We start from the raw sequence: 72,089 nt of genomic DNA on the forward strand, positions 1-72,089 counted from the left end.
TTTCTGCTTTTTTTTGTTTAGCCAGTTTCTTTCTCCTGTCTGCGGAGTTTATCAATTTCATTTTTGAAATTGATAAACTTTGATATTTGATATTTCTTCTTGTCTTCTTCTGAGGTGTCTGTTTATTTTCGTTTTTTTAAATAATAAAGTTACACCTAAAAACCAGTAAAAGTAAAAGGACAGATATTTCGTACTAAAATTAATAGTACATCTTCAGTGTCTGTAACAGTAATAGGAATGGAATACAAGCCAAACGTTCGGTGGATCGGATCACATATTAAAATACAATTGTTACCGCGTGCTAGGAAATAATAGAAATAACAAATTTAATCTATTACGATAAATGGTTTTTTACATAAGATTAAAATCTCCCAGATCTTTGAGAGAGACATACAGTCATTTCTATTTAAATGCTGTTCTCCTCCATAGATGCAGATTCAAATATGAACGCTTATTCAAAGAAAGTTGTGAAACTATCTTGCACCGACTGAATTTAAATACAAATGACTGTATGTCTCTCTCAAAGATCTGGGAGATTTTAATCTTATGTAAAAAACCATTTATCTTAATAGATTAAATTTGTTATTTCTATTATTTCCTAGCACGCGGTAACAATTGTATTTTAATAGGTGATCCGATCCACCGAACATTTTGCTTGTATTCTATTCCTATTACTGTTACAGACACTGAAGATATACTATTAATTTTAGTACGAAATATCTGTCCTTTTAACTAATTAAAGACATCAGACATCACTGTGGTTTTTAGGTGTTACTTTATTATTTAATTACTATGCCATAGGTTCCACTAAAAATCAGAATCATCATCCTTCACGGGGAAGAGTTTACTATACTAACAGGAAAAGTAGGAAAGTTATCGGTTCTACAAGGTAAGCTTCACGCACGGATTGCCTTCCTCAAAAAGTGCCGTGATACTAAAGTTATTCCCACTTTCGCTAGATTTAAAGAAACAATTCGGTCTCCTGGAGCCCACTCTATTTATATACGTGCAAGTTTTTCCTTAATTCGTAATCAACTTCTTACTGCCAAAAAAGAAGTAGCTTTTAACATCAATTCTATATCAGTTCTCGAAGAAGACATTTCAGCTGTTCTTAATGAAGAATTAATGGATATTTCTTCGCTTATCATAACAATCCTTATCCCGGTCTTATGAGAGAAATTTTCAAAATCTTATGCAAAAATAAAACTCTTTATATAACAAGCAAAAGAAAAACTTTACCTCTGACAGTACGTCTACAAATAAATGGATTGTAAACATTTCAGATCGCCCGCTGAAATTTCAGATCCACCGCTGAAACCAGTGCTTTAACAAAGGGCCTTGATTTTGCTGTTATTCCTTCACGCATTCCTTATCTTGATTTCTTGCGTAATATAGAACGCAATCTATCAGGACTTCTTAGCAAAGATGCCAACAAACTATGTTTTGAAGTTGCGACTTCGTTATTCAAAAGCAAATTACCTCCATGCAGTTTATCAAATACTGAAATTAAAGGTCTAACTTATTTAAGAAAAGATAATACAATATCCATTTATAAGGCCGATAAAGGAAAAGCTATTGTAATTATGAATAAGACTGACTATGAGACAAAAGTATCAAGCCTATTAGAAAACACCACGACCTACCAAGAGATCACACGTAATCCTACTAATTCACAAATTAAACAACTAAATAAATTACTTGATGAGGTTATAACTTGGGATCCTAACTACGTGGATAAAATACGCACCTACTTTGGAAGAACTCCTCGTCTTTATGGACTCCCAAAAATCCATAAAGAAGGCTGTCCTGTACGAATTGCATTGATTCTCCAACTTATCGTAAATTGCATTGATTCTCCAACTTATCGTAAATTGCATTGATTCTCCAACTTATCCTATTGCAAAAGTATTATCACGTTCCTTAATTGCTCTCACTGGTTATTCCAGATCCTATATAAAAAACTCAACAGATTTTCTTGAAAAAATCAAGGATATAAAAATTACAGATTCTGAAATATTACTCAGTTTTGACATCATTTCTCTGTTCACCAATATCCCATTAACCGACACAGTCAATTCTTTATATGAAGATTACCCTCCAGATATCGCAAGGATATTCGAATATATCATCCAATCAGGTTATTGCAGTTGGAAAAACAAACTCTACAAGCAAATTGAAGGTACTGCCATGGGTAGCCCTCTGTCTCCACCTTTGGCAAACTACTATTTGAAACTATTGGAAGATACTATGTTCTCATCCATTCATCCTCAACCATCTCTTTGGTACCATTACGTCGATGATGGTTTTGCTGTTTGGCCACACACTGAAGATGAACTTTCCACTTTTCTACAAAGGATAAATAATCTTCACCCACGCATTCCAATTCACTATGGAAAACGAAAACTCTGGTACTTTATCATTTTTGGACATCCTCCTTACTAAAACGTCTTCTGGTACCTTATCTACAAGCGTCTTTCGAAAACCCACATTTACTGGCAGATACATTCACAAAACGTTTGCGCACCACATGTCTCAAAAATTTGGCATTCTTAAATCTCTAATTCATAGAGCACATGAAGTTTGTTCTTCCCCAATAATCTTACAACAAGGACTTTCCATCATTAAAACATTAATGGAATCAAATGATTACAACTCTAATCAAATCCAACAGATACGTGACTCTTATGTTCCAACACCTACAGTTTCTTCAACAGTCCGCAGAGTTCCTATTCCGTACATTCCAGGAATCAATCTCAGAACCTATAGGTAGAATTCTGAATAAGTATCAATTGATTCCAACATATATTCCTATCAACAAAATTTCTTCTTTATTACCTTCTACAAAGGATAAACTGTCTTCTCTATCTTTGGCTGGCGTTTACCTTTAGTAGAAATTCACTATGGAAATACCTTGCAAATGCGAAGTCTCTTATTTTGGACAAACTGGACGTTCATTGGAAAAAAGAATAAAAGAACATCGAAACTGAAACATTTTTTGAAATGTCTTATTCGTGGACTTATGAAAGTGCGTTATAATACATTTCTCCTAACCAGGTATTCAGAAATAATTTATTTAAATTATTACGTTAATCAATGCTTAATTTCACAAATGTTCACAAATATTTCCTCTGTGACGTGAGGAACCTTTATCTGGTCTCTTTCAACTAAAGGTAAGTTAGTCGGTCTCATACGGAGGTAGGGGGTGTTTTCACCCGGAAACTCTGTTTTTTCTTCCCCCAGTACAGCAAACCGGCCCCTTGGACACATATGGATTACAGTCATGAATACGTCTCAGCCAGTCCCGAGCTCGGATAAAAATTGGGGGATTGAGGAAAGCAATGGTGAACTACCTTGTAAAAATCTCACCAGGAATACTTTATGGGCAATGCCTACAAAGCCACTTACAGTCGGAAACGACTGAAAGGGAAAGTGAGATCAGATCAGTGCAGTATAAATGTGAAATTCAGTTGTGAAAATAAAAAGAGTATCTGATGTATAGCCGACAGGGAACACGCTTCAAAGTTAGTTTGTTGTCAAATCGTTAAAAGTATCAAATTGTAACATCATTTCAAAAATATTTTTGGGATTACAAAAAAGATATTCAAGTATGCTTCGAGAACACATTCATGATTGCAATGCAGACTATTTTATAGAAAATGGAATAATTCATGTTTTTCTAAATCTTGAAGTTGATTATTCAGCACAGGTTGATAATTCAGTTCGAATGGTTCATCTTTAGCTGATACTTCAAATTCATCATCCAAGCTGCATGAATTGGGAGAGGAAACACAAACAAACTTAACCATTATTTCCAACAGTACTCATGTGCTGTAGAAGTATAACTTTCCATGGATGAGACTGTCATTCCTTTAATATGAATCCAGAGAGGAGATAAACTTTTTTACTTAGCGGATGGCTTTTTTTTCGTGCTATTAGTAAAATTTCGTCAATAAAACAAATTGTTGTTCACACAGTTTCTCTTATACAAACAACACATTTCAAATGATCTTATAAAACTGTGAATAAATGCACGACTTAAATACGCATTTTCTACTAAAACTGCCCTGAGAGAGAGAGAGAGAGAGAGAGAGAGAGAGAGAGAGAGAGAGAGAGAGAGAGAGAGAGAGAGAGAGAGAGAGAGAGAGAGAGAATACTTCGTCGAAGCCTAAAGTAAGGGTTATTAATAAAGGTTCAGTAACATATACCACTAGTCATGTCTTGAGTAGATATTATGCCATCTTAGATCACGTTGAATGCAGTGCACTGCATTCATAATTAGACTGCAAACACTGAAAATGCTTGTCATTATACTAAAAGAAATGTTCGGTAACTGTATTATACATGATGGCATTTCTTCTGATGTAACGTTATAGACATGTAGCTTGGTGACACTTTCAGAGAAATGCGTTAGTAGTAGTCTCAGAATGATAAAAGTTCTTTAGGCGAGAAAGCTTTAAGACCGGAAGCGAAATATATTCAATCAACCCAGGTCAAAATAGCGCGATTCTGTAGCAACATAAAACAATACATCATCAATGTCCAAGGCCTCGATATTTCAAAGTTTTTTTATTATTTTAAATCATTCATCGCGTAAAATTCATGATATCGTTGTTGCCATCACAACTGTGCCTCAAGGATGAAATTAATGTATCATTAATATTTTTTCTTTTGTCCTAATTGCAAATTAATAATACTTCAGAAGTTTCCTGCAAGACTTCCTTATTTTCTTCTACAAATGCATTCCGAAACAGACCACCTTTTATTATATACAATCTGTAGTTGATTTGAGATTGAAAGGTTTTAAATATTTGATTTCTTAAATGAAAAGGTACCTGCAACATTGTATGTTGTGAAAATGTTATTTTTATGTCCAATTTAAAGAATACAAAAAAAAATGTTAAAAATGTTACTATCAATATCCGTTGATTGAGTCATTAAAGGCTAACAAATTCATAATTGGGCAGTCGGATAACAAAGCGGATAAAGTCTGTCGGCAAGTTAATATTTATTTTTTACTGAAGCTTCTGCTAGATTCAGTTATATTATAATTTTCTGAAAAATACACGCATTAATTTATAGTAAGCTGCCGTAGTACTAAATACTTAACATAATGGTAAGGAGCAGTCTTGCTTAGCAGAAACGATAGCAACGAAAGATGCTTCTTAAAGGAAAGGATTTGCTTTCGAATTTAGTCCGAATGCGAGCAAACATTTGTAACTTTTTTGTTGTTGTCCTGTCAAGATCAGTAAGCCTGTCTCCTACTCATGTGGTTAGCTGTTTTTCTCCTTCCACAATGCAGGCAAGAGAGAATACGTATTAACTGTAGAGACAGTAATTACTCTATCATTGTTTCTAAGAAAGCAACTTTCTTATCCTTTAAACTCCACCGGGTATTATTTTCTTTGGTGACATATTTTCTACTATTTCATGTTACGCGAAAATCACTTAAGGGAGCTAACTATATCGCTACGAATTATTTTTAGTGATACTCTTTATTTCTACTTGATTTAATGGCATTTTTCTTGTGTGTCTGTATATTTCTGTTTACACTCAAGAAAAGCAATGGGTCACTGTGAAGTTTCAGTGTTGCCACTCTCCGGCAAACCGATTGACTTGTTTGCATTTATTGTTTGTTTTCGTTGTCTACACAAAAACAAAACTAAAGCACTCAATGGATGATAAGAATATTGTTTCTATTTCTTGTATGATTATTATAGAATCATGACAAACTTCTTCGCATTAAATTTGCGAATTTGATGACGCAAATTTCGTTGTTAGTATATTCTCAAAGATCATATTTGGGAATTCAAAACTTTTCATTTCACATCTTATATTCCATCGTGCATCGTGCATATGTATCTGTATAAAATTTTCTGTTACTTTTTTTACGATCTTGTACGCTTCTTAAAGAAACAGACCAATAAAAATGATTTCAGAAGGTAGGAACCTGTTACATTCGTATGAGACCAGCAAAAGTCACTGTTGAGTCGAAACTTTTAGTCTTACGCCGAAATTTCAACATACAGGGTGTCCCAAAATTCACGCAAGATTTAAATTTAGCGCTATTTGTGTGGTAAAGTGTTGCCAACGAGAAAAAAAAAGACAGCGTGACAGCTGACAGTTCAGGGTTATTAAAAATGGAACGCTACACGAAAGAACAACTCATTTTCATGGATTATGGAACAACAACAACAAGTGGATGCTTATTTATCGAACAAAATCATCTTCAGCGATGAGGCTCATTTTCATCTCGATGGCTTCGTTAATCGACAAAATTGTCGCATTTGGGGTTCAGAAAATCCACCAGTGATTGTTGAGAAACAAATGCATCCACAACGTGTCACTGTTTGGTGCGGATTTTGGGCTGGAGGCATCATCGATCCATTCTTCTTCGAAAATGCGGCTGGTAAGGCAATAACAGTTAATGGTGCTCGCTATCGCGTCTCGATAATCCAGTTTTTTGTGCCTAAATTGCGAGATATGGATGTGGACGACATGTGGTTTCAACAAGACAGTGCCACATGCCATACAGCCCGAGAAACAATTCAATTACTGCATGAGTCATTTACTGGTCGTGTAATTTCCCGTTTTGGTGATCAGAATTGGCCGCCCAGATCATGTGACTTAACGCCGTTGGACTTTTTCCTTTGGGGTTTTTTGAAGTCTAAGGTTTATGCCAACAAGCCCACGACCACCCACGACCACCCACGCCTTGACGGAGGAAATTGAGCGCTGTATCAACGAAATTCAGCCACATTTATGCAAAACTGTCATGGAAAATTTCGACAAAAGAGAGCGTACGTGCCAGCAAAGCCGTGGAGGCCATTTACCCGATATGTTATTCCATGCATAACCCTATACTGTATACTTTATGAATCAATAAGAAATTACAATTTTTAATTAAAAACCTGTGTTTTCTATCAAAATTACTTCTTGCGTGAATTTTGGGACACCCTGTAGATCTTTATTATACTACTTTTCTTTACTTCAACTACGCATTGGAGGCACTCGCCTACTAACATTAGATACAATAATATACCTGAAAGCTAAGTGTATGTAAATAGTATCTGATGGATCTTTGTCGCATACGTTTCATTATAGGTGCATGTGTAGCCTTGTGGAAACGGTTATAGGATCCATAGAGTTAGTCAGCGTGAGGAAATACCATTTATTAGTTAGATTATAGTTACCGACTAGAGGACTATTTTATAAACTTTTCTTCGGTAGGTTCTTGAGTTAGTCGATCTATTGCACGCGAAGGTAGGGTTCCACACAGAAACCTTTTTTTAACTCTGAATCTCATAAACTGATGGTGCATTTCATCATTACAGATAACAGTACACGTTTTAAGGTTTGAGGTCACGAAATAGCATCAGTTGTTTTCTACTCTCCCTTTTCTGAAAAAAAAACCATGATTCATTGGTATCTTGGGGTTACTGTGCATGAGGCTTGAAAGATGGCGACCGTCTGCCCACAGTGCATTTTTATTGTAACTATTACTATTGTTATATGATCAATTAATTTTTTTCTAGGAACACGTGATATAGTAAATGTACACAGATATAACATATCAGTGTCGATTTCGTTTTATTAGAGTGATATATTTGGATATGTAATTCCATTAGTTTGTTTAGTAACACAAAGAAGGATGACTAATGAACTGATATTACTCGAATTGATCCCTGAAACTTACAGGCTTAGAATGCTAATTATAAACTGAAATATACTTTAGTTTGAACAGGAATTAAGCGTAGACCCAGATGAATGCAGCATGATAATCTCTCATACGAAGTAATCCCTGACAGTACACTAATTGCTTATTGCTTGGATTTTTTAGGGTAAAATACAAATAGATTTTTTTAAATTGCAGTTATTCAAATAAAGAATGTTATCCTTACCAACATCATGCACTTCGAAATCACTATGTCATTATCATTTTTTCATTATCATCAATTATTTCATTATTATCATGTCATTATCATCGATAGTCATTAGCAATTCCTGTCTTGAAGGCGGAATACATACTAGTGATCATAAGTCTGTATTTTCGTCTTCCTTTCCCTTAGACACCAAATTATCGCTTGGTTGTCTAAACTACTGCAGATGGATGGTTACAAGGAAATAATAAAAGCGATAATTTGGTGTTTGGAAGTCATATGAAGGAGTCCTATTAGTTATATTTAGAAATTACAGGTTAACTCACTATGACGTAGAATGCAGAAGGTCAAATAATGCCATGTGACTCGTGATGAAAAAAAAAAAAATCTCTGCCATGCATTCTTAAGAAATGAAAAAAAAAGTTGCACATGTATGCCAATAGAGGTCGTGTTATCTACTTCTATATAAGTTCTTTCAAGGTTTGTTGAGTGAGGATAATTAACTGTGTTTGTTTGTGGAAGAGAATGATGGCATTTCAGTACTTAAGTATTCTCGGATCGTATATAGTAGCACCCAGTTTATTGGTGATTGTCGTCGTTGTTGTTGTCTTCGTTTCCTATTTGTGTTCTCCTAAGCGAAATCTTCCTCCTGGTCCAGTTGGAATACCTATTTTGGGATACTGGCCATTTCTTAAAAAGAATAATCATTTTCAGCTTATCGATATTGCTAAGAAATATGGCAATGTGTTTAGGTAAGTTGTTCGACAGTGACGTACATTCAGTCATTCTTTTACAACACGATTGGCCCTGATTTTTATTCCCAACGATTCTAAACTCTTTCATTTTAATTCATTTAATTGTTCAGTGCAGGAGTCGTCGCCAAACTTCTTTGACCGTCGACCCCTTCAAGAGTTTCTTGATTCTTTATCGACCCCCCGTCTCTATTTTACTATTACGTAAATATAATAGGATACAAGCAAAAAAGACGCTTATGTGAGTTTTTAGATTGTTTATTTTATAGTTACAGTGTTTATTGTATGTATAATACAGTACATATTATTATATTAGCTTAACATCAAAGGGATACGTTTTTGTTTTTGACGTCCTTCTTAACATTACATATTTGATAGGAGGGATAAATAATATATAAAATGTAAAATATAATTTAGATAACAAAATGATAATAATACACTCTTCCTTATATATATGAAAATAAGACTTTTGTTAACTTAGTATACAATTTACTAACGTTGTCAATGTGAAGGGTGTGCTTCGTTGCCGGACGGGAACCACCGACATCCATTTATTGATAAATACGTCATTTTGGCCTAGTTGATTGGCCTCCGTAACTATTTTCATGCTCTTAGTCCATCTTACAGGTCCTATTCATGTCACTGATACCACGATTCACTCTTAATTGCGTTGTCATTCAGGATGCAGGTAATCCAAGTTAACCGAATTAAATATTACCCGTACAATGATGTTTTATATTTTTCTATCGCCCACTGAGCCCGAATCGCCCCTAACAATGTTATATTGACCCCTGGGGGGGGTCGAATCGACCACTTTGGCGACCACTGGTTTAGTGTATCGTTTCCTCCAACACAGTGAGTCTATTCTATTTTCCTTACAAGCCAGCGTAAAATTCTGACTGTAATGGCTGTTTGACTGTTTCTATCTTCCTATTTTGTATGTAACAATAAATAATTTTCTAAGTTCACGCGTTCTTTTTCTTAATTAATTCATTGTTTAATTTCTTTATGTTTTAGCGTCTGAGCACATAGCTAAGAGCAATAACAAAAAGACATAGTACCAAAGAGTCTCACTGAAGAACACCAGTGGAAATAAGAAAGTTCTGTCATCTGTCCAATAACTCTTGCACGATAGTTCTGTTAGGATTCTACTATTTCTTTGATTAATTTCAAGGATATGTAATAATTAGTGAACATTTTGAACATTCTGTCTGTCGATTGAATCGATAGCCTTTGAGAAATCTATGAAAGTTAAAATTGAAGGAAATTTTATCTCTCCCCTTTTAACAACTTTCTAAGACAGTGGGTCTTCAATAGTGTTTCTATTTTTCAACAAACATGTTTGACTTATCAGCAGAAAATGTGTTACATATGGTTTTATTCGATTTAGAAGCATCCTCATAGATTTTCAGTGAGGTAAGAAGTAATGTGATTTCTTCTACATCTATCCGAATGTAGCTACAGATAGAGCTGCATTGCTAATATTTAATAATTGATCCCAAAAGTTCTTTTCCTCCATGTTTAATAGTATTTGCTGTTGTGCTATACAGTAGTAACATTTAAATTAGTAAGAAATTGAAAACCACGTATAAAAAGAGAAATTCATCATCATTATCAGTGGCCCTTAAGCGCCACGACCTTCCAACTATTCTCGGGTTTCGCAACCACTACCGGTGCGTCCTATGTCTCTAGATGCGCGTATTCACGTGGTCGGTTTGCTTATTCTGAGGGACGAAAAACCATAGTTTCCGGTTGAAACCGTTCCTACCTCAATATGAGACCGGCTAACTCACCTTTCTTCGAACGAGACCAGATAAAGATTCCTCACAACACTGATTGGAATCGAACCCATATTTTTCTGACAAAGGGCTTCTTCTATACCGACTGAGCTACGGAGGCTATAGGATGCAGCCAACTGAGAATAACAGGCATGGAAGCATATAAGACAGAAATCATACATTGTGTAGTCAACTACTTACAGCAGCTGAAAGCACGATAGCATTTTTGGGTGATATAGCGAAATAATGATTGAAGTCCACTATATCACACATACGTATTATTTTGCCAGTCAAAATGAGTCAGTTACTGATTTTAACTGATCTGTTGTACTATATTAATGCTCATAAATGCACACTGTTAGTGAAGTTTTTTTTTTCTTTCATATAAGTTTTTTTTGGATATTATAAACAACTTTAAATAGTATTATTAATTCATTTCGTATATCAATCATACCCCATTTCCCTAATCATCTTTCCTAATCTTTTGAAATTGTATTTGTTTTTCATACGTGACAGAATAAGAGTGCAGAAGAAGGAAGGAAAAAGACCCAGAAACTAAGGAAAAATGCTTATAAGTTAAAGTTGAATAATAACCCGAGCATACAATTCATAATTGGATCACTATTAAAAATCAGTAAAGCTTTAGTCGAAACACAGCTATAATATTTTGGTGATTCTTATCCATGCTAATCTAATTTTAAAGGACTTGGTTTATTTATTTATTTATTTAAATTCAAGTATTGATATTATTAACACCTTAAATACAGCTACAAAGACTATATGTTTATTATGTTAGTGTCATTTCTCCAAGCATTACAATTCTATGTTTGGTTTCTTTCAGTCTACACGTTGGAAGTCGTCTTGTGGTAATTTTAGGAGACTTCAAAAGTGTAAAAGAAGCATTTAAAAATCCAGCAATATTGAGCAGACCAGAACCATTTCAGCTTCATCCATTGCCTGGAAAGGAAAGTAAGCTGATGTATATATTAATATTAAATCATCAATATTAAATTTATTAACAATATTAATTGTTATTATGTTACGATAAGTTTATGTTATTTAACCAGATACTGTATTTTATGTGTTTTGGTCTTATAATTAGAATTATAATACTATTATTACAGCGTTCTGCCAGGAGACCTGAGTACATAAAGTGTGATTCAGGCATTGATATTAAATTAGTTTTTTTTTTTTTAAAGTATTTTTGACTACATTAATTTTTTTTTTTTTTGAGGCAATAACCGAGCACGCAGCGGAGAAAATATCAATCAAAATACAAACAGTTTCGCAATATCATGGCAAACACGACGGTGCAACAAGTAAACCTCGAAATTCGTATTGAATTTGTATGAGAAAATTAAAAAATATATATACGAGTACAACTCGTTTTATTCTCTTTTTAAATTAGAATGTAGGATATTAACAGCAAAATAGTAGATAGTTAAATAAAAGTCAAATACTCCATTTCCAGGCTTCATTTTATTTAAATCACTGTTTTATTTACCACAGACATGACGTATATAGAGGTTGGATAACAAGATTGGTTGCCAACCTGAATGCCAACAAGTACTTTTCCTGTGATCCTCATTGTGCTTACAACCTGTGCTTCAGAACTAACTTTATATTCTTTTAGCATTTCTCCGCTTAGGTACAGGGCATCCTAAATAAAGGAGATCAAAGACAGTCATCAGACTATCGTCAGAATTAGGTGGCTCCTCTCCATTGAAAACAATTCGGTCGTCAGCGCTCAACTCCCTCACCACCAAGAAACCTTCTGTATAATCATTGACTAGTATGCATTCCAACTAATTAGTCGAAGCAGATTTCTGTCCATTGATCGGAGATGCTGCGATGCTGGCTAGGAGAGGAAAAAGTTTGAAACCAGCGTGGTCGCTGCAGACATTTCAAAAGCATTTAAGTCTGTCTCGAAGCTTACTTGCAACTTACCAAATTATCATTATGATCTAATGTCCTCTAATTTCAATTGGATTTCCAATTTCCGCCCCATCATGCACTACACATCATTGTTGATGGAAATCTTTCTTCAAATTTTTGTATGGATTCTGACTTATCTTAGTGCTCTACATTCAGCCAGGCTACTTCTCCTACTGATAAATGAGCTCTTATTACTAATGTGAAATCTTTTCAATTGTGTTTGACGACAGCAGTATTCTCTATTGCTGTTTTTATTTGATAAACCTTGCAATGCTCATACAGCATAGCATAGCATAGCCGCAAGATTTTCCATAATGAATTCTATAATATTCATTACGTTGCCACATTGTCGTGTGTATTTATTCATATAGCAGTTGCTTTTTATATTGATTAAATTGGCTTCCTTAGATTTACATAAGTAATCCTAGACAAAAGGGTAGAATTATCTGTTGCTTTAGGCATTCTAAATGCGAATCTTCTGCATTATTAACATTGCGGAGTTAGTGTCATCAAAGAACACTAACACAGTTTTTTTTGCGCGACCCCAAACTTTATCCGCAGTAACATAATCAATATCATTTTTCTTTTTTGCGTGTTCTCTTCATATGAGTTGAATATTATAGTTATCCCCTTCTGACTTGTTCTCTAGAGTGCCTAGTGCTCATTACTGAGACGAATCTCGCCTTGCTTCTCGTGAAGACTCCGCTTCTGTCGAGGGAGTTTCAATGTCCAACCTGTTAGCTTCCATTCTGATTATGAAAACAACTGGGCTTTGTTTAATTAAGTCCTGACATAGCCAGCATACTTGACTATGTTTTAGCAGTATATATACTTCAAGCGCTTTTTAAGTCGATATAGAATATAATTCTTACTGGCCACATTCCATATTATCTACAATGTCTCATTCAGCCTCTGTGCGAATACTTACTAAAAAGAGGGTGTACTGGTGGAAGACACTTCACATTATTAAGTAATGCCTTGGTTGGTTCTTAGCATTCTTTATAGGATAATTGGAGTCCTCCTCCTCCTATTCATTCAGTTTCCACCTCTCAACCACACTGTATGTAAACTAGGAGACCTTTATCACTGCAATCTAAAGGGAATAATTGGACATTCGAAACAGAAAGGCAACACAAAAGAGCTACCTCTTTTATATTTCAGTAAATAACATCTAAAATCGGAAACGAATGTATGATAATGTGATCTGCATTGCAATAGATCATATTAGCAGTTAAGTCCAAAGTTATCAATGTAAGATGTAATGATATACAATGCATAAATTCATTCATAGTGTTTCTTTTTTGTTTTTGTAGTTTTATTATATTAATTGATTTGTTAATATTACAAATATATAACAGATTATTATTACTGAATTTGATTATAAGTCACACGGTTATTTTCGAGACAGTTAGATACAAAAATTCGATATTAAAGAAACTCACACTGAGTTTCATCTAAGACGCTCAATATGTGTCCAAATCAGTTTGCAAATGCCAAAAACAACAATTGAGTGTTTCTTTAATTAATGTGGAAATGTAATCCATCAACACTAATACTGTAAATCAGATTCTTTATCGGAGTTTCTGAGGGATCTTGCTGTGGATGGTGGGCATACTTGCTGTATTTCAAATATCCTTGTTCCCACAATGACGATCAGCAAAGTGAGGGTTGAAAATTTATGTGTCCAAGAATGGTTACGTTCCATCGGTCAATCTCCTAGAAGATCTACCTGGAATAGTGAATGTACGACGAGATGGAAATAGGAAATAAGAGGATCATTACGCCGGAAATACGTTATTCTAGAAAATTCCACTGATTGGAGCCACTATCATTATTTCTTCATTTTCATGGACTTGATAGAATCAGTAGTGAAATTACGTCGATATCGGACAAAATGGTCATGAGATAAATGTTTACCTTAAGTAGGATTTACTTGGTTCCATCGTATATGTCCTCTGAAAGAGTTTCTAAATTATTACTGTAGACGTCGTCTGATGAAACCCCAAGCAGAATTACACTTTTTTCTCCTGTGACTCCTTTTTAATTTTGGCGAGCAATTCCACTCGCTGTCAGATATATACATCCAGGATAGCCAAATAAAAGTTGGTAATTACTCTTTTCTCTGTTTTTTTGTTTAATGTCCGTGTCTATAATCGTCTCGAAAATAGTCCAATTTTTCACGATCGAAAAATAATTTCTAATAATAATGTACCTAATGTCTGTTATTTAGGCGTTGGTTCTGCAAATGGTGATGAATGGAGAGATCAGAAGAAATTTATCTCGCGTCAGGTTCTAAAGCTTTCAGGAGTTGGTAGACGTGGTTTCGAAGAACACATACAGGTATTGTCTTTAACTGATAGATTATATAACTGCTGAATATTTATAGGTTATCAACATTTAGTGGGAGTAATAGCAAGGTGAAATCTGTAAAGGCGGCCCAAATTAGAAGAAATCTATATTCACATCAAACAGTTCGTAACGTAGCTGCACATTCTGTTAATAGAATGTGCTTCTCTATTTTATCCAATAGTTCGACTTCGGTTCATGAAGTACGTTTGTAGTTTTAAATCAAATTTCTCCAGAGCGTGGAGTTTTCCGTAAGCTTCTGCAGTGATTATCCATTATCTACGAAATAAGCCAGTGTAACCTAGTAAAATATTGATTTATTTACACAAATTATTTTCCAACTACGAACAGGATTTGATGCCAGATTTGATATAAGAGGAAGATCATGGTTAAGAGTATAGAACCCCCGGGGTACTCCAGCATTTATAAAGAAATCTGATGAGATTTCTTTATAAATGCCTTCCACCATGACACGCATCCAACCATTAGAGAGGAAGCCCGCAATCCAGTCAAAAGCACATGAGAAAGAGATCTGGATGCCAGACACAATCAAACACAGTACTTTTAAAAATATCGTGAGCAACTACAAGATTGCACCAAACCTTTCCATGAATGTGTTTATACGTGAGTAGGTTTAGCGAGGAGGTCTGATATAGAACATGAATGGTGAAATCCATATTTGTGATTGCTAAGGAATTGATGGATCTCAGTGAAAGACAAAACTTGGCTGTTGATAACTTTCTCCATCCGTTTTGAGAGTATGGGACGATAGCGTGATGGTTAATTTTGTCCCCGTGTTTTGGTATAAGCTAGATTAAGCTTGCTTCCACGCTGTTGCATTGGTGCTCAGGTTTCAAGCATAACCGTAACTGAAGGAATACCATTTCGTCAAAGAGCCTTATTAGTATCAGCATTAATCACGAGTTTTCTGATGCTCTTCTGGTGAACGATCAGAGGAGGTATGAATCAGTATATGAGGAAGATGAAAACTAAGAAGGATTGAAGGCTGTTGGACAGTTATGTACAACAGCCTTAGCGATAACGAAAAGGCACGACGACTAGTTGTGCTGGAGGAAATCTTATTGCATTTTTCTTATGAAGTCTGCTTTGGAATTTAGATAAGGGGCGAGAGTTTGCTGTGGAGTGGGGAATGAAGAACCTCATTTCAGCCAGAATTATTTCGGTTACTAGTTCAGTAAAGAAGTTTGAATCAGGAGAGCGAAACAATAACTTGATCATGGAAAAGACGCATAAAAATATCTGAGGTCATCCCTGTTGCTATAAATGAAGTGCTGTAGGGCATCAGACTGAGATTAGCTGGGAGACGAACGAAGTGTCGATAAGCAGACCTGAATACGATTGTGCTCAGTGTGATCAAGAGTAGTGCAAACATCCACAGTATATTCGCAGGAACAGCAACAGCAACAGAAAAAGTCCAGAGTGTTGGAGTAATGGTGAAGACATAATAATTCGGCTTTCATATAGACTATAAAGGTGGAGATTCATAGATGGCACTTTAGGCCATCTATGAAGTCGTAGAAGAGGAACTACTTCATATAATGGACGTTAGGGTCGCCATGGAAAGACAGTCTCACAATTAATGTAATTAGTTTGTATATACCCTGCTTTAGTGACCACCCATGGAACGTTTTTCCAAGCCACTTCAGACCTTTATTTATTAGCGGGCAATGATCTGACACCGGACGATGAAGTTCTTTCCCTTCTAAAGACAATTACAAAAAGTGCAAGCATCAGTTCCCACCGAGGAACTGGAATCGAGTCCAGGTTGTACATATACAAATAAGTTGTTAGTAGCAATAAAATTTACTGATGTATCTTCATCCACTTAAGAATGGTTAGAAGTTTGGTGATTAGGTTATTGGGTATAGAATATGTTTAAGTTTGAGTAATCGGTGGACCAGAAACCCTTGTGCATGTCGAAAAGGAACAGAGAGTACTATCGTCAGTAAGAAAAAAAAACAGTCGTAACAAGTTTTGGAAGGTGGTAAGATAAGAAATAGATAATGCAGGACACCCTCCTTTAAGGACCTCTGATGAAACATTACAAGCTACTTCATATCTCCAATGAGCAAGGCGTGAGTGTGTCTTATTGGGCGATGATAAATAAGTTACAAGCCAACTGCGACTTTCATATACATCCATGCCTGCAGTAGCATTCGAACCCACTGCTATTTGAACAATCACAGCTACACCTTCATTATGCAATATGTTTAATTAAATATATTGGTAATGATAATGAATATAAACATAAAATATTTCATGTTGAAAATCCGTTGCTTTATAAGAGAGGATGATTGTAATTGATAATATGAACAATTTAACAATTCTGATTGGGCTGACAGATTTGAGTGAATAAATTATCATCGTTCCTAATAATTAATTTTCATTATGAAAATCAAAAATAAAAATGAGTACAAAATACTTTCCGGTGAAATCGAAAAGTTAACTGTATCTTTTGAAATTACAGGAAGAATTACAGGATTTCATCAAAGAACTTGAGGAATATAAAGGACAGCCGTGCTACTTGAACGAGCGAGTTCTTATCACTATGGGGAATACTTTAGGTCGAATAATAATTGGACCAGTATTTGATCAGTTTCGTGATAGAGCGGATTTTCTTACCAAATTAATGATCACAGGACAAAAGTATTTCAGCCATTTTGATGTGATTACCTATTTTCCCTTAGTCAAGTGGCTACTATATTTTTTGCTGTACTGGTTTCCTCATATTAATCTGTATGATAAAGGAGAGAAAGTTATCAGGTAAGATCATTTAAAGTGTTGTGTATAATGCAATATCCATCCATATGCTAAATAGATACTTTTCAGATATATAAATGGATATATATATATATATATAAAATATTTTTTTAAAAAGAATTGAATGATAATTGAATTATATATATATATATATATATGTAAAGTTGTGAAAAGAATTTTAATTATTCCAAAGATGAGATTGCACGTGAATATATTAATCAATATATATATTCACGTGCAATCTCATCTTTCGAATAATTAAAATTCTTTTCACAACTTTTCAGAAAAACGTTATCCTAATTAGACCCCTAGTAAATTTCTTTTAATCCATCTGCTCACTGGACTGACAGGAGCTTCCGTAGTTCAGTGGGTATAGACGAATCCCTTTGGTCAAAAAGACCTGGTTCGATTCCCGTCCAAGAGAGGAGAAACCTTTATCTAGTCTCTGGTAAGTTAGCCGGTCTCATATGGAGGTGGAGGGTTTTCTCTCTGTAACCCGTGTTATTTCGTCCCTCAGAACAGGCAACATAAACACAGACGGATCTACAGTCATGAAAATACATACTTAATCTCTCATTAGGAGGGCTCAACGAGTCCTAAGGGACGGTTGAGGAAAAGGGAAATCCCACACGAATAAGCAAACCGTACGGATGTAAAAGGCTTTGTATCACTACCGTATATCAGGTCTGTTTCACCAACATTAGCTAAAATTACCACAAACTTAAAATCCCCACTTCTTGTACTCTTCTTTCTAAACTCCGTTCCTTAACCGTTATACCTAAACCGAAACATGACCAAAATATTCAAGAGTTCATCGGCTTTGATGTAACTGCAATGTGCTCTATTTTTATAAGATGGAGACATCCATTGAGTTGCGTGTGGAAGAACATATGAGAGACATCACATATGGCAGAACTAAGGTCAGCGCACTATCTAATCACGTTCTTAATTCTGCTCGTCGTAACGATGAAGATTCTCTCACTCATCCAGTAATCTGGAACAAATTAGAAAACATGTTTTAGATGCCAATTATTCGTTTGAGATAGAATCAACAGAACTTATCCTCAATTCAGTCCAGACAGTGTGCCCGTTAAGTAATGAGGTTGATTTTGTACAGGATAACCCTGCGAATAAAAGTAACAAACGTGTTTACAGTTTTGATCGCTAGAGTATGTCGTAATCTCAGATGCAACTATAAAGTCGGGTAACTCAGAAGTTTTTGTGTGGCAACCGTTGAGGTAAGAGTGTGTGAGTGGAGAGCATCAGAAATTGGGTATGGAGCAAAGAGCTATGAAAAAGGTTACTGTAAATTGGAACAATTTGCGACAGAAGTGTACAGAGATCTAAAAAATGTCGATGGCAATGACTGTTTGAACCGTGCACTGGTGTGCATCAGGTTTTTAACGTTTAAAGAGGGAAGGGAGCACCAAAAATATATATATATATATATATATATATATATATTTTTAAATTGTTAACATAACAATCTTAATCTTATATACAGGATTAACCTGTTTTTGGTTCTGTGCCTTCAGGCAGAGAGGTTACATGTTCATACTCTTGTTAAGGTATGTTACATTGAAATATCAGTTATATGGTGAATTACATTTTTTTCTTTTAAATTAAAGCCATTAACAGTTATTTTGACATGATACCATATGTGAACATGAAATCTGACATGCATGTGGAAGAACGTAACGGTTACTATAGGATAATATTATCTATTTACATGAGGGTGACAGCTGATTAATATTCGCACTGAGAACAGATAGATATTTTTTTAATTTTTTTTATATTGAACTTGATAAAATATACATCTTGTCGTCGGCAGAAAGAGAGTCAGGTTGCAAAAATGACATGTCAAGACAATGGTTATTGTTTTCTCGAATCTCCTGGAATTATCCACCGCGAATTTGTTCGTGAGGATACCACAGTGAAAGTGTCAAGAAAGTAGTGTCAAGAAAGAACTGTTCCACTACAATAATTGGTTTCTGTTGCACGAAAAACCGTTCCAGAAATCGTTTCATTGTGCTCTGCCTGTGAAACGGTTTCTGGCTTCGAAGTCCTCATCTATGTGGTCGAACATCTCTCCCCTCCCTCCAATTTGCCAGATCAGATTTGGCTTTTTCCTCTTCCCAAAGATGAAGCTGAAGCGCCGGTTGAGGACAACCAACGCTGAACGCACCCAGACAATAAAGTAAGTTCCCGTTCCGTTCAGGACTTCCACCGTGTCTTCGAACACCTGTACGAGAGACGTAAACATAGTGTGAAGTTGGAGAGAGATCAGTTTGAATCTGTGTAATTGACAATTCAAAATCTAGTTTTCATACAATAATATAACAATAAAATAATTATTATTTTTATATAATACAGTAGTCCCCCCTTATCCGCGGAGGATACGTTCCAAAACACTGTGAGATTTCAAGTGCCTGTGTAGCTCAGTAGAAGTGGTGTTTACACTTACAGTGCTTGACTGCACGAAGAAAGGATTTGGTGGTTCAAATCTAGTCGCCGACTAGAGGATATTTTTCTAAGCCTTTTTTCGGCAGGTTCACGAGTTAGTCGATCACTGGCACGGGCTAGCGGGTTTTTCGTCCCGTAAACTTAAGAAAATCGACCGTAGAACTCACGCTATTTTCAGACATTAAAAATATTGTGTTAGGGTTAGAGAACACGAGATGGCGGCACTAGCATGCCACTTTCTTCACTGCGTACCGATGAATCAGTGATAGCCCTGGGCCAGCTATCTCTCTGATTGGCTACCAGTGGAGACTGAACTGCCCACTCAGTCTCCAAAGTTAGATAGCGCAAACGGCCCCGCCTACTCCCTATACGGGAACAACATAGGCGTTAGAATGATTTATTTATTATTTTATAAAGTCGCGAACGTTCATCTTTTTATTTAATGAAAGCATTTTATGGCTTCGCTTTGGCATATTCGAATTGCAGCATCACTACTCTTGCGCTTTGGGGGCCATTATTAAGTAAAATAAGGTTTACTTGAACACAAGTACTGCGATACCGCGACAGTCGATCTGATAACCAAGAACTACTCAGAACAGCGCGCAATTCCTGATATTCCTGATTTCCAAAAGACTGAAAGGTACGTGTAGCTTTCTCCATCTTTTCAACGAGTTGCCCTGGTGTTGGACCTCCTCTGGTACCAGTCGAATTGTCCATTACTAAAAGAAAGAAATTACATAGACAAAATGGATATTAGTTCCATTTCGAAACATTTCGAAAGATGTAGAAACTTTAATAGTTTCTACATGTTTGCCGAAACTATGAAAGTTTCGTAAGTTAACCTGAGAGCTTACTAGAATACAATCCTCGGTATCCCTGAGTTGCCGTAGTTTGCACTACTTGACATAAGTAGCTACGGCAACTCGGGGATGCCGAGGATTGTACTCTTGTAACTTGGGACTCTTGGGCACGTCCATGCTAGCATACGAGCATGGACGTGCCCAAGAATAGTACAGCATCCAGTATGGCCTAAAATGTCAGCAATACGTTTGCAAGTTAATTTATAGCTGTTGTTCTCTTGTGATGCCCATTTTGATATCACCTGATGAAGTCTTCTGAATACTATATATATGTCAGATATACAGTAAGCCCGCCAGGTTAGCCTAGTGACTGTGCACTTCGCAAACCATATGCATGAGGAATGAGTGTCACTGGTTCGATTCCCGTCGATGACGTAAAGAGCTGAAGGATCTTCCTCAGCCATAGCTAAGTTATCGGGTCTTGGGCGTGGACAAGAGGGATTTTTCCACCAGTTTATCTGTAGTTTTTTTTCATTCCGGAAGCAGGCAAACCGGCCCCGTGATACAGCCACAGGATATAGTACAGCAAGGAAGGCAACTAAACCACCTTGCTTACTTATTCCTCTTCACTCCACTAGGAGCATAGAACGCCCAACCAGGGATCTCCATCTAACTATACATTATGCTAAACTACTTATCTGTGTCCAGACCTTTCCAATCTTTTGAGGACTTCTTCGTTTTCTACTCCTAACCTCCAGCTCATTTTTGGTCTACTTCTCTTTCTCTTTACTTGCGTATTCTATTGTAATGCTTGTTTCTCAGTCTGTGTGCTATCCCTCTCAATATTCTCTGATTGATATCATGCATTATTGGTTTTTGTTTAGTTTTTTTTGCCATACCTCTTTATTGGATAATTTTCTGGCCTCAGGTATTTGTAGACGTCTTCTTAAACATTTATTTTCAATGCTTTGCAGGTTTTTCCAAATTGCTTTTGTTGTTATCCATATTTCTGATGCATAGAATATACAGTATTTGATATATTTGTATTGAATAACCTGATTTTATTTTTAAGCCTATTTGCTTTGATTTCAATATTTTCTCAAACATGTTAAAAATTATCTGTGCTCTCTGTGTTTTAGATGATAAATCTTCCCCTTCCCTCCATGTTCATTTATTATTGATCTTAGTTAATTCAAGGTTTCTACTGTTTCTGAAATTTGACCATCCACTTCTATTTTGCTTATTATCTATTTTCATTATTTTTGTTTTCCTTTTATTTATTCTTAATCCAACAGTCAAGGTTTCTCAACTGGCTTTTATTTTTATGTCTTCATATGTTGTTGCGTTTGTGTCAGTAAACATACATCATGTACAAAGTTCATATCACGTAGCTGTTCTATTAAATCCCAATGCATTTGTGTATTTTTTAATGGCATTTCTCATAACCCATGGGGTTGAGATCAGGACGCTGTGCAAGCAAAGGTAGTAGTTTAACACCCATCTCTTAATTCCATTACAGCTGCAGCTTTGTGGCATGGGGAATTATCGTCTAGATAATGCCCCATGCCACAAAGCGGGTCTGTTCCATAAAACCTCCAGAGTGTAAGCACCCCCTGATTATCCAGAATATTAAGGTAGTGAACTGCCTTTATGATACAACGCACAATGACCAGTGTTACCACTTCAAACCAGCTGAATGCACCCAACACCATTACTCATCCACCACCAAACTTTACTTTGGTTAAAACACATTGTGGTAACAAGTGTTCACTAGGTCGCCTCCACATCCACACCCTGCCATCAGACTGGAAACAGGAGAACCTTGATTCATTGCGCCAGAGTTCCGTTTTACACTGGATAGTTGTCCACTTCACTCGATTTTTGCACAAGGTCGGACGAGAACGTCCTGTTCGTTGTTGCAATGTTCGGCTTGTGTGCTCTTGCTATTTTGTAGAATCCCAGTAAATGGATTTCTTTTCATACAGTATGAGTGCTCTTAAACGAATCTCTTCCATCTGGCTTACATCTAGACTGGCAAAGATGGAAGACATTGAATGGACTTAGTTCCGAACTGGGAAGATCAAAGCATCATAATCAAAGAATATGGTCAGATGGGGCTATACAGACTAAGAGAGCTGCTCATGTGGTAAAACACAAACCATGGGTCATCTTCTGCAGTGCTGCCTAATAGACATTAATAGTATGCAGGTCACTTTAAACCAGATCAAGATCAAGATAAGATAAAGAATCGTGAAGTGATTGGTTAATAAGAAGATGACGTCATTGTGGGCATGACGTGATGAAATTGGAATGTTAGCAATCTCCTTCAGGGCATATGAGTCTGTGACATGAGTTCTTGTGTTTTGGTTCGCGTATGGAATTATGAGTGATGGTAGAGATAAGGATTTGTGTTGTCACTGGTGTGACAGTTTGAACCAGATAAAGATCAAGATAAGATAAGAAATCGTGTCATGGGTGTGTGTTATTATCAGATGAATAAAAGTGATGTCATTTGTTAGTTGTAAATAAGTGACGTTATTGTTTTGAATAGAAAAGGGAGATATATTAGTGGATAAGGAATCGTGTCGTGATTGATGGGACACTTCTGATAAGATCAAGATAAGATAAGGAATCGTGATGTGAATGTTTCTTGTTATCAGATGAAGAAAAGTAACGTCATTTGTTAGTTGTAAATTAGAGACATTGTCGTTTTGAATGGAAAGGAAGATATATTAGTGTATAAGGAATCATGTCATGATTGGGACACTTTTGACCAGATCAAGATCAAGATAAGATAAGGAATCGTGACGTGAATGTTTGTTGTTATAGAGTTCGGAATGTTTGGAATTTCGCTGGGGCGCTCGTCTGTCAGGGACGTTATGTGGTACATTTATTGCATTGTGCATGATATTTAGAGATAAGAATCGTGATGGTATGTGTTTGGAAATTTCTGGGGAACATATGGCTCTCTGTAATATATCACATGGTGTTTTGGTTTGGCTATGGAATTGTGGGCGATGTTTTTGAGATAAGATATCTTGGAATTTTCCCAAGGTGACACACATCCATTATTGTCATCATGTTTTGTGCTTGATTGTCTATAGGTGACTGTACTAATTTTCGAATACATTCTGGGGTATTTCTTTCCGGTTAAAGGGTGGGAATTCTTAGAGTAGAGTAGAGTAGAGTCGTGATGGCGGCCGGGTATTATTAATTTAATACCCGATTATTACTTTTGCTTCCAAGAGTTGACAGTTTCTTGAAATATTTGAGGGCTTGTATGAACAAATAAGACTTTTAGTTCAGTGAGTCAAAAAAAGTCTCTGGTTAGTTTATGGCATGAAATTCCACAAGGAGAAAAAAATGTTATGGTCTTACTTAAATTTGTGTAACACATTGACAATACCCAATTTGTTCATTTCAATTTACACATTTTATTTGAATGAAATATTATTTACATATTGTATTTACTGAATCTAATATACAGAAATAAATAAAGCGAAAAATACAATTTATTTTTTTTGTTCCTTAATATTCTTATTGTTAAATTTGCACTGTTGTTCAAAGCTTCTTTCCATGCTTGTGGAATTGCCATCATGTGGTTTTTGAAAATGTGACTCTCATCTGAAAGTTAATTTTCATCTGGTGATTGTTGGGAATTTATTACTGTAGTAAAATTAAGGATTGCATATTTATTATTTTAAGTCAATACGTATACTTCTGAGAATTATTAAAAGCACAGAATCTTTCGTTATGTTTCCAAAAGCATTTAAAAGTACACGTTATGTTTTCACGTTTTGGGCTTCCAATTTCATTTAAATCAAGAACAGGCCTCCCTATTTTCCTCGTTAATAGTTTGATTTTTCTCTTCCTTTGGCGAGTAATATTTGATATTTGCATGTTGATTCTATCATCCAATTTCCTAGTTTGTCCAGAGATAGTGAACCAATTTCGCACTTCAGCTGATGGTTATATTTTATTAACCAAGAATTCTGTTTTTTAACTCTTTCATGTAATTCTTTCCAATGACAAGATGATTTTCTCAATGCATATCTTACAATAAGTCCATCAGAAATACAAATTTCTTTACTAAATAAATTTGAAGTCTTATTGAAAAGAAATTGGCAATCAATTATAGCAATGATAACTGAAAATTCGTATTTTTCACTCGCTGTCGATTTTTCATATACGTTTTCCTTCATTCTTCTTCTTCTTCCAGCAGCATGCGAAACATGTCATTGAGTCATCTGCACAAAAGGTTCATTTTTGAAGGAACGATCAGGGTAGGACATGGTAAGTGTAAACAGTAATATAAGAAAATACCATAGAGTCGAGTGAATTTGGACTTAAGGTAATCGTTCATCCAATGCAGCTTCTGTTTTGTGTTGTGGTGTTTTGTGTTTGGTAATGTAAAAATAATGGATGAGCCACAAAATTTTTTGAAAGTTTCTTTGTGATAAGTTCTAATTGTTTAGAATTTTGTAACAGAAAGTTAACATAAAATATAAGATCAGAGCTAATAATCAGTGAAATAATAATAATAATTAACTATTTATTTGTGGTGCCATCTGAAAATTCGTATTTTTCACTCGCTGTCGATTTTTCATATACGTTTTCCTTCATTCTTCTTCTTCTTCTTCTTAGATTACTTCATATGGCACCACAAATAAATAGTTAATTATTATTATTATTTCACTGATTATTAGCTCTGATCTTATATTTTATGTTAACTTTCTGTTACAAAATTCTAAACAATTAGAACTTATCACAAAGAAACTTTCAAAAAATTTTGTGGCTCATCCATTATTTTTACATTACCAAACACAAAACACCACAACACCAAACAGAAGCTGCATTGGATGAACGATTACCTTAAGTCCAAATTCACTCGACTCTATGGTATTTTATTATAGTACTGTTTTACACTTACCATGCCTACCCTGATCGTTCCTTCAAAAATGAACCTTTTATGCAGATGACTCAATGACATGTTTTGCATGCTGCTGGATATAATGTTGGTGTGTTTTTATCTTACTTTGTGTGGGGAAAGTAAAATTTGTACATGTGTTATCTGGAGAGTACAAACATTTTTTCTATACCAAACTTTAAAAGTTGAAGTCACATTTTGGGCTAATTATCTGCTATCTCTCTGTAAAATAATCAAATTCTAACAGTTCGGATTTTCGATTATGTGAACAAATTGATTTCAGATAACTCAGACAATGTCAATAGGTAACATTAGACAATTTCTAAAATAATCAATACATGGATATCAGTTTTGAACACTTTTTTCCCTGAAAAAAATAAAAAGTGTTGAAATCAAAAAAAATAAAAAACGCATTTTTTTATTTTTTTTCCTCCAAACTTATCAGTATCAGTTGGTAGTGACATCACTCAAAGATATCCACAAAAGATGGGCTCGCTCATCTCCACTAGCCTGAGCAGACATCTTCTGGAGGATAGGGGAGAGAATAGGGGTGATGTGGAGTATTGCCGGGAATACCCCTGTCATCCTCTTGACTACCTTTTCACTTCCACCACCTAATGCTATTTTTTCCCCTCCAAAATTATCAGTATCAGTTGGAGGTGACATCACTAAAAGATATCTGCAAAAGATGAGCTCGCTCAACTCCACTAGGCTGAGCATACATCTTCTGGAGGACAGGGGTGAAATTATGGGGTGATGGAGTTAGGGTGTGGTGGGGGAGCATTGCAGGGAGGACCTCTGTCACCCTCTTGATGACCTTTTCACTTCCACCACCTAAAGTTTTTTTGCCCCATCCCAACAATTTCAGACATTTGAGTGAGAGAAATAGTCACATGGTCTAACATCAAAAACAATTTTTGAGGATAAAATACTTAACATAATAAGGACAATAATATAGAATACCCTTCGAGCCACAGAGATAAGATTTACCCTATGATGTCTCAATGTAAGATAATCTCACATCAACATCATATGCAACAGCATGTAGAAACATGTTCGTGAATCATCTGCATGAAAGTTTCATTTTGAAAGGAATGGTCTGGGTTAAGGGTCAGGTAAACAGTACTATATGGAAAAACAAACGAGTCATGTGTCTTTGCAATTATGGCAATTCGTTCATCCCATGCAGCTATCATATTGTGTTATGGTGTTTTGTATCCAGCAAAGTAAAGTAAAATAATGGGTGAGCCCACATAAGTCATTGAAATTTTCTTTCTTCAGGAAAATAGCATGAGACAAGACTCTTCACATAGCTCTAAAAGGATGAAAACCGATTATTATTTTTGAAGACATGTACATTGTGATGTATTTATCCAGGACCACTTGGGAAAAATTATGCAGGAAATGGTATGATATCCTCGGCTACTTGCAAAGAAGAGTTGATTATGAAATGGACCTCGGTGAGTGTTATATTCTGAAATGCCAAGATGGGGAACTAATACTTGATGATACAGGAGCTGATAGAAGTAAAGTGTTTTCTATTAGTTGTGAAGAAGCTGAGAGATTTTCACCAAAAACGTACGAAATTGATAATCATTTATTATTTTTGGAAACTGAATTACCAGGTATTCATATCATGGGGAAAATTATCGCTAATCATTAAAATTCATCAATGGTAAAATTAGACTTTCAAGAATTTATCCAATTCGATAAAGATTCTTTATTGGGACATTTATGAACATTTTACGAAAATTGTTTGTGTATATTTGCTGACAAAAGAATACACAGAATGTTTAGGGAGGCATGGTGTCATTTCCAGACAGACACAATAACAAATGTATGGAAGTGTGGTTACCATGGTATCTGATTTAAAAACTCTTTTGCGTGACCAGCTATTTTGATGTAATGTAACCAAGAAACAGTGAGTAACAAAAATTTTATTCATTGAACTCTTTGGAAAATGTTAAGAGTGTAAACTAAATATTGTGAAATAATTTTAGTTAATTACATGTTTTTCGAATTCTTCTCAGTGCATATTCTTGAAAATAGTATTTCAGCAAAATTAAGTATGCAATTATAAACCTAAATGAACAAAGATATGTGTTGTGTTTTTCCACAGTGAATTTTTTACTTAGTTATTCTGATTAGAACTTGATATTTAAATCCACAACTTTATACCTTAATGCAATTCTGTTTAATTATTTTAAAAAAATCACTACTGTCAAATTAATACCAGGAAAGGTGGAAAAAAGTGTGGAAAACTGATATCCATGATATCAGTTTTCAACTGACTGGAGGAACTTTTTCTAAGCCTTTCTTTGACTGGATCCCGAGTTAGTCGGTTACTGCTGGCACAGGCAAGTGGATTTTTACTCCCGGAAACTAGGGTTTTTCATCCCGTAAACTCAAGAAAATTGACCGTAGTACCCACATTATTTCAGACAGTGGCATATCTTGTTAGGGTTAGGTACCAAGAGATGGCAGCACTTGTTTGCCAGCCTCTTCATCGGTGGCTGCTATAATTAGTGATAGACATGGGCCAGCTATCTCTGATTGGCTACTGGTGGAGATTGAACTGCCCACTCAGTCTCCAAAAGCTAGATAGTGTATAAAGGCCTCGTCTACTCCCTATTAGGAAATAAAAGGCTTTAGTTGATTTTTTTAAAATTTATTTACTATAGCAATAATTTCCCACGGGAATGAAGAATGAATAATTTTAGGATATATGCCATCACAATCATATGAATGCTAATCACTTAGTCATATGTAATTATTTGAGAAACATCAAAACTTGGGAAAATGATACCTTTTGAAGAATACCGCAATTTATGGATATGACTCATGTCCTCTTCATGTAGGACCCCTTTGAAGAAAACCACGATTTGTAGAATCACCGCTCGCTGGGGGGGATATAGCTCATGACGATAACATAGCATAATCATATGGGATAAAATCTAAAGGAAGGAGTACTCAACTATTTCAGGTTAGAGTATTTACAAAAATTTCGTTCTTTGTGGTTTTTGTGTTTGTGTTGTGGTGTGGATATAAAATTCAACTATTTTGGAATATTTTTTTTGGAATATTCGCATTTAGAAGAGCAATTCTGGAAATCTGTAAGTAATTTTAAATTATCATTAGAATTTCTAGAATACATACAAAAGGTTTTTAATCCATTTATTTTAATTTATTTATTTTAAAATGCTGTAGAGACACCTGCATAAAATTAAATTATTCAGAAAATCTCAAAATACTGTCACCGTGTAAACTTAAAAGAACAAACAGTGCAGTTTATGTATTATGTATGTTTAAGTAAGATCACTTTTGAAATCACCGTGAATTCACACAAGCTTTGTTTATTTATTTATTTATTGAACTTTAAGATCTTAATTTAGACAAATCAAAATATATGGATGAATTATCAATAAAATATAAAGTTGAATTAGAATATGGATATAGAAGAAAATACAGATGAGCTATGAAAAAAAAGTGTGTGTTTTAGGGACACCAGTATATAATTAAATTATTCAGAAAAGCTCGAAACACATCCATCACTAGACTCTACTCTACTCTAAGAATTCCCACCCTTTAACAGGAAAGAAATACCCAAAAATGTATTGGAAAATTAGTACAGTCGTATATAGACAACCAAGCACAAAACATGACGATAATGACGGATGTGTGTCACCCTGGGAAAATTCCAAGATATCTTATCTCAAAAACATCGCCCACAATTCCATAGCCAAACCAAAACACCATGTGATATCACAGAGAGACATATGTTTCCCAGAAATTTCCAAACACTTAACGTCACGATTCTTATCCCTAAATATCACCAACAATGCAATAAACGAACCACTTGATGTCCCTAACAGACGAGGGCCTCAACGAAATTCCAAGCATTCCAAACTCTATAACAACAAACATTCACGTCACGATTCTTTATCTTATCTTGATCTTGATCTTGATCTGGTCAAAAGTGTCCCACCAATCACGATACGATTCCTTATACACTAATATATCTCCCTTTCCATTCAAAACAATGTCACTTATTTACAACTAACAAATAACGTCACTTTTCTTCATCTGATAACAAGAAACATTCCCTTCACGATTCCTTATCTTATCTTGATCTGGTCAGAAGTGTCCCACCAATCACGAGACGTTTCCTTATCCACTAATATATCTCCCTTTTCAATTCAAAACAATAACGTCACTTATTTACAACTAACAAATGACGTCTCTTATCTTTATCTGATAATAACACACACTACGACACGATTTCGTATCTTATCTTGATCTTGATCTGGTTCAAACTGTCCCACCAATCACAACATGAATCCTTATCTCTACCATCACCCATAATTCCATACGCGAACCAAAACACAAGAACCCATGTCACTGAGACATATGCCCCGAGGGATATTGCTAACATTCCAATCTCTTGACGACATGCCCAGAATGACGTCATCTTCTTATTAATCAATCACGTCACGATTCCTTATCATATCTTGATCTTGATTTATGCAAGTGTTATTTTTCTCTCTTAACGTATGCTTTTAATCCGAATTCTTTTAATGTCTATTTCTTTAAATGTATGCTTTTAAACATTTATATGTATGATCTTACATTTTCTGTAGTTCCCACACGAAATAAAGTAGTGCTCATTATGGTGTTACTGGCGCACTGAAACCAATCACACATGGCCTTGCCGATTGCAGCCGGTATGTACGTGTTGCAGGTTCTAACACCCTCCTGTTCCTGCCAATCATTTTAGGCTCCCGTCCTGAGTGTTTTCCTGCACTAATGATGCCAGAACATCTCCATTTATTGATCACATCGCCACGATTTTGAATGCTCCAGTTGAGCGCAATGGCACTTATGGACATGACACCAATGCGACAACCTATGTTGACACTCTCTCGAAATCACTGACTTCAGGTCGTGTTGCCACACCACCTGCTTTCAACTTCTATTTATTATATATACCTGGACTGTTCCATAACTTCAATTGACAAAACAGTGTCCTGAAAATTATTGGTAGATATTACACTACCTAATTTTGCATCATCAACAAACAACTGAATATTTCCTTTCAGGTTATTTCCTATTTATTTTATGTCCAAATTAAACAGCAAAGTCCCGTCCCAGCACTGAACTTTGTGAAACCACAAGACTCCTGTTTTCGCGTCGATTTTGCTCCTCCATATATCACTTTTTGATATATGGAGGAGCAGAATTGATCACTTAATCAGCCTTATATCCATCCCCCATTTGTTCTAATTTGTGGAACAGCATAGTATTATATCATATGGTATTCTGTCAAATGCCTTTGCAAAATTCAGTAGATCATCGTATAGCTATTTCCTTTATCCAACTCAGCTGTTACTCAATTGAAAAAAGTTAGTAAATTACTAAGGCATGACCGACCCTTCACAAAGCCATGTTGAGCCTCATGCAGTACCATATTTTTATCACCTATTCTTGAATTCTCTTTTTGATTAATTCTTCTAGTACTTTTGCCACCACACCTGAGATACGGATTGGTCTATAATATGCTATTGCAGTCTTAGAACCTCCATTATCTTTCCATTCTCGTGAAACTATATCTTATATTTCTAGAATTTGTGTCATTTATTGTTTTTTGTAATATATCATAAAATTTATATTTTTCATTCATATTCTTGATTTATTGGACATGATTGTTTCCACTCCTTTGGTATGAGCTGTCAATTCCATCTTGTTTGTTTTATCCCCATATTTCAATTTGATTTGTACTTTTTCATTTCTTTGTGGGTATTGGCTGCTTTTGATGTTTCATACATAGTCCTCACATTCTGACATCCAAGTTGTATTTTGTTGGCTTCAAATACAATACTTCGGGTGTTTTCCGAATTTTCAGTTTATTTTTCAATTCCCTAGTTATCCATAAGAGATTTCGCTAGGAGATGTTATTCTCAACAGTTTGTCTTCATTTAGTGTCAAATTTTGGTAAGATTTTTCTGTGGTCCTGGTTTCCATAGCAAAGCATTTTTTTACGAGAATGGGTCGCCTGCCCTTTGCTCAACCGGCACCAATTTACCCTAACTTAAGGCCGACATGATGTGGCATAGTCGCATCGTGATTGGCTTATATTTCTGATTAATAGAAGAATAAGACGGGAAGTTTCCATGAAAAGTGATTTTAAAAAATGAAGGAGTTATATTTAAAGGAAATATTGTGAGTTAGTGTTCTGTTGATATAGCTCTTTTGGCACAGCTGAAAAGAACCAGAAATAAAATTAAGGAATTAGCTGATGTCCAATGAAATTGGGTTGAAATTAATTTAAAGAAAGTAAAATTGATGATGATGTTGATTTAACACCAAAACGAATTCTACTGGAATATAAAGAAAACAGCGAGAACAGAGTCGTGTATTTTTCTACTCCTTCCTATTAACTACAGCAGAAAAATTTTTCTCAAAGATCTCTACTCACCCCAACGATCTAGTTAAACAAGCAGCAGACTATGAAGAGACTGACCTCTTCAAATACAAGAGGCCAAAAGCCATCCTAAATACTTGCAACAATGACTGATCTCCGTGCCCCCCAGGGCGAGCTCTCAGCTCATAAATCTTTCCTTCAATTCATCCTCCTTATCAGACAACGGGGAATAAAAGCATCTTGCTTCACCCTTCTGGCCAATGATGTTATGTTATGTGTATTTTTCTGGGAAAAATCATTGCAATCAAAGATGAGAAATGAAAAGAAATAACAAGGATACAACTAGATTGCATGGCATTTGAGAGGATGTAAGATACACATACCGGACACTGAATTTGAAACTTATTTAATACCCTGTTGGACCTCCGTTAGCCCAAATTACAGCACGTATGCGGTTTTGCATAACTTCCACTAGGTGGTGGATGTCATCTACGTCTACCAGAAATCAGGTATTCACCAGACAGCAATTCAACTGGCTCAGATTTGACAAAACAGTGCTTCGCTTCCGGACCTGTTTTTCTAACATTTCCTATACATGTTCAAAGGGGGCTCAGATAAGGATTTTTAACTAGGGAAGATGGTGGATATCGCTAACATGCTTGCTGGACCATTGCTGAACAATTCTTGACTGATGGAGAGTAGCATCTTCGTTCATGAAATAAGCATCGCCTGTTAGATAAAAATCATCACTGCAGGATGGACTTAAATGGCGACAATGTCCAGTTATTCCTTGAAGAATATTTGACCTTCTAGCAATATCAGGGACCCGTTCCGTACCAAAAGAAAATGCCCCTCCAGAACTTTGAGTTGTGTTTTACAAGACAAGCTGGGCTCCCGCTAAACTCTCTGCCTACTGTCAGTATAGAACAAGGTTTACCGTGATTCGTCAGACCATATGACGTTTATCCAGTGTCCGGTCACGGTGTTCCTGACACCACTGTAAACGAAAGTTTGGTTCTTCGCAGAAATCAGTGGTATTATTGTATAGCAATATTATTGTATAATATTCTGTATAGCAATGCGGCTGCTAAAACCGATTAGTTTCAATTCCCCGTGCATTATTCAGTGAGATATTGGTCGAGAACAGTCTTTATTAAATGCTTCGATCACTTAATGCACACAAGAAGTTTTGTTTGTGAGTATAAGCCTTCTCAGAAGAAAGGGATCTTAAAGCCTGTTTTAGGAACCACAGTTTCGCTTCTTAGACGAGAAAAGTGGGTTATTTTTTTCACTCATTAAACATCAGGGATATCTCATCATTTGAGAAACTAGTCAGTTCTGCTGTTTTCAAAATCGGGGCTTTAGGTAGATGCGAACTCACAATAAGCCCTTTATCGAACTCCTAAAGACCTTTTATTTATCTCATTGTGATCTACACTATTGACGATTACTGACCAGCAGCATTCTTAAACAGTTGCCTAGAACACGTGGCCAAGTATTTTGCATGCACGCTCTGTAAGTGTTCCGATCAATAACAGTTGTGCAGGACATTATTAAATACATCATGCGTTGAAAATGGAGATTGGCAGGATATATTAGAACAACTCAAGTTCGCGTAAATTATTGAAAAATATAGACTCATTAGTAGTAGAAGGCAAAGGTAAAGGTCAAAACGGGATGGTAAGATGAAATTCTTAGGACTGCTGAATTGCAATATAAGAGAAAAGTAGGAAAGAGAAAACTGGAAGGAAACCTTCGCCCCAGGGAACTGATTTAGGATGAAAAAAAAAGACGAAGATGAATTATATCTCCTAAGGATGATCTTAGATATGTCTCCTAAGAAGGAGATGTATTTAATAAATACATCTTCTCATACGTCTAAATAATTCCATGCAGTCATAGATCCTGTCGTGCAGTTTTTTAAACGTCTATATGTAATTGCACTATATAATGCAATTATAAAATTGCATTATATTGTGCAATTTTATTTTTAGTCAGTGAAAGTTTATTATAATATACGAAAAAATATGCTACAATCTATCTTTAGATGAGTGAATCATATTTCAAACTAAGATAGGATTTGGGATTATCTATAGTTAGATCAGTTATATGTATAATGAAATAAAAATTATTACAGATAAGGTACTGAGGGAAGCTGAGCAATGCATATGAATTAAAGATATATATATATATATATATATATACAGGGTGTTCGGGATAAATTTGACAGTTTCGTAAGGAAAAAGAAAATCTTCTTTGTATCTATTAAATTTAATGAATTGACAAAAAAACATTACAGGCAGAGTTAATTACAATACTATCAACAAGATTTACTCAAAATAACCACCATTAGCATCGATCACTGCTTCAATTCTGCTTCGGAACCTCGAACAAGTTGATGCTACAGTCTCCCTGGGAAGGGCCGCAAAAACTGTTTTAATTTTATCCATTAACTGGGCTTTTGTATTACTGGAAGTGCGATTGGTGTCTTTTTCAACTGCGCCCCATACAAAATAATCCATGGGGTTAAGGTCTGGGGAGTTTGGAGGCCAAACATTTGGACTGGTGAAGTAGAAATTTTCAGACAACCATTTTTGACTTTTCCCAGAGGTGTGGCAAGGGGCCGAATCCTGCTGCCATACATACGGCCTACCATTGGCTACCCTTGTTATCCAGGGCTTGACTACAGTTAGCAACTCCACGAACAAAGCCCGAATTCCAATGCCAGGGTTCTTCAACACCTGTTCCTGCAGATTTGCGAGGAATTCTGCTGTACGAACGCAATCAGATCGTCTGCTAGGGATCTTTCTTCTTGCTACATCCTCGTAGTCACCATTGCAAGTCTCTAGTTCATGCCTGATTGTTTTTACTGTATTCAGGGAGCATTGGGCAGCAGTCGTAATATCCTTATTTTGATGGCGGGCAACGAATCATCATGATACAAGTTATTCTCTTCCATGATTCAGGTGGGTTCCAGCTATCCATCTTTTCTGACATCTTGTATATGAATGAAGAAGGGTCCAAACTTTTAAATGAAGAGAAGTGTGTGTTAATACATGTAACTTACGGGAAAATATAATTAATTATAAATATGTCAAATTTATCCCGAACACCCTGTATATATGTTTTTTTTATTAAACTTGATAAAATATACATTGGGAGGTAGATAACAAAAAGGACTACTTACATGTTATAAGAATGTATATTAAAGAGAAAAAAATGGATTTTCGTTTTAGATATACAACAGAAATGAGGGAAAAAAGTACATTAATGGTAGACAGGATGTGTCTTTTCAGTAGGAGTCAATATTACAGTTCGGTATCACGTTTAGTTATTTTTCAGCTGAAGTGTATTGTCGTCGGCAATCCAGAACAGGGTACCAGTTGGATTCTACTCCTCTATGAATTTTGCGACAGTTCCTGTTTCTTTGTAATAATCAAATTCCAGTGAAAGCCTGCTCTGCAGTTTCCGACGTAGGCTACACATGAGGGTTTGTTCCGATTCAGATGGATAGTTACTGGTTAGATAGATAGATAGAAATGCATTTTCTTTATACTTTTAATGATTTTCACCAAACTGCATATGAGAGTTGTCTTTTTAAGCATATATTTTAATGATATTTCTCTATTGGTTTTCGAAATAAACTTCGATTTAATTTACAGAGACTGTTTAATTCAAGTTACGAATGATATAAATAAAAAAACGAGTATTCCAGTGTATATGGATTATCTGAGGGAAATGGATAAAAGAAAAGGAACCCCCAATAATTCCTTTACTGGTAAGTATCTTCATAATCTTGAAAAATATGATTTTTAAACTTATCTTTTCCTGTATTTTATTCTAATCATGCCAGTGAGTTCTGATCTAGCATGGAAAGTGCATAATTGTCTTTCCAACCAAAAGGATAATCAAAATAACTTCGAGACTGCATTATTAAGACATGTAACAGAGTAAAAATGTGGGTTCTAGGTCAGATCAAATAAAGGTGAACAAAATAAGTTATTCACCCCTTCTAAGTGTATAAAATGTTGGTTTTGGCACAGTTGAACAAAATTGATTAATTCTTTTAAATGTTGAAATATTATACTTACTCCAGTCGATTTTTAAATTCATAATTCATTTGAAAAAAGAAATTACTATTTTAAGGTTACTAAGTATTTTAATTAATTCCATGTATAAAAATTAATATTAAAATCAGTAACATTTAGCTCTTTGATTAAGAAAGCCGATTGTTGGATTGTTGTAAGCAGAGTTATCCTGTGGCAAAAGTGAATTTTAAAATGACAGGCATTTGTAGTTTGAGATTATTACAATAAATATTGTTTACATCCAGCAAAAATGCAAAATATGGAAATTTTTTAAGATTAAATTTATAAGAATCATAAGAATTTTACGTACAATAAATTAGAGAATTAAATAATTAATTAATAAATTAGACCAATAAATGAAACATAGCACATCGTGAAGCAAAACAATGCTAGTTAATTAGCTATATTCATTAATTAGTAAATTTATTTAATTTTTGTCTAATAATTATAAAGAAGTTTGTATTAAAAGCAAAGTGGAAAATTATTAGTGAATTCTATATTGAAAAAATACAATAAAACAAATTTTAAAATAAAAGACTAAAAACGAATGGAAAAAATATTGATAAAATGTAAATAGTTAAATAAATCCAACATTTTATTTTTAAAGTTATAAAAATTAAAAAAAAATGCATTTAAAAAATTTAATTAACTACATTACTAATAAAGTATAACGTCACTGTGGAAAGAAAGTAAAGTGACATCATATAGAATTTCACAGAATTTTTTAAAAAAACTCACCAAATATTAATGTTTAAAACAACTTGAAAAAGGTGAAATTTTTAATTTTTTTTAATAAATGATCATTAAGAAAGACGTTAATCTTATAGAATTCCATGAAAAAAGATTATGTTAAATAACTACAAGTGTTGTAGTTATTTTACAAGAACTTTTACAAGCATATTGTAGTTCTTTCAGAAGAACGTTTACATGGATAATTTTAGAAGAACGTTTACATGGATAATGAAAACGAGTAGGATGATAATTTGATTACATTAACAAGTCATGTTTTACCATTAACAAAAGAAGAAAGAATAAATAAATAAAGTTGGAATCATGATAATTTCACAGAAAAATATAGAGTGGCATCACAAACGATGTAAACCAGTATTACCGATAACTTCAGTAGTTATGATTAGCATTTGTTTACTAAAGAATTAGATTTCAATAAACATAATACACTACTTGCTAACAATCAGGAACGATACATTAGCTTTGATAAAGAAATCAAACATGAGGATCTTGAAAAAAATTGAAAAAAGAGAAAACGAAATTAATGAACGTGAAAATGAAAAGCAAGAACTAATAAAGGGATTTGTAATGGACTTGAATCAGTAAAATATAACTATCAGAAATATAATTTTAATTGAATCAATTAAAATATAGGTAAGAGAATTAAAATAGACAATAACAACAATAATAATAATAGGAAGAATTACTAACTGCGAACATCTACATTTTGTCATCAATAATAATAATAATGAGAATAAGAATGGTTACGGTGTAAGAAGACTTGAGAAAGTGTTGCTGAATGTGGTGGTTGTGCAAATTCAGGGAAACTAGATTTATTAAGGGTGGGGGGAGTAGATATACAGTCCTTAGGGAGGCAGTTGAATGTAAGAATGAATATAATATGCCCGAGCAAATAAGGACAACAAATCAGAGTGGGATAGTTAATATAAGGCATCAAGGTAGGGTTGGGGCTAATGGGGGTCTTAAATTCATGTACACTATTGCTAGGAGTATTAGGAACAAGAAGGAAGAGTTTTTGGCCATGGTTGGCACTTCCAGACCACAGGTTATTGGTATTAGTGAAACATGGCTGACTGCAGATGATATAGCTAGTGGGATTGAATGTGATGGGTATAGTGTGTTTAGGAATGACAGGGAGAATAAAATGGGGGGAGGAGTATTGTTGATGATAGCTGATGAGCTGCAGCCAAGGAGAATAGAAGTTGAATTGTAGGATAGAGAAAAGAGCACATTTGAGGCCATTTGGTGTGAGATTGTGGCTAGCAGAACTAAATATACAATTGGGTGCTGCTATAGACTAGGTGATGGAAAAGATGGTGGTGACAGTATGCACAAGCAAATAGAAGAAATGAGTGGAAAGAGGGTGATTATTATGGGAGATTTCAACTATGGTCGCATTGATTGGAGTAAGGAGAGGACACACGGGAGGAAGGAATTGGATTTTATGCGGTTATTAAGGGATAACTATCTGCGACAGCATGTAATGGAAAATACTAGGGATCAGAGAGTGCTTGACCTAGTAATTACATCTGAGGATTTGGCTGTAACAAATATGACCATATTGCCACCAATCGGTGAGAGTGATCATAGGGTCATGACTTGGGAGGTGGCTAAAGGTGTAGAATTTTCAATTAAGACAGGGTACATGTGGAATTATCGGGCTGGAAAAAATGACAAGCTTAGGAGTTTGATTGGTGCAGTGCTATGGCATGTACAACTGCAAGGACTAGACGTCTATAGTGCATGGGAGGTAGTTAAGAAGTGTTCGCATGAAGCAATGGCTGACTGTATACCTAGAGTCCGAATAATAACTCAACTAGGGGTTAAATGGATGAATAACACCATTAAGCTTGAGCTGCAAAAAAAGAAACAACTATGGAGGGAATTTAAGGAGAAAGGTGACCGGCAGGCACACGAACGGTATAAAGCGCAGGCCAGAAGGATAACGAGTGTGGTAAGAAAAGCAAAAAAGGATTACGAAAGAACATTGGCCATGCAGGCTAAAGAGAATCCTAAACAGTTTTTTAGATATGTAGCAAGTAAAAGGAAAAATGTACATGGCAGAATGATTTTAAAGAATGCCGATGGTAGGGAGGTAACTGAATCAGTTGATATAGTTGAATTACTGATGCAAGAATATATCATCCATGTGGTGACATTTCAGAAACGAATGTACCAGTAGATTATCAGGGAATTGTGGTGAATGAAGTGGAGGTGAGTAGGCTATTGCATAACCTCAATGTCAATACATCTGTAGGATTGGATGGTATATATACCAGCTCGTGTTGTACGAGAAGCAGCTAAAGAATTGTCAGTACCCTTGACCATTTTGTTTAATTTGAGTCTCGGGTCTGGATTAGTCCCGAGGGGGTAGAAAGAGGGGAAAATAGTTCCACTGCATAAAGGTCGTTCCAAGACTGCTGTTGTAAATTACCGACCGATTAGCATATCAGGAATCATTGTCAAGGTCTTAGAGAAATTAGTCAAGAAAAGAATACAGGATTGGATAGATGAAAATGGGATATTGTATGGGGAACAACATGGTTTTGTGAAGGGTAGATCATGTCTCAGTAACTTGCTCACGTTTTATAACACAGTGACGGCTGAACTGGATAGGGGTAATGGGTTTACAGTAATACTACTGGACCTTGCCAAGGCTTTTGATAGGATACCACATAGAACCCTAATCAGTAAACTGGAGCAGATGGGGATAGATATAGGGTTGGTGAGATGGATATGAGGGTGGTTGAAGGAGAGATACCAGAGTGTGGTTTATTCAGGAGTGGAGTCTAAAAGACGGCTTGTGACTAGTGGAGTGCCACAGGGCTCTGTTCTTGGACCACTGCTTTTCAATTTGTTCATCAATGATATAGGAAAGGATTTGAGAGGAAGTGTTCACTTGTTTGCTGATGATGCAAAGTTGGGTAGAGCAATTATGAGTGCACAGGATGTCAAAATTTTACAGGATGATTTGGATAGTTTGGAGGACTGGGCTAGGAAAAATGGGTGTCAATTTAATGTGGCAAAGTGTAAGGTTATGCACTTTGGGGCGAAAAGAATATCAGCAGTATATCGCATTGGTGGAACCGTACTCCAGGAGATTGATGAGGCCAGGGATTTGGGAGTGTTGGTGGATAGGGAATTGAAGTTTAGGGGTCACATTGCAAAAGTGACTAAAACAGCTCACCAAATCACTTGGCTTCTGAAAAATACTTTAACATGTAGAGACAAAGAAGTTGTTGTTCCTCTGTATCGAGCCTTGATAGGACCCCATCTGGACTACTGTGCCCAGTTATGGGCACCAGGGTTTCTTCGTGATGGGGAGGAAGTGGAGAGGATCCACAGACGAGTGACCAAGATGATAGCAGGTCTGTGGAATGAACCTTATGAGAATAGCATGGAGATTTGTGGGTTGCAGAAATTGGTCGATAGGCGAAGGAGGGGTGATATGATTGAGACATTCAAATTACTGAAGGGTTTCTATAGGATTGATCCAGAAGATATTTTTGAAAATATGACTGGTGGTGGGAGGACTAGGGGCCATGAATGGAAGCTGGGCAAGAGCGTGGTTGACAAGGGTGTTAGAGCTAGGTTTTTTATTTGGAGAGTAGTGAATGAGTGGAATAAGCTTCCAGAGTCTGTTGTGGGTGCTACGACCGTGAATGAGTTCAAGGCAAGGTATGATTGATACTGTGTGAATGTCGAATAGTTGTTCTTGACATGATGTTAGGGCCTCCCTCGATGAGTCTGTCGACTCCTTGGTGTTGCCCTGAACAACAACAACAACAACAATAATAATAATAATAATAATAATAATAATAATAATAATAATAATAATAATAATAATAATAATAATAATAATAATACCAACAACAATAATTGCGGTTTATTTTATATGACAGTGTTATTAAACTAAAGTATAGAAATAATATTAAATTATATTGTCAAGATACAATTTATTTATTGTTGAGATTTTTATTTATAAAGATTGTTAATTAAAAAAAATAGAAAAGCGTCGAGAAATTTAATTCGATGCACTAAACTTATTTCTATCTGCATTGAATTAAAATAAATAAATTAAAAAAACCCATTCTATCCATTCCCTGATTATAAAAGGTATGTACAAGAAAATCGTGTAAATACATTAACACGAGCCCTTAAAATATCCAAGAATTAAACCTCATCCTTAGGTAATCACATATACGTAATTAATAGTAGAAAGTCAGTTTAAAATTTAGTTTTCTTATACATACTTCAGAAATTAAGTTCCTGAATATTCGAATTTATTCGTAGTTACATCGTGCAAAAATATAACTAGAAATCAATTCTAATATACAATACTGCTCTCAGAGGTTTTTTTATTTTCTACTATTTCAGTACGGGCCTTAAAAATAAACCACATATTCTTCCTTAAGGAGTATTGAAAGAAATGAACACCTTTCAAAAGATTCTGTCTAGATTAACACCTAGCAATTGGAATGGTTAGATTGTTATAATTGTTAATGAAGAGAGAGAGAGAGAGAGCCGGAGCAGCAGCGACATCCTTTAGGTGTACAGCAGTCTTCTATCCCTTCTTCTGCTGAGCGCAGAGCAGTTCCTTACACACTCCTGTACAAATTCCCTGCACGAACTCTGAGCGATTAACTTGCCATGAGATTATGCTGGTTGCGAAGCTTTATGAAGAACTAGCCTAAAGAATTTTCTAATAGAGCAAGGTTGTGTCTTAGTAGCTGTTCATAACCTGAATGGACATTCTACAAATGCAAGAAATAAGAACAATCAGTCGTCTCCGGAGTTATGATCAAAACCGGTATGGATTTGACTTCCATTATGCTTTAAATGTTTGTGAAGTTTAGGTAATAGACAGTTTTGTCTTGCAATGTTTTCTGCATTTTGTTTCGTCTTAAAAAGAATATCTATATTTCCACTAGTTATGAAATATTACAGTTTGCACTTGAAGTGACAATGATCTTTCTACAAATATTATACACATAGCTTTAACAGGACGATTGCATTTTACAAAGAGCAATTGCAGACTGCGAACATCTACACATTTTGCAAGTCTTCTCTCTCTCTTTGGTTCTTACTTTTAAAATCATAAATGCAAGTACGCTATTAAATTAAAACATTTAAATGACGAAATACTATTGGTGCCATTTTTTAAAGAACATTTTAAACATGTGGGGTTGCTCCAACTTCTTTCATCCACATCTACAAATTACTGAACTTGAAACAATATTGATATTAAAGTCTGCTTAAGAAAAATTAGAGAACTTCCTAATCTATTTCTTTTACGATATTAATATGATTCCATTTTTGATTCAATTGGATTGAGTCAATCCAATTATTTAAACTTTAAAACAGTACATTCCTTATAATGCTTTCCAGAAAGCAAGTTTTATTAGAGAGGATTTTCTGATTACGTATTTGCAAACAAAAGCATTAGAGGAATCAATTGTCATTATTGTTTTAATTCATTTGTTGACCTTTCGCTTTAATTTTAATTGCAGAAACAATGCTGGTGGGAAATATTATTGTAGTATTTATGGCAGGAAGCGAAACTGTTGCCTCAACTCTTTTATGGGCTATTTTCGCAATGGCTGCTTATCCTGAGGTTCAGTGCCGTGTTCAGGAAGAAATCGATTCTGCAATAGAGAAGGAAAAGATGCCTTGTTGGGAAGACCGCTCGAAACTTCCCTATACTTTCTCAACATTAATGGAGGTGTCAAGATGGAGAACAGTTGCTTCGTTGCCTCTAAGAAGGTGGTAAGTTATTTATTTTCTTAACTGATTAATTATTATAAAAATAGGCATTTCTATTTACCATATTTGTCGGAGTATAAGGTGCTCTTTTTTACTTTGACAATAGGTCTGAAAAACACGACGAAAATTTCGACATTCAGGAGAGTAGACTTGTATGAAGGTGGTAGGTTTTCTTCCTAGTTGAAACGTGGAAGTTTCGAATTAAATTAAAGACATATTAAACGTGACAACTATTCGTGTGTTTTGAATTTCAAGGAATCTAAAATAGACCTTTCAGAATTGCGTAATTCTTATAAATACCAATGAAAATGTTTCCAGTCAGTATTAATCTCTGAAGTATCTAGTTAGTCTTCTATAGATGGCTGGTAAGCTTCTTTGTTTCATATTAGTATTAATACAGTTTAATACTGATTGCCACTTTGTACAGTATGGTGCAAAAAGTGCTCAATAATTACAAAGACATATGTTATAAAGTAAATGAGTTTATTAACAAAGAAATATTATTATTATTATTTGAGACTTCCAGGGAGTCTTGGACTAATCGAGGGAGGGTATAAGTCACCTAAACCATCTGTAATACCTTCCCTTAAATTCCTTTATACTAGATGCATTCACTAATCCTGAAGGCAAACTATTCCGCTCACTCACTGCTCTGAAAAAAACCTAGCTCTTATCCCTTTCTTCATTGCAAATAAATAAATTTGACTTCCATGGATAGCCCCGTGTTTTCTCCCAACCTTTCATATAAAGAAATATTTCATCAGATGAAAATCTGTAACATCCAATCAAAAATTTATAGACCTCTATCAAATCACCCCTCTTTTTCCTGTTAACCGGAGTCCGTAATCCACATATTCCCAATCTTTCCTCATAATCTAAATTTCATAATCCGGATATAATATTAGTAATTTATCTTTGCACCCTTTCCACAGGTTCTTTATCTCCTTAGAATCCTTTATCTCTTTGGAATCTGAGAGACCAACTCTGCGCAGAATAATCCAGGTGTGGTCTTATCACATCCTAATAAAGAGGCAAAATGACTTCCTTATTCTTACTTGTCAAGGTTCGCTTCAGCATTGAAAATATCCTCTGAGTTGTATTTGAAACTTTTGCTATGTGACCTTTGAACTTCAAATTCCTATCCACCAATACGTCAAGATACTTGGCCTCCTCATTTTCTTGTAGCTTAGCCCCATTAATATAATATACCACTGGAACTCCAATCATGCCAAAGTGCATAACGTTACACTTACTAATGATAGTCATTTTCTTTTACCCAAATTTCCAGCCTATTCAAATCATTTTGGAAGTGTTGAATACCAATAGCATTCCTGATTGCCCTGCCTCTCTTCGCATCATCGGTAAACAATTACGCAACTGATGTTTGACCCTGCCTGATGTCATTAATGTACAGATTGAACAATAATGGCCCAAGGACCAAACCCTGACGATACCAACCTTGTACAATGGAACTATCATACATTCTTTCATTCGTGGTATCATTTCTGAGCTGAGACTCAAGTTATACACACACATGAAAGACCTAGCCAATTCGGCTGAACGTTTCTTTAGCAAACTGGCTGATATTTCATATGTCCCTATAGAAAACAGCTCTTCAACCTCATTTTCACGAACCTCTAACTCTTCACAATGTAGCACTGTGCACTATGTTACATATACCTGGTTGATATATCTTAACAAAGTGAGCACTCATTAATTGAACAATTTCATTAGCTTCCAACACTCGAGCACCATCTGCATTCATAAAGTTATTCTTTCACATTCATTCTTTCTTCCGCTTGTGACACAACGATAAAATTCTTTTGGATTGCCGTTAGTTGAATGGCCAATTTCTTTTCATACTCCGATTTAGCTTTCCGCAATACTCGTTACTGTTCTGGCTTGAGCTTTATATATTTCATATATTTCTTACTGAAACATATATATTTCAATAAGAATGAAATATATATTTCACTCTTATTCTTACGATATTCTTTCCATATCTTCTTATGGATCTCTTGCTTAATAACGTTGCACATCCATTTCATTCACAACTTATTTACTCTTCGAACACTAGGGATACATTCAGATACCGCCTCATTTAAGCACTTTTTCGAAGATTCCCATGCATTGCTGTCATTTCTTCCATTTAGTAACTGATACCATGGGACCAAAGATAGTATTCTCCAAGTTGATCAAAATGTTCAGCTTCGTAGTTCAGCATGTAACCTGATTTAATCGGAGCATCAATACAAGCAGATACTTCCCAAGAAAGATCAGCATTATCACTGTCACCAATTGGTGGTAAAATATTCATATTCTTAACTGATATCCCTTCTGACGGTCTGAGCAAATCCAACACTCTTTGGCCTAGAGTTCTTTCTTTCTATATATGTGTTTCACATGATGATCTGTACATCCACTACTAACGGTAGAATTGCCGCTTGGTTGGCGGGTGGTTAGAGTATCCACTTCCCAGCCAAAAGGCTGCGGAGTTCGAATGCCGGTGGTGGAATGGATGTTTGTGATTGTCTGTGGAAATATGGTGGTGGTGGTGGTGGGCGATAGATGGTGTTGGTAGTTGCAGTTAGTGAATTGACTGGTGGAGACTGAGTTGTAGAGTAGGTGACCTCCCTCGATGAGTGTTTGGACTCCCTGTAGGTGTTATGTAATAATAATAATAAAATAATCTTGGTCGAATAAAGCATGCACGATGGTAGATTACGTGCTCGAAATGGGCCCCTTGTTTTTCATGAGAGGTTTCGTAGAGAATGCGAAGGTTCTAAAAATATTAATTACATATTACATGTTATTATGGATATTACACATTAAAAAAGTACATATCGTGTAATTTTATCCCTTAGTTCATCAAAGTTATAGTTCCATCAGGTCATAGTGAAATACCCACCGTAACCCAGTGGAACCAGGTCTTGGTAGAATACCCATTCCTTCAACATACTCCAAACGAAGGCATCAAGTGATGTGAGATCAGGAGAATATGAAGGGTACAGGAATTCTGTGAACCTCGAGATGAGCCTCTGGTGATAACAGTTCTGATAAATAGATCTAGAACCACGTGATGTGTCACTGGTTCTCCTTCATGTTTCAATACCCGTGCACTAAATCGAACGTTGTTTTACACGACATATCCTATGCAAATCCTGGGTGAACGAACGAACACGATCTCCATATAGCGGTCGCTATTCAAGACTCAAATAAATCGCCATCTTCAATGAAAAAGGGTCCAATCATGCCATGGCCGGAATCCGCACACAATCTGGTGACCTTCTCGATGTGAAGAGGTTTTTCTTCGACAATTTCAGGTCACGAGAAACCAAGAAACCTGTAGACTCGTCTGTTTACATGACCATCTTAGATGGAAATGCGCTTAGTCCGAGAACCAGATATTATGGAGGAAGGATCTTCATAGACATTTGCCAGCACGTGTGCACAGTATTCTAGCCGTGTAGCGCAATGTTTGCGAAAAACATTGTCGTAGGCGTAGATCATTTGTTCTACCAACTCAATATGAACGAATAAAACTGAACCATAAACGTCTTTTCCTCCATTCTACAGCTAAATGTAATGGCGTAGACTCGCTTGTCTTATAATGTACATGCATAATGTTGGAGGTTTAATGGATATTTAATACTTCCCAGGCAGATACATTCACAAACTCTCACACCACCACCCTTCTCAACAATATGGCATTATTAAAACTCTTACCAAGAGAGCCCACAATCTTTGTTCCAGTGAAACCGGCCTCACTACTGAGCTTAACTACATACACAACACTTTCCTCTCCAATGGCTACAGCGATCACAGTATCAAAAAAAATAATTAGTTCTTCTCCCATTCTCGGTCCTTCTCGTCAACAAGAATTTAAAAATGCCATCACCATACCCTACATCCGCGGCACATCCGAAAAAATAGCCAAGATTCTAAAAAAGCACAACCTACACACAGCATATAAACCCCACCGCAAACTTGCTACCCTTATCCGTTCTACAAAAGATCTGCTCCCTCCTCTCTCTCTGCCTGGAGTTTACAAAGTGCCCTGTTCCTGTAAGCTGGCGTACTTTGGACAGACAGGCAGATCAGCATCAATCCGCTTAGAGGAACACAAGTCTTACATCTGTAAACACAACTATGGTCATTCAGGCTTGGCTGACCATGTCTTGGACACCACCCACAGAGTATCATGGAAGAAAACCACCATGCTCCATCACAGCAAATTCAAGAAAGAGAGACTATTCTTAGAAGCAGCAACAGCTCTTAGAAATCAACCAAATCTTAATAAATACGGTTGCATTAAGCTTCCGAAAATTTGGGAAACACTCATCACCAGAGATCCTACTTTATATTCCAGGCCACCTACAACTGCCCTTAGAGGGCGCTCCACCTAGATAGGACTTTAGTGTCACCCACGTGGTTGGGCTTAGTATTGTATGATATTTGTGTTATGTTACATTAGTTATTTTTGTAATCCCCGTAGATGTCCTAGTGACTAGGACGAAATATAGGAAGTATTAAATTCTTTTTAATCCTTTCTGAGTGTTGTAAAAAATCCATTAAACCTCCAACATTATGTCTTCACAGCACTCAAGCCTCTATACACGAGTAATGTGCATGCAGTCGAACGGCATATATCATACAGCTTATACTGAAGAGGATGACGACGTCTCATCCCAGAAGACAATGTTTTGGCGATGTTGGTTATCATCTGTTGATTAGCATGGCTTCCTCTAACGGCAAAGGGTTCCACTTGTCCTAGAGTGATTCACGTTTTTTTAGATTTATTTAGCGAAGTAGAGTAGACTGTCCTCTCGCGATGGGTTCTTATACTCTCTGGAGGTGTCAGGTAATAATAATAATGTTTAAGAAGTCTGCTGAAGTGATTTCCTCGCACAGCACATTGAACCAAAGTAGGGGCCCATCTACTTCAAGAGATTGGGAAGTGTCTTATTCCTTTGTGTGACATAACATTTCTGTTAAGCTAACCACCACCTCCAGTGATGTGGTTAGCATATATGATGTGCACTTATTGATGTGCGCTCTATACACAATAATGTATAGAGTGCACATCAGTAATTCAAATCTTATATGTTCTCTATTGCTTTAGTTGATCCTGTCAGCTAATTGATAGGCGAAATATGAGGAAGATGTCCGCGTGGTTAACCTAGTGGCTTTGCGCTTCGTAACCATATGCCTATATGCCTGGATAAGGAGTGTTTTAGGTTCGATTTCTGTCGACGACGCGAGGAGCTTAAGGATCTTCCTCAGCCATAGCCAAGTTAGCCGGACGTGGACAGCAGGGTTTTTCCACCAGTTTATCTGGGGTTTTCATCCCGCAAGCAGGCAAACCCGTCCGGTGAACACACACGGATTACAGTCAGGAATACTGACCCAGTCATAGATCTGATTCGTCAGTTATGCCGGTTCCGGAGCTCGGATAAAATTTGGGGAAACAGAGATAGTGCCGTACCTCCCTGTAAAAAGCGGACTCACGGCCGTGCATCATCATGAGGAAGATTGCAAATTTTTTAAATAAAGGTACAGGCCCTTTCCTAGAAACTAAAAAGTTTATAGGAAAGGGCCTATAAACTTTATAGTTTATAGGCCCTTTCCGCCTACAAACTATAAATTTCTGTAGCATGATACATGGATTTTCTTTTCATTATAAAATAAACTAGAGTTTAAGTTTCAGTTTCTTTGTGTAACACGACTTCTGAACCCTATAAAATGATGATGATGATGTTCGTTTATTCGGGAATATTTTCATAAGCCTGCAATGTTTCTTCGTTATTCTGAGAGAGAGAGAGAGAGAGAGAGAGAGAGAGAGAGAGAGAGAGAGAGAGAGAGAGAGAGAGAGAGAGAGAGACTTGATAGTTTCGTAGCATGATGGCATTTAAGGACATAATCAGAGGTGATTTTCAATTTTTATCATGTGAAAATAAATAAAAATATAGATGCAGCTATGGATATAATTTATAGAAGCTCAATTACATTCTGACCGGTTCATAAATACAACCACCTATTGGCTATTAAAGCTCGGAAAAATTCCTTTCATATTAACTGTTGATAATTTAATTATCCTCATACCTAACTTGTGGAAGAAACCGTACTTATCATAAAATCATGCATTTAGCGTAATATAGAGTGCTTTTACTGATCTTCATTTATCTGCATAAATGTAGTAGAATACGGATTCTGTTAAATGAAAGCTTACATCTTTTCACTTTTAGCGCTGGTGAAGATACCACCATAGCAGGTTACGACATTCCAAAAGGGACAATCGTAATCGCCAACTTGTGGGCGGTTCATCACGATCCCGATTATTGGAAAGATCCAGATGAATTTATTCCAGATCGATTCCTCACCCCAGACGGAAAATCAGTGGAAAAACCGGAATATTTGATCCCATTTTCCATGGGTAAGTAACAATTGAACGATGTTGCTTGTTTTCAGCGAATAGCATACGGAGCCACAGAGCCTACGGTGAGGGGGGGGGGCAGTCGAATTTACAACATGCTTGTCTCGTTTGAAAGACCTAGGATATAGCACTCCCTCAAGGATGTAAGAACCTTCATTTTTTTTATTCTTTAATCTGAAGAGTTGAAGGAAGGTAATAATTAATTATATTATCACTGATAGTTCGCCATGAACTTTTATCGTCTACATTCTTAGAAAGTACATCCCAAGTACAAAGAAAGAGAACAATTGATTTGATCTGGAAACAAAAATAAATAAATAAATCCTCCAATACCACCTTTTTGCAACTTTCGGTCTCACTATTTCATGCTTAGTAGCAAATAAACGTCTACCAGGTGTATTCACAAGAATATATTTGGTAGAATTATTCTTTATACCGTTTGTCTAATTTATAAAATATAATCCTCATAATGTAAGGCTTACGTATTTTTGTATTTTCATTATTTGAAGTTTTAAAACACTCCGATAAGTTTAATAAGAATAAAGATATCATATATAATATTTTGGTGGGTTTGGACAGATGTCCCACATCATTAGCAGTTGTCCTGATCCCATGATGTTGACAAATAGTATTATCCCGCATGTAATTCTGACACTCCTCATTCAGAGCTGCACTCATTATAACAGGTAATCGACAACTTGATTTGTAAGCTGCTACTGTTGTGTTATAATATTATATTTGAGGGGAAATTATTTCTTGTAAACATCCCTCACCCACGCATGCACAAACAGAAGTTTGCGTTTGAAGCATTTTGCGACTTAGTAATTTGTATATGGAGGCAGATATCTATACATCCAACTGCCCATGTATCCCATAGTGGACAGCAGACTTCCTTTTGGATGTATGTATTACGATTGCACGTTTATTGAGGTGAAAATTCAAGGTATTTTAAATCATCGGCTACAATAATACTCGTATGAAATTGAAAAGAGCCAGATCGCATTAGGAGAAGAGGAGACTGATGATAGTAGGAGAGTAAGAGAAAAACACCTCAGCTAATTTATATCATTATAAAACGAAACGCGTTTTTGTTTTCAAAGAGATCAAGTGAACGATCATAAGCTCTATTGTAACCGTTATCCAGGGATAAATGATTCCCACTTTGGTTAGCCTTTATGTTAGTTGCTTTCAGTTGGCCTTTGCTATCTTTCGACGGTTCTTTAGTCATTACTAGGATCTACATTGAACGAAACTACATTGAACGAAAATGATGAAAAATTGTGAAAAGCTTTAATAATAGGCATAGAATGAATTTTCTTCCACTTCCACTGATGAATATTACATAATATTAGTGGTCCCTAGCTACGTCCGTAGGACCAAAGACACAGGAGGCAAGGTTGAGATGCTTTGGTCATGTGATGAGGAGGAAGGAAGAGTATGTGGGAAGAAAGGTCATGCAGATGGATGTGCAGGGGAGGAGGTAGCTTGGGCGGCCAAGCTGCTGAAGAAGAAGTCAGTAGTCATTACCAATTCGCCAAAGGTCTCCTAAATTGTTGCTTTCTAAGTTTAAAAATCGACAGGCTTCAACAATAAATTTTCGATAATACATCCCTACGTATAAGATTTGTATTATGTAGTTGGTTACAAATCCACTTTTTTTCATCTCTTTCCATAAATGATAATTTAGCTCCTGAAGTATCATAATCATCATCAGTTTCCTGAAATGTACCCTGAGGGGCGGTAAGGTTACTATGACAGCAATACATGATCAGGTGTATAATATCCTACAACAGTTTTCCTTCAAATTTCTCTATTACGTTTGAGCACTCCAGTATCTTCTCATTTCTAACATTTCGTGCTTATAAGACACTTCTTACTGACTCACTCCACCTAGACCATGCTCTTTTTCTGGGTCTCTTTCCTTCCATTTAGATCAAACACTTGTTTTGCTAACCTTTCTTCACCCATTCTATTTGAGTGACCATACCACTTGGAACAACTCTGCTGACACATCTTGAATGCTAATAACGTCATGTTCCTTTCTAATATCTATAATTTTAATATGATTCTGCCACTGATGCTATCGGTTCATTTCCCTAATTTTTCTCAGAACTCTCATATCTCTTGTCTCTAGTCTTTGGCAAGTGCTTTATTTCTAACCCAACTCTGAGATCCATAAATTAAAACTTGTTTGAATACTGTCTTGCATACTGCTAGTTTGGTGTTTTGGCTAATTTCTCTCTTATTCCATATGAATTAATTCAGCAGGCTACTCACCATCCAGCTGTACGTATTCTATTGTCTATTTTCAGATTTAACGTGCCATCTTCACCAAAATTCTGCCTAAATAGCTGTAATATTGTACTGGTTTTATAGGAACTCCATTCGGAATGCACTGTAGCTTTCTATGCGCCTGCATATTTTCATACTTTTGGTCTTTTTTTCTGATTTTAATGCCAATGTTGTTGCAACTGTTATTCAATTTAGTTACTGAATCCTGGGGACTTGCACTAGATGTGTTTAGGAGTACAACTTCATCTGAATAAAGAAAAGAGCTAAATGGATATCTCCATTCTATGGAATGCACATACATATCAGGCTTGAATCCACTTTTTTCATAATGATCCATATAGCTGATGAATAAGAGTGGAGATAATGTGTATTCTTGTCTCACCTCTGATTTTACATGAAATCATCTTCTTGCATTTCCTTCAATTCTAACTGCTGACTGACAACTAAAATATGAATTATGTATATAAATAGGGATTCTGCATAATGTTCCGCTCACCCAATACAATTGAAGTGTTTTGAAAAGCATTTTTGGTTGGCAACGTGTCGTATACCTTTTCCAGATCTACAAAACTTAAGTACAGATCCTTGTCGTATTCCCACGATTTCTCAACTCTATCTTTTAAAGTGAAAACATGATCTTCACAACGTCTATTTGACTAGAACCTAGTTTGGTCTTCTCCCAGTTTCTATCCTTAATGTAATGATTGAAAAAGGTGCATATTTTCATAAATGAGATTCCTCTGTTATTGAGGGTTAAATTGCCAGTTCCGAAATAACGGAGTGAGTTAGTGTTAAGCATACAGTGCTGAAATATTCAGAAACAGAGTTGGTCTTTGGACCAATGAATATTCTCTTCCAAACAGCCTGAGATGAAATCGGTGGTAAAGCTAGAGAAATTTTACTCCTATTTGATTGTCTGTAATATTTTAGATATTTCAAAACCATAGTGGTTAAGTTTTAAAGTATTCAGAAAAATGCCGAAAGTTTCGGTTCTTTTTTGATAATTAGAGAAATTCCTTTGTCTCTCCGCTTGACAAAGAAAAAAAGAGGATAGGGCTATTTTCCTTTTCGGTGATATTATATTAACTGTACATGAAAGCATGTACAGTTTCAAATCCAGCGTTTCAATGTTTCTGTTCCTAAGCATTTTAACCGGATATACAGCAGATGGAAAGGTGAATTCCAAGTATAGTTAGAGGTTAGTATTGGGAAATAAATAAAAGGAGGATCCCTTCAAAATCCCCTATTCATAAGTCTTTAGTTTGTGCCTTGTCGGCTTTAAAAATCCACTGACATTGCTGATTTTGGTTTTTAAAAAAAGAGGCGTGAATTGAATCTTTATCCCTACAGGGATTAACTCTATGATATGCATGCACTGCTTGGAAAGAAGTCAAACAGACACTCCAATAGGCAAGGTGCATCGTGCCATGTAACGTGCCACGTGTTCGTAGCCGGTATAAATTGGAGGATTATGATGATCCCAAGTCGGACAACTCTGTACTGGTGAAGTGGCTGCGAGAAGGGAACTGACACAGTTTTAAAGAGGGGCTGGGAAAGGATGCTATGTTGCAGGCCTAATATTCGGCAAATTGTTGACAAACCGGGCCATCTCAGAACAACAGTCAGTGACACCATACTGAAATGGAAACGCAGGGAGTCAATGTGCAAGATATACGAGCGTCTAGGCGCGGGGGCCTAGACGCTCGTATATCTATTAGTACTTAGTCAGTATGCTTTTAGATCTCGTTGGGTGCATATCGCTGTTTCCTGCATTATTTTTGTTTAACACATATCTTCGTCGATTTAATAATCCATGTGCTTCTTTAGTTAGGTATGTTAATAACAGCAGCTGCAATTTGACGTAAAGAAGGTAGAAAATATCGAAATAAAATGTATACATTTTTAGGCCATATTATAAAATGAGTAAAAAGAATCAAAGAATTTTATTAAATTTTTTAAATGTGAAGAATCCAAACTACTCGAGTCAAAAAAAAGCCACGAAAGCAAAATTATTACTGAATTTTCACCAGCGAAAATGAAAAAAATCTAGTTTCATAAGATCATATTGATGATTATCTTAATTGTGGTTTTATTCTTTCACCTGAATCTACCAAAAAAGATTTGCATCGAATGTCTGTAATTTGTCGTGAAGTTGAATGTAATTATGCTATGAAACTATCGAATCTTTTGCAGCAATTTCAGATAAAATATCCTGAATTAGAAGAAAAACTTCTGGAATAGTTTTGAACGTAAGAAGCAACAGTTTCAACTATAGAAGAAATCATTTAAATAAAATTTGATACAAAATAAATCCTTATTAAAATCTTTATATCTAGTAGCACTCCACATCTTTCAAACAAACAAAAAAATCTTTTAACACCAGAGAAGATTTGATAAAACCTCTTTTAATAGATGTGTGTTTTGAAATGTTCCGATCGACAGCTGCTGACAAACTCAAATCAATTCCCACTTCCATCAACACGGTAGGAAGCCGAATTGTAACATTATCTGAGAATGTTGAACATCAATTAATTGAAAAAATAAAAAATAATTAATGTTTGCAATACAAATTGATGAATCAGGAGACGTTTCATAAAAGCCGTTTTGGTTTGTTACATAGATTATATTACTGATGGTATAAAAGAAGAGTTTTTATGTTGTTTAGAATTAGCTTCGCATGCAACAAGTTCATAAATTTTTAATGTGTGGAATACATACATTTATAAATTTAAATAACGTTCTTTCGAAATCCAAAATTAAAAATTGTTAATTTTGCTAAGAACAGTGATGTGATCTTAATTCACGACTGTTCACAATACTTTGCCAAGAAGTAGGTGCATTTAGTACTTCATGCAGAAGTAAGTTGCTCTTAATGACCATGAATTTAAATCACTTCTGGATTAAAATTAGGAAGGAATATCCAAGCAACAACTTATTCGCACAAATAAGTTGTTGCAAACGGAAGCAATGAAGGCGTTACTACCGTTTGCAACAACTTATTTGTGTGAGTCAGGATTCTCGGCAATGTCAACTACGAAAACGTAGTTAAGAAGTCGTTGAACCGTAGATTCACCTCTTCGCCAAGCTTTAACAAATTTGCAACGGAATTTTGCAACAAATTTGTTTTTAGAATGCCTTCATTTTTTGAAAAGAATGCCTTCTTTTCAAAGAAGGCATTTAATGCCTTCTTTGGAAAGAACAAAGAAGGCATTAAATTTAGTTTATTTTCTCATTATTATATACTTACTTTATAATTTACAATGCATGAAATGATGAATATATTATATTCAAATAAAGCGCAATTTATGTTCTTACAGTATGTTTTTTTGTACTTTTTATATTTTGACGGGACACGTAAAATTATCTGAGATTTAACTGGTCCGCGATAGACTAAAGGTTGAGAAACGCTGCTCTAGATTATAAAATCCATTAAAACACACAAATAAACACGTTGTAGAAGGTTTTGAATTTCATTACGGAATACATTATACCTGGAACGAAATTACATTCTTGTTTTAATCTGTGCTGTGCATAATGGGATACATGAGCAACATGGTGAAAAATCATGCATTTTCATATAAAAGTAACGAAATGCTCCACGTTCAAACTTTTACTTGCTGCTGATGAAGTAAAGGATTTAAAGTAGAAGATGCTTTTTTGGATCTCTAGAAAGGTGACCATAAAATGTTGCCTCACTAATCTTCATCTTTAGACTTTTCTCGAATACGATTTTCTGGACGGTTGCCTCCGATTATCTTTTTTTTTTAAATATTATTATTATCTAGGAGGAATTCATTGTTTGATTGGGAACATGCTGTTTGTATTCCAACATAATCAGAAGAATTGCCATTTAAATGCACATAAAAGAAAATGCACATATTTTGTGCTTTTCTTTCGTTTTAAATCACACTGTAGCTATACAGAAATCGAACATTTTTTTAATGATTAGATGCTATAATTCATAAGTACTAGCTGTAGTTTATTTACACATAGTATTATTGTTGGTTTGCTCTTTGATATGATTACTTACAATCAGGTCATTTTAAAGAAATATTTTGTGTGATTGGTGACATGATTCTTGTTTCTCATATTAGAACAGCACACATTTTATGTTCATTTAATTATTTATTTTGTATAACTAAATTAAGCCAATTTATTTGATAATGCTATTTATCGCAGAACATTAATTATTTTATTTTATTTTAATTATATTTAGTTCTTATAATATTTTACGAATTTATGTGCTCATAAAAATATTAAATTTAATTTATACACAACTAAAAAAAATTTTAAATATTGTTTAAAACTTCCATGTCAAAATTAAAAATATGTATTTATAGTTGGATAACTTTTTTTAATATTATATATATATATATATATTTAGGTAAGCGGTCTTGTCCTGGAGAGGTTTTTGGAATGGTTGCGGTCTTTTTATATTTTACAACTATTCTTCAACGTTTCGACATTAGGCCACCGGATGGAACCACTATTGACTTGGACGGGATTCCATGCGTCACTTATATACCGAAATTTCAGCCTTTATGTCTTCTGAAAAGATAATAAAATATTGTAATATTTATTGAGAAGCGAGATAAGTGAATATTTGAATAAGAATATTCTTTTTTAAATGCATATCGTGATTGTAAGGAATTTTGGACAAAACAAATATGTCAAAAAAAAAAAGACACCTAGTTTCTTTGCTTACTAGTTTCATCTTTCTCATATGTTTTACGTTATTTAACAAATGTTGGAAGGTAAAAAATATCATTTGCGTTCAGAATTGCTAAGATGATATGCATAACATTCATCATAAATAAGATGTTGCTTAATTTTTGAATTGCGCCCATATATATACCATTATGTTATTATTACATATAAAATATAGATAAAATATGAACACATATTATTAACTTCAAAATAGCTGCTGGTTTATTAAGCGAAAGCGAAGGAAATTAATCAGAATTTTATGGAATTGAAAAAGAGAAGCTACAATGTTATCTTATTCTTTCATAGCGTAATGGGTAAAGGATTTCTATAAAGTCGATTGAATGTATTTCGTAGCCAATATATGGTGCTCGATAAACTGTATTACGCATACAGAATTATAAGACAAATTGTTCTTACTGCTATAAATAATAAACTCATTTCTCACACTCGTAGCACATATACGTACCTGTAGGGGAAATGAGCGAATTTTATGTGAAAAGTGCACTATGAGAGAGAGTGATTATCTTGCGGTAATCACTAATGCCGTGTACGACAGAAACTGTATTTTTGTTTATTAATTTTATAGAGTGTTTTGTATTTTTATTATTTCTTTATTTGATCTGATCATCAGTACCTCAGTCAGTATAGAGGACGCACTGGGGTGGAGAGATAGGGTTCGATTCGCGTCAGTGACGTGAGGAACCTTTATATGGTGTCTTTTGACTAAAGGTGAATTAGCCGGTTTCATACGAAATTAATTATTTTTTTAAACCTGTAAACTCTGGTTTTTTGTTCCCCAGAAAAGGCAAACCGGCCCCGTGAACACACGCATCTACAGACATAAGACACACACCGGGAGGCATAGTGCCAATCCCCTTATCCTACAGATACGGTCGCGGTTAAAGGAATAGAAATTGTGGACATCGCAAGGTAAAAGAGGAGGGAAGAAAGAATAATAAGAAGGAATTTATTTGATCTTGATGGTCTTTGACAGTTACTCCGAATGATTATTGTTATTAATAATAACCACTTTAAGAATTTACACTTACAATTCACAGCTACATAATGGAAATATTATGATGACATGTTGCTGTTTACTAATAAAAATAATAACGTTTTTCTTAAAAAAGACCAAATAATTTTATTTTCTCTTAACGAAATGACATTGGAGTGCTGTGGAGCTTTGCTAACAATAGTAGATTTTTTTACTATATAAAATGTGTACACAATTTTACAGTTCATTTTTTACAAATTGTATCTAAAATTTTATACAATTTCTTACTGAAGGTCTGTACAAAATGTTATATACTTTGTTTATAAAAATACCCAAAGTAATTACGGATCATTATTAATATCATTAATACTGGTGTTATTACATTATTTGCAAGTGCTTATTTGAGAAAACAAGTGGCGTACTAGTATAGTAACTGTATTATAATAATAAGAGTAGTATGACATGCGTTGAAGATAAATAAGAATAGAGAAGAAAAGAAGAGGAGGACAAAGAAAACGAATGCCAGATGATCAGTTCAAGAAAGACAATCTGTGCAAAATATTATAATTCTAGTAAAACAAATAAATAAAATAAAACATTATTTAAGTTAAGGGGATATTACATCCCATATTGTTTCATAGCGAAATAAGAAACTCAAAGAGTTTCATGCCGAATATAGAAACTATATAAAGTTCGGCGAGTCCAAGCGTAAACAAATACCTGGATAGTGCAGCAACTGACCCATTTGGTAGTGCAACACTGAGGCAACTCATACTAAGGGTGGAGCAAGCTCCGATAACTATTCTTGGTATTTACCCATAATATGAAACCTAGCTCCTAGGAGCTGTATTACTGTTCTACATTATGAGAAACGGTCACTACCCAGACCGGTTTCAACCTTTATTGAGGTCTCATCAGTGAGTAAGTAGACCTAGTAATGCCAAGTTTGTAGCGAACAGAACTTACATACCCTACTATGAGAATTGCCAAGAAATTGTCCTAATAAATTATTTATTATATTAATAATAAATTATTAATAAAATAAAATATATAAATAACAAAGGAAACATTTTTTAAAGTTAGTTTGTTAAAATGAAAACCATCATCATTATTATTGTTACCTCTAATAAAAGCTAGCGGACTGAACAAAACCAGTTTGTCAAGGACTAACGCATCCCAAGATAAAACCAATCTTTCTATTCTGAGTATTTAACATTGTTTCAACATAATGTGTTCTACCAAACAAGAAAAGTAAAAACAGAAAAAAAATTGTTATGCATACAAAATACCATCACTGCTTCTAGGTTAGGTCATATAAACACCCGGGCACCACAGAATAGTTACACTGCAGCTGTCATAAAGTGCAAAGTAGCAGACCATTACTTCCACGGCTCTTAACCTGAACACTACAACAATACCCATTGGAAAAGCAAGATCAAGCAATAATAGAGGAAGAAAAAATCCACTACGAATTAAAAAAATCGACTGGAAACACATGACTTTACCACATTAAATAGATATTTTATACCACATTAAACTCACTCTGGAAGAAATATATAAGAGAGCTACAAAGAAAATCAGAATGCGTTTAAAAACAAACCAAAATCCTTGGATAATACAAAATATAATCCTAGATATACACAGAAAGCATAACTCTATTTAAACAATTAAAGCGATATCCAAATAACGTGGCTTAAAAACCGAATATAAGATAACAAGGAATCGCCTAATAACACAAATTAGAAATGCAAAAATTAACTACTACAGAGACAAAGTAACCTCCATACAAAATGACGTGAAACAAACCTGCTATCCAATGAACGAAATGCTACATTATACGTCCAATACCACCACTTCTGAAACTTTAAAACACAGTTTCATGGAAGAGGCCAAATCTGTCTAACTAGTAAATGATTTTAACCAATCCTTTGTAGATTCCATTCAAAAACTACAGAGAAAGTTCCTCTAATTAGAAAACACGATCCTACACTCGGACCACAAGCAGAACAGATGGTTCACAATCATAAGAGAAACAGAACCGTTCTCTGTAATTCATCAAACCACACCAAAGAAAGGCTCATGAATCGACGGCATCGGTACTTAAAGATATCGAGCAACACGCAACTAGCTTAGGCCCTATCCTACTAAAATTAGTAAATAAAATATTAAAAACAGGACAGATATCAAGTATGTTAAAGACTGCTATAATCACCCCCATGTACAAACATGGAAAAAGAAATTTAATCAGCAATTACAGAACCATAGCAACACTACCAATTATCAATCAAATTATGGAACGGATCGTACTAAGGAAACTCACAGCATATACAGAGAACTGTCATATTATCCCCAAAGCACAATATGGTTTTCCAAAAAAATAAGGGAACAACATCTCTCTTGGAAGATTTTACGGACGTAATTAATACCGCCTTAGATAAAAACAAAATTGCCGTGGTAGTCGTTATCGATTTGACTAAAGCATTTGACACACGCACACATCAATCCTTATTAGAAAAGCTGAGACATGTTAGAATAGATGGCACTCTGCACACTTGGTTAAGAAAGTACCTTAAAAATAAGAAACTACCTACAAAATTAGAAACTATCTTCAAAATAGGAAACAGATCAACACATATCGGGTAGAGAGCTACCAGTAATCTGTGGAGTACCACAGGAAGCTTTTCTCTCCTCAACTCTATTCTACATTTATGTGCACAATATTAACCAGCTACCTCTCAAAGGCAAGACCGTCCAATATGCAGACGAGACAGCTATAATATCCATCCATAATAAAGGAAGCTTAGCCCAAACAAACAAACATGCAGTATGGCCTAAATCTATGCCCTGACTAGCTCACGAAAACTCCATACACATAAACACTAATCAGATAAAATTAAATATATTCAGAAATCCACTGAGTCAACTACTTGCTAATACACTGGTGTCCAAAACCTAAGGACGAACACTTCCGAAGATTACATCCGCAAATTCAGACAAATCAGCTTGCGGCAATTTGTATAACTCACGATTTCGAATGGAATGCGGGTATGCATTCAGATTTTCGAATCATCTCCAAAGGGACATCTAATATTCTTAGGTATTTACAGTGATCTTAGCTGAAATTGGTTTTATATATTTCTCCTAATCAAAATTAAAATTGCTAGCATTATTCAGTTTTTCTCGTTTAATAAATAAAATTGCATATTTATCCACACCAAATTACATTTTGATGTCCTGATTGAAAATACGAACCGTGTTCAGTAAAGAGTCTATTTGCTTTGTCGATTTTCCATATAAAATCAAGTTATCCATATATAGCACATGGCAAATGTTAATATTATATTTAGGAATTTCATATCCTAGTTTTGTTTTGTTCAGAATCATAGATCATAGAAATTTGTTCAGTATCAAAGAAGTTGAAAAGTATATGACAAGGAATCACTTTGGAAAATTTCACGTTTAATGCTAATATCTCAGAATCGTTTATTATTAACTACTGAAGTTGTTTTCTAGGATTTCATGCTAGCAACACTACAAAAGAACACCGGTTGTTCTAATTCCAAATTCATTTTTTGTTTTCTGGAATTTGCGAGAGTCATTTCCAGAGCCATATAAATGCATATCATTGATATCACAAATATTTTGAAGTAGACATTACTCCATGATATTCAGTCTAAAACGCAATATTATGCTCCTTTGCGTGTTAAAGGCTCCTTTGATGTTAAGGAATATTTCATAGCAATATTCATTAGACTGAAAGCGATCAGGTTATTTTCATTGGGAATATCCGCTGGATTGTTGTGAACATCATCTTTTAGATTTAACTCACTAAAATTAAATTATGAACAGGAAGAGTTTTAGTTTACTTTGTTGCTTTTAAGAAAAAACCTTTATTTCAGAAAACTCCTATCACCTACACTTGAAATAATCGAATCGTTCTCTGTTGAAATACCCTTAGTGTGGGTCATCGAGCCTTTGAACGAGGAGGTAAATCCCGTCCAAATAAAATACGAGTACATCGCATAATGATACGAAGTTACAGAATACAATAATGGCAGTGTTAATTTTGTCAGGTAAATGCTAGTAGATTACATTTGGTGTGATTTATAGCCATTTATGCACTATGAAAAAAAAAAGATTGTCGTTTCGATATATTATATTACATTATCATTTTAACTTATGGTTATCAGAACCATAAGTTAAAATTGGTTTGAGCACTGTCTAGTATATACAGTTAGTTTATTTTTGACTAGTTTCCACCTTATTCCATATAAACTTTATTTAATTTAACCATTTGACTCCTCGCAAAACAAATTAATGATGCTTTAAACCTTTTTACCTTGATAATGTGCTTCAAGGATGAAATCAAAATGTCATTTATATTTTTTCTTTCACGTTAATTACATATTAATGATAGATCAGAATTGTATTGCAGTACTTCCCTAATTACTTCAGTCGAAACAGTTCTGAAAATCAGACTGTCTTGTTTTTATATTCAAGGTCGTGATGTTGAAGGTTCACTATGCAGGTTTCTGTATATGGGATCGTGTGATGTCATTCTGTGGAAACAGAATGACATCACACGTTTCATGCCGACAAAACTATCGGCGAGCCCAAGTGTAAGTAATCACTTGGGTAGTACAACACCTGGGCAAATCCAGTGACGGAGCTTGCTCCACCTTTGCTTGGAGTTGTCTGGTGTTGTACTACCCAAGTGATTACTTACACTTGGGCTCGCCGATAGTTTTTTCGGCATGAAACGCTTTGGATTTCGATGGATTTCGAGCCGAGTTTCGTACCCGGCTATAACATAAAACGGGATTTACCATCTCCCTTTTACTTAACATATGTCGCCGGTAAAATAGTCTTTTGGCTTATTATCTTTCTTTCAGTTGAACTGATGAGGGGCGTTATCATAAATGCTTTGTATGCACCTCGTAGGCGGAATACATATTGGTGATTATTAGTCGGTGTATCATTTTCTCCTTTTCTTCGTTCTCCTAATCCTCCTATGGCAGTTGCCCAAGTGCATTCTTTCGGCTGGTTATTTCTCGACAAGAACAAACGAATTACGAGGTGAATTTAGTGATTACTGTAAACTTCTTCATGAAAATAGACACATATCTCATACATTCTAGAGATTTACTTCGAAGAAAGTGAAATTATTTTGAAATTTAATCATATACGTAATATTTATTAACAGTCCCACAGCACAGCATGAAGTTATCATAAACAGGTGATATGTTTACGGTTAGTTTTCTTTCCATGAAAAAGTGTTATTCTTTGAATGATACTTTGAGCGGTAAGAGATGTACTTCAATTTGTTGGGAATGTTATGAGAAACGTTTTCTTCTTAATGGAATTTTAAAATTACGTATATTATATAGGCAAAGACTGTCTTCATATAGAATATATTCAGATATAAATTAATAATGTGTTTTCCACTTAATATCATTCATTCAACTTCGCAATGAAAGTTAAAATATTATTAATTAAGAACAATTATGATATTCTTGCGAGTGCCATCGATTATCCCCTGCTTTAGGAAGGAGGGAAGCCAAAAAGTTGCAGATATATGCCATTAGAGGTCATTTTCTCCATCTCTATATCAGGTGTTTCTAGGTCTCCTGAGTGAGGATAATTGATTGAGTCTATGTGCGGATTGGAATAATGGCATTTCAGTATTTGAATCTTCTCGGCTCTTCTATTGCAGTACCCACAGCCGTTTTATCTGTGATGATCGCTCTTGTTGTCTTGGTTTCCTATTTTCGTTATCCTAAGTTAAGACTTCTTCCTGGTCCAGTTGGAATGTTTTCGGATACTGGCCATTTCTGAAAAAGAACGATCATTTTCAACTTATCGATATTGCTAAGAAATATGGCAATGTGTTCAGGTAAGTTTTTCGACGCCGAGGTAAATTCAATCAAGCATTCTTCACGGCAGACTTAGTCGTGCTTCTTCTTACTAATGACTCATTCTTTTCTTGAACATTTGCTCTTAACCTTGTTTGAATCACATGGTAACTCTTCATATTAACTTAACTTAATTAATTAACGTCCGGTACCGTTTCAATTAATGCATTTAGCTCATACTTTAACTCAAAGTCGTTTAACTCAATGTGTGGTTTACTCAGTGTTCAACTCGATGAGATTTATGCAATGTTATTCAACATTTCTTTCTAAAGTGTCCTACTGAGTTAATCAAAAATATCTTTTCTCTTGGTTGCTAAAACGATGAGTAACTTTATGCTAAGAAAATATAAACCTTAACAAAGCTTTAAGCCAATCGAAAACAGAAATCGATTTCTCGTAACATACTGAAGGAAAGATACCTCTTCCTAATCTACACTGTATCAGAAGAAGTGAAATCATTCCCAGGGCTTATTATTAACTGAGCAGTTTCTAGACTTTGTAGGAACTATTATTTTACAAATGCTTATAATCAGTGAAATAATAATGATTTTCTAATGGTTATTTATTTTCTTTTTTTTGAAATATTATTCAGTTCTGATATGTGAAGTGCCGATTTCTTTATCTGTGACCTTTTGTGAAATATTTCGATTAGTAGCATTTGCTGTTTTCCATTTTATCACTAAATAGTTCATGTGTACATTCTTTGCTGTAAATGTAATTGTGCACTAGTTAACAGTTGAATTCTTCAATTTTCTTTACTTATTTGTTTGCATTATGTTACTTTAAAATGCGCTGATGAATCCTATGTTGTTTTTAATATAGCGTCTGTATTATATACCTTCAAAAATTCACAAGCTAATTTTGGTCAAACCATTTCTATCAGAAAAGATTGGTAGTTAACTCCCACAGAACAAAAAAATTGAAAACCACCCTATCACCATAAATCATTGATCAAGTGCACGGTATGGTATTGGATGACTGGCGAGTCAAATTGCATGAAACTGATGAGAAAATATGCATTTCAAAAGAACGTGTAGGATATATTTTGAATCTAGGATAGCAAATAAAAAAGATTTGCGCAAGATGGGTGCCGCGCTTGCTCACAGCAGATCAAAAACGCACTCTCATGAAAATCTCTGAACAGGGCTTGGAGCGTTTTAACAAGAATAAAATTGATTTTGTGCGTCGCGTTATTACTGTGGATGAATCTTGGATTCACCATTACACACCAGAATCCAAACAGCAGTCACAACAGTGGACAAAAGCCGGTTTGTTCAGCGCAAAAGAAGACAAAGTTGATTCCAAAAACATGGAACCGACATGGGAAGGTCATGGCATCAATGTTTTGGGATGCTAAAGGCATTTTGTTTATTATTTATCTTGAAAATAGCTAAACAATAACCGACGAATGTTATTCCGATCTTTTAACCACACTAGACGAAACATTTCGTGAAGAAAGACCCGCTTTCCAGAAGAAAAAAATCATCTTTCATCAGGATAATGCATCTGCCCACAAAGCTGTTTTGGCAATGGGAAAATTAAGGGATCTGCACTATGAACTGTTGGAACATCCACCCTATTCCCCAGATTTGGCTCCCTCTGTCTTCTATCTCCTCCCAAAACTAAAACTCTTCCTCACTGGTGAGCGTTTTTCTTCGAATCAAGAGGTGATTTCAGCTTTCGAGGGGTATTTTGCAGATCTTACTGAGAAGCCCTACAGAGACGGGATAATGGTGCTGGAGCGTTGCTGGAATAAATTTTTCAGTCTTAAGGGAGATTATGTTGAAAAATCAAAATAATTTTGAAATTATAAATTCGTTTTTTCATTGTAAGGTCGACAATTCTTCAGAACACCCCATTATATATATATATATATATATATATATATATATACATATATATATATATATATTAAGGATACGAAGTAATTTTATAAACTTGGTTTCTTTTACTCCTTCTCCCAAGTAAGCAAAACAGTTAAGTTTGCGCCTGAACGTAGTTCAAGTCTAAAGTAGTGCAACACCAGGGCAACTCGTTGTAAAGGTGAGTAAAACTCTGATCACTATTCTTAGTGTACTGTATACTATATATTCTTAGTATATGTATATATATATAATATATATATATATATATATATACTCTATACTTATCTATATATATATGATATATATGTATACTGTATACCCTGTCATTCAATTCGAAATTTGAAACGTTTTTATGTCACGTTTTTTTGTCTTGCCGGCTCTTACCGGCTAACCATCCCCGGAACTCGGAAGGGGGGTGGGGAAGACGTAGGTGCTGGGGGGGGAGAACCTCCCCTAGTATATATATATATAGATATTGAATGAATTAGAATATCTCATTTCCCTGCTCTTTGCGATGTACAACAAAGTGTCGATAATCTCGTCCCCACCTAAAGGCTTCAACACATTCATTCCACAGTAGGATTATTACTCACAACCGGTATTGACTGAAGAACATTTGTATAATTTTTGTTTTCTTAAGTGTTTATTTCCTTGGGAGTTAGATTTTTTTACGTTCAGTGTATAAATATGTTTGATCACAATGCATCTTAATGGTACAATGAAGAGTGACACGTTCTGGATGGTGCAGCAAAGTTTTATTAGTGATATATTAAGATATGTAATTTCGTTCGTTAGTTTAGTACCCAAAGAAGTTGACAAATGACCTGATATTGCAGAAACTGATATAAACTTCCTGAAATTTACGGGATTAGCATGCTAATTATAAAATGAAATATACTTTAGTTTGAACAGGAGTTAAACGTAGACCCAGATTAATGCAGCATGATAATCGCTCATACGAGTTATCCTCGACAGTACACTAATTGCTTATTGCTTGGATTTTTTTAGGGTAAAATAGAAATAGATTTTTTTTAAATTGCAGATATTCGAAATAAAGAATGTTATCTTTACCGACATCACGTGCTTGGAAATCACTGTCATTATCATTTTTAATTCCCTTTAATTATCTTTTAATGATAGTTCAGAATATTACTACAATACTTCCCTAATTAATGTACTTCCAGGCGAAGCACTGCAGGTGTCACACGATATAAATTTTTAATTTCGCATTGTAACTAGATATCGCCAAAATGTGGCGATGCCTGTTTTTTGTTCTTCACCTTTTGACATATATTCGTGGGTAATTGAAGATTCACTTGTCTTTCGTATATTCTGTTTTGTCGCTGTTCTTCGTAAAAATCCTTGGCAATTTTCAATGAAACAAACTAAATCATTTCATTTCAATGAGATCAACCTAGATGACATTTTTTAAAATGTCATCTAGGTTGATCTTTTAAAATTGTATAATGTCTCTAATGAAGTAGAATTACAGGTTAACTCACTATGACGTAGAATGCAGAAGGTCAAATAACGCCATTTGAGATGTGGTGAAAAAAAAAATCTCTCTGCCATGCATTTTTAAGAAATGAAAAACATTTTCACATATATACCGATAGAGGTCGTGTTAGCTACTTTATATAAGTTGTTTCAAGATTTGTTGAGTGAGGATAATTAATTGTGTTTGTTTGTGGAAGAGAATGATGGCATTTCAGTACTTAAGTATTCTCGGATCTTATATAGCAGCACCTGTAACTAGTTTATTGGTGATTGTCGTTGTTGTTGTTATCTTCGTTTCCTATTTGTGTTCTCCTAAGCGAAATCTTCCTCCTGGTCCAGTTGGAATACCTATTTTGGGATACTGGCCATTTCTTAAAAAGAATAATCATTTTCAGCTTATCGACATTGCTAAGAAATATGGCAATGTGTTTAGGTAAGTTGTTCGATAGTGAGGTAAATTCAGGCATTCTTTTACAAGAAAACTGGTTGCATTTTTATTCCTAATGATTATAAACTCTTTCATTTTAATTCATTTAATTGTCTAGTGTATCTTTTCGTCCAATATAGCGTATCTGTTCTATTTTTACTTACAAGCGGGGTGTAAAAATCTGTTCTGATGGCTGTTTGACTGTTTCTATCTTCCTATTCATGTATGTAACAATAAATCATTTTTAAATTCAGGTGTTCGTTTTCTTAATTAATTCATTGTCTAATTGCTTTGTGTTTTAGCCTGATTTTCCCAAGTAATTTTCATGTTTTCACTTCTGTACTGCAGCGCTACCTTTCGGATAAAGTGGCCGAATATACAATATCATATTTCTGAGCCAATACTCTGTTACTCCGTTATTATAGGGAAAGATGAGGAAATATTATTTTCTTGATATATGTAACGTCCTTCCCCTCCTCCAATATATTCCTTTATATACATCTCTCGCTCTCTCTCTTTGTCATTTTGCATATCTCATAAAAAGAGTTAGGACGTCAAACCAGATACTAAAAATAATTTACTTTGTGATCATTTAGCTTAAAAGTTTCTCTTCTCTGTTCTTTACGACTTTTAGTTTACTACTGTTGACTAACAACCTAAGCAACGCTGCGTTCTTAAACCTAGGTGGTTTTGGACAGTCTGAATGTTAGAGTCAATGAGCACAACATCACCTGCAAAACAAATTCCGCTTATGTAAGGTTGTTCTGGAATATTTGAGGGTTATTTCGTACTCCTGTCAAAACTATGAGTCTGAGCACATAATTAATGGTAATAATAAAAAGACATGGTGCCAAAGCGTCTCACTGAAGAACACCAATGGAAATAAGAAAGCTGCATCATCTGTTCAATAACTATTATTCTTGAACGATAGTGCTGTAGGGTTCTGCTATTGCTTTGATTATTTTCGAGTATATGCAATAATTAGTGAACATTTTGAACATGCTGTCTCTCGATTGAATCGATAGCTTTTGAGAAATCTATGAAAGTTAAAATTGAAGGAAGTTGTATCTCTCCCCTTTTAACAACTTTCTAAGACCGTGGGTCTTCAACAGTGTTTCTATTTTTCAACATACATGCTTGACGTATCGGCAGAAAATGTGTTACTTATGGTTTTATTCGATTTAGAAGCATCCTCATAGATTTTCAGTGAGGTAGGAAGTAACGTGATTTCTTCTAAATCAATCAGGATGTAGCTATAGGTAGAGCTTTATCACAGATAATTAATAATTGTTCCCAAAGTTTTTTTTCCATGTTTAAAAGTATTTGCATTTGTGCTATCTAATCCTTTGGATAGTTGTACTATCCAAAGGATTGGATAGTATACCCAATGTATTGTCCAATTTTAGTGCAGTTTTCAAATTCTTGCATTGTAAAATTATTACATATAATGAGAAGGTTTTTGAATTAGAAAAAAATATTAAACATATTAATTACAACTAATAAAATAACATATATATATATATATATATATTATGAGATAATGAGAAAGAATTGAGCGTGTTAATATAATGCATACCATATTAACATTTCAATTAGTAAGAAACCCAAAGCTACGTACAAAAAGACGAATTCATCATCATCATCATCATAAGTGGTCCTAACTGGCACATAAGCGCCCACGACCTTTTCAGGCATAGGATAACCACCTATCGAGGAAAAGGTGGTTATACTATGCCTCCCGGTGACATATGTCTGTAGAAGCGTGTGTTCACTGGGCCGGTTTGCCAGTTCACACGTCTTGAACGGGAATCGAACCCAGATCTTTCAGACCAAAGAGCATCGTCCATAGTGACTGAGCTACGGAGGCCATAGGATGCGGCCAACTGAGAATTACAGGCATGGCAGCATATAAGAACAGAAATCATGCATTGTGTAGTCAACTACTTACAGCAGCTGAAAGCACGATAGCATGTTTGGGTGATATAGCGAAATAATGATTGAAGTCCACTTTATCACACATACGTATTATTTTGCCAGTCAAAATGAGTCAGTTACTGATTTTAACTGATCAGTTATTATATATTAATGCTCATAAAAGTACAGTTAGTCAAGTTTTTTTTTTCTACAAGTTTTTTTTTGGATATTATAAACAAATATAAATAGTATTATTAATTCATTTCGGATATCAATCATACCTCATTTTTCAAAATAATCTTTCAAACCAGATGACTACTCTTTGTTTTACTTATTTTTGTGGTGATCCTCATTGTACTTACAACGTGTGCTTCGGAACTAACTATTTCTCCTATATTCTCTTTAAAATATTTTATATTCAATTAGTATTTATCCGCTTAGGAACAAGACATCCTAAATAAAGGAGATCAAAGACAACCACCAGACAAACGTCAGAATTAAGTGGCTCATCTCTATTGAAAATAATTCAGTCATCAGCGCTCAACTGCCTCACCACCTCGAAACCTGCTGTATAATCATTGACTAGTATGCATTCCACAACTGCAGCAGATTTCTCCAATCTATGGACAGAAATCTAATCTGGAGCAGATTTCTGTCCTGTATTTGTGTTTTCATTGTAATTTTAGCTTATATTTTAACGTTTCGTGATGAAAGCCAGAGTGTATCCTTGCAAGACGTTGTTCTTCGAAGAATATCCACAAACATATTTAATCATGTACACTGCTTGATTTGCATGTCTTTTTTTCTGCTGCTATAGATCGATGGTAGCCACGGAATCAACAGTGAAGCAACCAGCATCAACAGTGGTTCAATTAGTTCATGCACAAGAATAGCAATAGTAGTATCAGTAAAATACGCATTTCGCATGTGTGAAATTCCATTTCCAAAACAGAAAAAAATACATTTCTTTTGTCATCAGCACATCATTGGAATTTGTGCCTATATTTCACGATTCTCGTTCATTTTAAATTGAGTACAAAATTCACGTGCACAGTGAGTTTAAGTATAATAAGGTTCATAAGGAACATGAAAATTTCTGCTAATGCAGAAATTTAGGTTTTCCAATAATTTTATTTTTAAATTATCATAGCTCAGCGCTCGTGAAATCAAAACACACTTGAGGTTTCAACAGCTATATAGTTGGAATGACGATTGCATACTCAACACGTTCCTGTAGATTATCCACATTCCTCACAAAGGTAGAATACGCCAATAATTTCAAATGGCTCCACAAATAAAAATTTCCAAAATTTACGTCATGTGAGGAAGGTGGCCGTATAATTGATTCACCACGACGAATCCATCTTTCAGGATACATTTGATAGATAACCTTAGGCCTTACGAATGAAGTCGGTGGAGTACCGTATGCAAGACACATTGAACAGTAATTTTTGTTTCTTACTTCAGTAATTTTTTACTGAATGATTTAAAATGGATTACAATTAAGGGTAATTGATTTATTTTAAAACAATATAAGAACTGTCTACCTTTAGGTTATGGCAAGACAACCAACTTAAAATGCCCAACCTATTAAAAAAGTCAGGTGCGTCAAGGTGAGGCTTTTACTGGATGGGCTCGATGATATGCCCTTTGTGTGGAGAAGAAACATGTAGTTCATGAATAACGGTACCTCACCGACTTCATTCGTAAGGCCCAAGGTTATCTATCAAACGTGACCTGAAAGGTAGATTCTTCATGGTGGATCAATTATAAGGCCTCCTTCCTCACATGATGTAAATTTTGGAAATTTGTATTTGTGGAGACATTTAAAATTATTGGCGTATTCTACCTTTGTGAGGAATGTGGATGATCTACAGGAACATGTTGAGCACGTGCATCCATCATTCCAAATATATAGCTGTTGAGACGTCTCACTTTTGACACTAACTCATAGCTTTCAGGCACCTGATCCTATTAATAGTGACACATCTCTACTGATGCTTGGCTGGTAAAGGAGAATATTTTGAATACATATTACTACGTATTTCATCTTGCATTGTTTCTTTTACCAGTTATCCGGGGATTTATGCTTATTTCTTCTGCATTTTCCTGCAGTGTGCATTGCACAAGTTCGTACTATCTCTGACAAGAACTATATCTCGGAAAGAAACGTGACATTTCATGACAGTGATGTAATATCTCTATATAAAAGTAAATATAGTTTTATTTCTCTTTTTTTTTCAGATGGTAATTAAGAGAGAGATGTACTGAAATCATTTGGAATTTGTCAATCTGACCAAGTTTTCTGAATTGTGCAGTGCATACTTTAAAACATTCGTACAATTTCCTCCTACTGCCTTTCGGCAATTCACATGGCCTTGTTCATAATTGACGACTGTGTTACTGTGATATTCGTTTGATTCTTATTACTATTCTATTCTTTCACGTAGTTTTCATTACATTATATGATTAATTTTTCCAGAATTCAAAGTTTAAAGAAAGAGCCGAATAGGCCAAGTTATATCTTCCCTCGTCGCAATCCATTCATTTTATAATTTCTATCTCCCTGTTCAAATGTATTGAATTTAGTATATTCTTATTCGCTATTAGGGATTCTACTAAGGCTATATTTTTAATTTGTTTTAGATTATCATTTAAAAAACTTATTTTTTTTATAATAATTACAACACGCGATAACATATTTTCTATATTGAATGTATGTTATTTACTCACACCTTCATTACTCTACTTGCCCTGCCCTGGGGGACTCCCCGTTGCATCCTTCTTTTTGCGCGACCCCAACCGTTATCTGCAGTAACATAATCAGTATAATTTTTCTCTTTTGTGTGTTCTCTTCATATGAATTGAATATTATAGTTATCCCGTTCTGATTTGTTCTCTAGAGTGCCTAGTGCTCATTACTCAGACGAATCTCGTCTTGCTTCTCGCGAAGACTCCGGTTCTATCGAGGGAATTTCAGTGTCCAACCTGTTAGCTTCCATTCTGATTATGACAACAGCTGGGCTTTGTTTAATTAGGTACTGACATAGCCGGCATACCGTTGACTATATTTCAGCAGGATATATACTTCACGCGCATTTTAAGTCGATATAGAATATAATTCTTACTAGCCACATTCCATGTTATCTACATTGTCTCATTCAGCCTCTGTGCGAATACTTACTAAAAAGAGGGTCTACTGTTGATAGACACTTTACATTATTAAGTAATGCCTTGGTTGGTTCTTAGCATTCTTTACAGGATATTTGGAGGCCTCTTCCTCCTATTCATCCAGTTTTCACCTCTCAACCACACCGTATGTAAACTATGAGACCTTTATTACTACGATCTAAAGGTCATAATTGGACAT

General features: G+C 35.1%; 1 protein-coding gene across 1 annotated transcript; it reads left to right on the forward strand.

Annotated features, from left to right (window-relative positions):
* The first annotated feature begins 8,405 nt into the window (after positions 1–8,405).
* On the forward strand, positions 8,406–55,963 carry LOC150101487 (cytochrome P450 2J2-like). The gene is made up of 8 exons (XM_090400807.1): positions 8,406–8,629; positions 11,249–11,376; positions 14,573–14,682; positions 17,177–17,472; positions 35,740–35,855; positions 42,426–42,681; positions 48,924–49,111; positions 55,788–55,963. The coding sequence occupies exons 1-8, from the start codon at positions 8,406–8,408 to the stop codon at positions 55,961–55,963; spliced, it is 1,494 nt and encodes a 497-aa protein (XP_090256933.1).
* The last annotated feature ends 16,126 nt before the right edge of the window (positions 55,964–72,089 follow it).

This window comes from Typopeltis vanoorti, chromosome 11, assembly GCF_054136105.1.
Source record: "Typopeltis vanoorti isolate ZY-2024b chromosome 11, IOZ_Tvanoo_1.0, whole genome shotgun sequence".
Classification (NCBI taxonomy): domain Eukaryota; kingdom Metazoa; phylum Arthropoda; class Arachnida; order Uropygi; family Thelyphonidae; genus Typopeltis; species Typopeltis vanoorti.

What these genes read in the sequence shown, in the direction of transcription:
- LOC150101487 (XM_090400807.1), top strand. Translation starts at nt 8,406, where the DNA reads ATGGCATTTCAGTACTTAAGTATTCTCGGATCGTATATAGTAGCACCC. An exon ending in AAATATGGCAATGTGTTTAG is followed by an intron (nt 8,630 to 11,248) that starts GTAAGTTGTTCG and finishes GGTTTCTTTCAG; the next exon opens with TCTACACGTTGGAAGTCGTC. An exon ending in TCCATTGCCTGGAAAGGAAA is followed by an intron (nt 11,377 to 14,572) that starts GTAAGCTGATGT and finishes TCTGTTATTTAG; the next exon opens with GCGTTGGTTCTGCAAATGGT.